The sequence below is a fragment of the Myxocyprinus asiaticus genome, chromosome 1 (assembly GCF_019703515.2).
Source record: "Myxocyprinus asiaticus isolate MX2 ecotype Aquarium Trade chromosome 1, UBuf_Myxa_2, whole genome shotgun sequence".
Taxonomy (NCBI): domain Eukaryota; kingdom Metazoa; phylum Chordata; class Actinopteri; order Cypriniformes; family Catostomidae; genus Myxocyprinus; species Myxocyprinus asiaticus.
This window is the reverse complement of record NC_059344.1, coordinates 64,483,871-64,545,042: the sequence shown is the minus strand read 5'-3', so window position 1 is coordinate 64,545,042 and position 61,172 is coordinate 64,483,871. Positions and strand designations below refer to the sequence as shown.

At 36.7% G+C, this 61,172-nt stretch overlaps 5 protein-coding genes and 1 non-coding gene across 7 annotated transcripts; 1 reads left to right on the top strand and 5 right to left on the bottom strand.

Moving 5' to 3' along the window:
- Positions 1-1,271: 1,271 nt before the first annotated feature.
- Positions 1,272-9,550, bottom strand: zgc:56231 (uncharacterized protein LOC406257 homolog). The gene is made up of 18 exons (XM_051677695.1): positions 9,187-9,550; positions 8,921-9,016; positions 8,713-8,832; positions 8,485-8,623; positions 7,836-8,020; positions 6,223-6,307; positions 5,968-6,147; positions 5,771-5,882; positions 5,478-5,540; positions 5,254-5,400; positions 4,205-4,370; positions 3,843-4,022; positions 2,498-2,637; positions 2,246-2,411; positions 1,975-2,110; positions 1,790-1,860; positions 1,599-1,718; positions 1,272-1,521 (listed from the first exon to the last, which is right to left on the bottom strand). Exons 1-18 carry the CDS (start codon positions 9,307-9,309, stop codon positions 1,291-1,293), a joined length of 2,460 nt encoding a protein of 819 aa, XP_051533655.1. The 5' UTR covers positions 9,310-9,550; the 3' UTR covers positions 1,272-1,290.
- A 1,339-nt stretch (positions 9,551-10,889) lies between these two features.
- rps20 (ribosomal protein S20) lies at positions 10,890-16,534 on the bottom strand. The gene is made up of 4 exons (XM_051677268.1): positions 16,392-16,534; positions 15,442-15,541; positions 15,196-15,269; positions 10,890-11,142 (listed from the first exon to the last, which is right to left on the bottom strand). The coding sequence occupies exons 1-4, from the start codon at positions 16,392-16,394 to the stop codon at positions 10,960-10,962; spliced, it is 360 nt and encodes a 119-aa protein (XP_051533228.1). The 5' UTR covers positions 16,395-16,534; the 3' UTR covers positions 10,890-10,959.
- Positions 15,336-15,404, bottom strand: LOC127449355 (small nucleolar RNA U54). The gene has a single exon (XR_007898720.1). It is a non-coding gene; the product is annotated as a small nucleolar RNA U54 (small nucleolar RNA).
- Positions 16,535-19,893: 3,359 nt separating the features above from the next.
- Positions 19,894-33,937, bottom strand: plag1 (pleiomorphic adenoma gene 1). Its single transcript, XM_051675423.1, has 3 exons — positions 33,804-33,937; positions 27,722-28,057; positions 19,894-26,188 (listed from the first exon to the last, which is right to left on the bottom strand). Exons 2-3 carry the CDS (start codon positions 27,952-27,954, stop codon positions 25,237-25,239), a joined length of 1,185 nt encoding a protein of 394 aa, XP_051531383.1. The 5' UTR covers positions 27,955-28,057; positions 33,804-33,937; the 3' UTR covers positions 19,894-25,236.
- A 334-nt stretch (positions 33,938-34,271) lies between these two features.
- Positions 34,272-40,424, top strand: chchd7 (coiled-coil-helix-coiled-coil-helix domain containing 7). Of its 2 annotated transcripts, none has more exons than XM_051677379.1 (4): positions 34,272-34,352; positions 37,799-37,882; positions 38,115-38,213; positions 39,889-40,424. In XM_051677379.1, exons 2-4 carry the CDS (start codon positions 37,820-37,822, stop codon positions 39,991-39,993), a joined length of 267 nt encoding a protein of 88 aa, XP_051533339.1. In that variant the 5' UTR covers positions 34,272-34,352; positions 37,799-37,819; the 3' UTR covers positions 39,994-40,424. The 2 variants fall into 2 exon arrangements, with proteins under 2 accessions (XP_051533339.1, XP_051533420.1); XM_051677460.1 differs by having other exon boundaries at positions 34,345-34,493.
- Positions 40,425-45,985: 5,561 nt separating this feature from the next.
- sdr16c5b (short chain dehydrogenase/reductase family 16C, member 5b) lies at positions 45,986-59,173 on the bottom strand. Its single transcript, XM_051676085.1, has 6 exons — positions 58,521-59,173; positions 55,917-56,048; positions 55,730-55,829; positions 55,495-55,639; positions 48,481-48,606; positions 45,986-46,721 (listed from the first exon to the last, which is right to left on the bottom strand). The coding sequence occupies exons 1-6, from the start codon at positions 58,839-58,841 to the stop codon at positions 46,625-46,627; spliced, it is 921 nt and encodes a 306-aa protein (XP_051532045.1). The 5' UTR covers positions 58,842-59,173; the 3' UTR covers positions 45,986-46,624.
- Between the last annotated feature and the right edge of the window lie 1,999 nt (positions 59,174-61,172).

Here is a 61,172-nt window from a genome sequence, read left to right as displayed (position 1 = left end):
CACTATAATTTTAAGTGTCTCACCGTTACCGTATACCTGTCAACACTCCCGATTTTACCACCCCTCCTCCCACTGTGCTCCCAATTTACAATTTCTCCCAATAAACTTACCATTTTCCGGATCTACACTTTGCTTACGAGAACTCCAGAAAGGGTTGCCACCCATCCCGTTAAAAATGGGATCGTCCTATATTAAAATGAAATAAATGCAATAGGTATCAAATCAATACATGGTGTGATTTGTCCCGTAAGCTAGTCAGATGGCGTCACGGCGAAATAATTAATTTTAACATTGATAGTTGGAAATTTGTAATACGGTGGGTAAGGGGTCGTCGGAAATGTCCACTGTGCTACATTTTTCTTTTATTGAAAAAAGCAAAAAAGGTTCAATATAGATGTTCAATAAAACTTAGAATTACAGATCCAACAATGTATGAGAGTCATAACGGCAAGTACAGGTGCAGGAGAAATAAGCAAATACGTATAAACCAACACAGATGTATAAAAGATAAAATCGAAGAAATGTCAAGGGTCAGAAAAGCTCTCAGCATATACTAAGGGACCATCTGAATAAATTTTTTGTATCATTCATCTTCACTTTAGTATTACTGACCAATTCTGCCGCTCCCTATAATTATTTCACACATTATACATTTGCACATATACAGTGAAATTCTTTTTTTTTTCACTTATCCCAGCTAAGCTGGGGTCAGAGTGCAGGGTCAGCCATGATACAGCACCCCTGGAGCAGATAGGGTCAAGGGCCCTGCTCAAGGGCCCAACAGTGGCATCTTGGCGGTGCTGGGGCTTGAACACCTGACCTTCTGATCAGTAACCCAGAGCCTTAACCGCTGAGCCACCACTGCCCCTATACACATTACGCAGTCTGTGTTGTGCCCCCATAGGGAGTAGGTGCGCACTCTCCACCAGCTGCCGTTCCTCGCACATACAAACCACGAAACACGCCACCACCCCACCAAAAGAAAACTCCATATTTCACAATCCAGTGTTGGCAGATGTTTCCATGACCTTTGCATTTTAAATAAACAAGGGATGAGTAAATGAGGTAAATCAACATTATGCACTAATGCTGTCGATTTAACTTGCTTTGAACCCGGAACATTCCTTTAAGAGTGTATTGATATGCGTAGAAAATAATGTTCACAGCATGTTTGGGTCGAAAACAAGCCATCAAGACACCATGGAGTTTAGAATAATTTATTACACAAAATATAGAAATACATTTAAAATAACATTAGAAAGTTAAAATACAGCAGTGCTTAGTATGCGATCAGCTAGGCTTCTTCCTAAGAGATGTTGTAGCCCTTACGGACTTTCTAATCGTGCGGCACAGACTGCCCGTAGACTGTGGTGTCATCGATTCTTTGATGTTGACCAACAGACCACGTCTTGTACGAGACTGCCCTGCAGAGTCATTCGTCAACTTTGCCATCTCCCTCAAACCGCTTAACTCTACCTCTTTGCTTGTGACATTACTCTGCAAGCGCTCCATTTCGCGCTCCTGTAAATAAGAGGCTGTTATAAAGTGTACAGGTCCATAGGTTTGTTCTGCGTGTATGCTTGAGTTAGTGTACATACCTGGCTTGAGAGTTTGTTCTGAAGATTCTGGACCTCTGCAAGTTTCTCCATGTAGCTCTCACCTGCTTCCTGCAGAGTCTCATTCAACTCGCTGATCCGCTGCTCCAGAGACACGATCAACTAAAAATACATACAAGAAATTAAAATAAATGAATCATGAAAGTGCTACAGAAACATTGGTGTCGATTTACCTCTTGCTTCTCAACACACATTTTCTCCAGAGCACACTTCTCTTTGTACAACAGTATAAACCTCACTCCATCTCCAGAGATAAAACAGGAGAAAGATATTAGATCACAATAACTACAATTCTTAAAGTACAAAACTCACATTAGAGATGTTGCAACATCTAACACACACACACACACACACACACCAGTCTCCTCTTTGGCCGGCAAAGGGTCTGTCTGCATGGAGTTCTCTTGTGTGAGAGGTGATGTAGATCTGGACAGCGGACTGGAAGCAGAACACCTGCATTTCTGTTCCAACTCACTCACAAGCTTCTCAAGCTCCTGCAAGAGTTAGAAGAACAGGAACTCAGGAGGATAAAAGGTTGCAGTATAGACAGCTATAATTGTAAATTATTCTAGTGTAATTGTGCCATTTGCCCTCAGGTGGGATGTTGGAGAGCAAGTGTTTGCACATACTTGGACTCGCTCTTGCTCCTCATTATATTCCTCTAAAGGAACATAATCGTCCTCCAGTCTCTCCAGAGCACACTGGTACGCATGCTCTTTCAAAGCCTCTTTATACATATCAAATGTGCTGTCCATCTTCTCTTCATAGCTCTCCTTTAGATCAACCATCTGACGACTTAAAAAAAACAGAAGTAATGAAATACCTCCATGCCGCTTTTGAAAAACGATCAGTTTCCATTGCTTATAAATGCAACAGCACACCTGTGCAGCTCCTCTGCCTCCATGATTTGCTGCAGCATTGCATCTCCCATTTCTTTCCGTATCTGTATTTCCTGCAGCAGATTCTTTCTGCGCTCGGCCAACAGCTTGACACGCAAAGTCTCCACCAAGTTCATCAGCTCCTGCGAAACAAACTCAAATGTTTAATGGTTTGGTTGTCAAAAGGTAAAATGTGTGACAGTTGCACCGTATTTCCCCATGTTACTTCTGCCTTGTGGACACTACATGACTCAAGCTAGTCGACTCAAATCAAAGGAGACTGATCTGCAACGAGAAGTCTCAGATCTCATGACGAACGGTCTTGTTGTGGGCGCACTTCTGCGACATAGGACCAGTCCCAGAAGCTACGACAGTTTTCAAAACAGCTTGATATCTAGACATCTTGTCAAGTGTGCGCACAGTCATGACAGAGCACAAGAGAAGGGCAAGGTATTAAGAAGCAGAAGACAAACTATTAGAAAATAAATTATCCACATTTCCCTACCCACTGTCCTTTTCTCTTTGCAAATTGTGCCAATAAGCAAAAAGAATGGCTCTCACCAGTTTGTTGATGTTATAGAGAATAAACTGCACAAGTTTGTGAATGAATTTAGTTACCTTAGTTTTAAGATGCATTTTGGGCAATCAGTTTGAAACAGGATGACAAGGCAGCTGTAACAGCCGTTTTTTTTTTTTTTTTTTTGCCAGTTACATGCAGATTTAAAAGCGAAAGCAGCGTACAATCTGAAACAAATGAACATGCACAATAGGGACACCGATATGAGCAGTATGCACATTAGAAGCTCACAGGTATCACACTAAAACAGCTCAATTCTGCTCCATAAGTCATGTTTGCAAATTGAGAAACGGTGCCGCTTTTTACTCGCCTTCATCTTTTACTTTTTGGTGCTTTATCATTCAGTAATACACAGACATAATGACTGATGTCCTCATGAAATTAGAGACTCTCCTCACAATCGGAACACGAGGGTCAAGAGATGACCAGGTGTAACAGTGATGCGTTTCGCTTGTACATTTATGATCCTGCATCTTAATACCAGTGCACACATGGCCTCAGAGACGAATGGTCATGTAGTTAATACACTATGGTCCTGTATTGTGCGCACCTGCACAACGGAAAACAAAATCGCAGAGTGCAGACTGCAAGTCATGTAGTGTATGCTTGGCTTTAACATGCAGGAGCGCCGTGTCTCAAGTTAAACAGAACTTCTAAAAACACATCTCGCCACACCTTTGTTCGGCTCTATTCATTGCACTGCGTCTAGCTTTTTTAGAATGCATTCAGCTTGAACGGCCCCCTATGAGTTCAACTGATGCAATACATCACCTCTTGGGGTAATATTGACATATCAGCCTCATCATCCCCATCCAGCAGCTCTTCTTCTGATAGGTAAACATCCAGAGCCTGATCATCAATCACTCCATTCTTGAGCAATGGCTTCCCATCCCGACCAACCAGCCGTGGAGCCAGAGACTCCAGTGATCGCTGAGGGATCACCTGTACCACCTAAAACAATGTAGTTAAGTATTATAATCACTATATAGCATTAAGAACAGGGCCACAATTAAACCCACAGCTGATGGACCAGTCCCCAAATGACTTTAGAATCATAAGTTTCAGTAAGTGGAAATAAATCACAAGTTAAGAAAAAACAAACAGAACACATTAAACAGTTGAGTACCACAAACCTGCTTGGCAACCGCAGAGAACTTCATAACATGGAGAGTCTCGTCATAAGTGGAGGAACACTGGTTAATATTCACAATCATGGAAGCCCTGCCACGACCACAGAACATTCCCTGGAAGAGCCGCGTCAGTTTGCTCTCTCGAAATGGGATGTAATTGGTCTTCGGCCTTAGAATGGCAAGCATGAACACACACAAGGTTTGGAATACGCAGCATTGAACATGGCACATAAGCCAGGCAGTCTTAGATGCAAGGCTGGATTAAAAACATCAAATTTTCAGATTACTGGCAAACTTCATTTAAGCAATCCTGATAATAATTTGTAAAAGATCAATCATGGGATTTCAGTTTTAAAAATTCAGTTGTGTCATGTTAAATAGAAAATGAACTGCATGGTTCAGGACCAGTTGTTTTTATTATATATATATATAAAGGGCTGTCAATAGATTCATTTTTCATCTAATTAAAATATGCCAATTAATAAAATTAAATGCAAAAAATATTTGCTGAGAAAGGCCCTCTAATAACAGTAATTCAATAATTATAAAATGATTAATAGCTTGTTTTATAAATTATAAATATAAAACAGGTAATTAAAAAGCATTACATTATTGTGGCAGACAAGCAAAGCATTAAGACACAAAAAGTGAATTTACAAGGTGACATTGGCCTACAGTCCACAGCTGGAGATTTGCTTACTGCCCCCTGCTGAAAACAGGTGGATTCAAAAGCTTAAAGATTACATTTGCATCAATGGTAGAAGTATTCCTTATTACGGTCCAGGAACAAGACGAATAACATTAAGTTATTTTCCTAAATAATTAGTCGCTCAATTAACACATTAAACAGCCCTAATATTTTTGTAATAAGTTAGACTGTTCCCTGTATAATTTACAGCATTAGTTGAGAATTTCTCAAATACAACATACAGAAATATACCCAATCAGAATAGAATCAAATAACATGGAAAACGGAATTGAATCAAATCAGGAAATCTGTATTGATACCCAGTCCTACATAGTTGTTAGTATAGGCAAGTATTTGCTTTTACCGGTCACTTTGGTTATTCCGGAGTGCCGCAATGCACTTGCCCAGGATCAGCAAGGAATTGTTGATGTTACCAGCTTCTTTCAGACGATCTCCAAATGTTTTCGTTTTGTTGCATCTTTCAGAGCCAGCCAAGTCACAAAGCGAAAGACTTCTCACAAAAGCAAAAATGTTACCACTTCAAACAAACCAATGTTCCAAAATAAATGTTTAAAAAAGTTGATTTACTCTGAGAGTCCCTGAACATCCACTCCTTCAATACGTATCAGTTTGATGGTGAAGATGCTGTGACTACAAACAGACCAAAAAAAAAAGAAAAAAAGGAATCCATTAAGCAAGTGTGGCAATTTGACCAGTAGCAAAAGTCTTATGTTTTTGGCTTGGTTGTCCTGATCACACATTACTGCTCTAAACCACAGGGTCCATTGCAATTGTGCACAATACCCTTTATAAAATAGCTATAAGCCACATCTGGGAATCTTAAAAAAAAAAAAAAAAAGGGGTTACAGCTAAATGCCAACCTTCTGCTGGAAGACTGGTTCATCTTGGTTGCTGCTGCACTGCGGTTCTTATTGCCCACCCGTAGAACCTTACTGGCCTCATCTGCATTCTGCACATTTACCCATTTCAAATCTAGAATACAGAGACAACACTGAAATGAACTTAATCATGTACGTTAGCATCTCTTCGCTTGAAGAAATCACTGGAGGAACTTCACCTCTGACATAAGAGCTCCCAGCGCTGTCTTCACACACTCGCAGTGCAACACGTCTTTTGGTTTTGCTGGTTTGGGTCGGCTGGAGCAGATCATACACATGCTCATTGTAGATCTCATAAAAAGCCACCCAAACGGAGTAAAGACAAAGCCCTTCGTCAACCACTCCATCTGCACTGTCAACTGAAGGCATGGGGACAGATTAAACCTTTGTACTCCCTTCGACGAGCTCATGTTAAGAGATTGTAGTGCTTCTACCTGTATGATCATATGAGACTCCAGAAAATGACAGACTATTGACTGAGGAGGAGCTTGTACTTCTGGCTTTTGTGGGCTCAGGCTCCTGAGAACATTAGTCAAATGGGGGGGGATAAGACTTTCAGAACCTGTAAACAGCATCATGCTAAAGTACTGGAATCTGTTGGATCTACATTGGAAACAACAGCAAAAACCCTAAAGTAGGAGAATGGAGACTCATTTTAAACAGACTGTTTAACAGGTGCATGAAGATGGGGTCAAGACCATAAACAGTTGAAGCTGATGTATTCAATGTTAAAAATCATGCTTCACATTTCACACATGACAGAAAGTGTTTCCAGTTTCCAAGATTCCCCAAAGTGTGCATGGTATTGGTTAGTTTTATAACTACAGTATTTTTCTCATACACCAGTGTTTCTTCAACTTCTGGCATTCCCCAAGGTTTGAATTTTATGCAAACGAAAAGACTAACTTTCTTACTGTTATATGATGGTAACATTAAAACGGACGCTGAAACTTTTTACCAGGCCCTCCAATTTACTTTTGGTAACATGCCATTTATGTATAGATTTTACCATTTTAGCCTTGCCCCAGACTTTCAAAATATGAATATTAATTTCCCAAATTACGACTGTCCCTCAGTTGTGCCATCATTTTGACCACACCAAACAATTTTGTTTAGCTTTTGAGAAGTGAATGAACTTGAAGTAGACAAAAGTGTGATTGAAGAGCATGCTTTAAATCAAAGACAAGTGATGTTTGAAGAAAGAAAAATCAAGGTAAATCACTGGGGAGCAGAATATTTTTGTTGGGTGTCACTTCCAATCAAACTGCCAAATTAAAAGTATGAAAATCTTAAATTTGTCTTTAGGATACACGACTGGACACTTTACAATCCCATAATCCCTCGGGAACTGAGGCCTAATCACATCAAAGTATGGGATTTAAAAGAACGGGGGTGAACTGCGAGTCGGACGGGTCTTCTCAACTGTAAGTGATCTATATAGTCCAAGAAAGTTGTTCCTTGTGCTTAAATCCTGCTTGTTTAGCAAAACCAGAGTAGATTTTCCACAGCTATTATGTCATATTCGGGTCACGGGTCAATACCCACATCCCCCAATGAAGTATGTCCGAAATCTATTCATACCACTCACACACATACCTAAAAGAACGCCGTTTTACTGACCCAGAATTGCGTCCTTCAAATACAGTACATACTCCGACAAAACAATTTCAGATACAGGGACAGTCTTTAATTTTTTATTTTGGTTATATTTTAGTGCAAAACTCAAATTTTGTTTCTCAGTTGTGTTGACAGCCCTAAATCAAAAGGAGTTGGCCATTTTGTGTTTAATTATAATTTATATTATATCCACCACAGAAATCTATTCAACAGAATGAGATGTGCTAGAAATGACAGTCAGTGGGAATTTGACTTTAAAATTTTTTTAAATAAAATCACATGAGGTCTATTAATTCAGCACACTGTTGGACATAGTTAATAGACAAACTAGTGAAAAATGTTTTATCAAGACTTTACTATCTTAAGTTAAAGAAACACCCATACATTCAGGTTGGGTAGATTGTAGGGTTTGGTTGCTTAAATCAGATACCTCTTTGAGCAGACTCAAGAGTGCTGCCTTGGCATTCCTCTCTGCTTTAAATTGCTCCGAGTCCAGTTTTTGCACATCTGCGCTTAAATATGGCTTCAGGTCCATGTGCTCATACTGGCGGCCAGCGATGTGCTTGAACACAACGTCTAAAGTACGAGGCAAAATGCCAGGCTCTTTTGGAGAACCTAGAAACAATTTCACTTTGAATGATTCAATACATGCACCTAACAGGTTAGATCGTATTAGAATATCTGTGACAGGAACTTGGATTTTAGCATTAAAGGTGCACGCAGTAATTGTTTCCACTTAATAAAAGACTCCAGTCATACCAGTTACCTAATAAAAGATTGTTTTATTCTACATGGAGAAGGTCCCCACATGGAGGCTGCCATTTTGGAATCACATGACCAGCCAGAAAATGACTTGCTTAATCTCAGTAACCACCCTGTTGTTGGACACTTTCACTCGTGGACTTATGTCATGGCTGACTGTAACTAGTGGATGTTTTACAATGGCATCAATAACTGGGATTATTTTAAAATAATGCTGCATCCACACCACTAGATATCACTTTAAATCCAAGATGCTCTTAAAGTTACTGCGTGCACTTTTAAAATCATGGTTGCGATGATGTCCAAATTAAATTTACCTTGTATGGTGTACGTTTTCCCAGCATTGGTCACTCCATAACTGAACACCAATGCATTTTTTCCATTCAGAAAGTCCTGCACTTGTGAACTGATTGTTCCTTCAAAGAACTCCGCTTGAGTACATTTTGGCCCAAAGATCTACATTGCATTTCAGAGATTACCACAGAGAGCAATAGTAGGGTTTTGGGATTGAGATTTGTCAATCTGGGATTTTGGTGGCACTGTACCTGTGAGAAATTGAATTTATAGACCTGTTGGCCTATTCCTTTCTCACTGCTCTTCATGGTTGCAGATCCTTTGGGAGCATGAAGGGCAATTGTCTCAGAGCTTTCCATCACAACACAACCCTGAGAGTGAAAGGGACGTTTAAAAGAACCCAACATCCCCTGAGGTGGATATATAACTTTGATAGCATCAGATTGAGTAATACAACACCTGATCTTCATTGCTTTTGAGTTCCTCTTCACTGAAAGGGCGCACTTTCAAGTACACTCGAAGTTGCTGCTGCTCAGAACCTTCAATGGTCTCACTCTGGATGGGCAAAAGACATCAAAATGTACTCATAAAGGTCACCACCTTGAATGAGTTCAACGCAACATCAGTACATGTAATAGTATTACTTAAAGGGCGTAGATTCTGGGGGTAAACACCCAATTATTTAAACTATGATCAATGGAAACATGTAAACACCCTTGTATTACTTGTGATGTAATGGAGGAAACTCCAGAAAGTTCTGGTAAAGCTGCATGATGAGGTTCACAGGCAGTCGACTCCATTGCCACCAACACGGTGTCTTCATTTGTCACATCAATAACAGTTGCCATGACTATACAGTGATAAAACTGTTGTGTGCTTAAAATGTTAATCAAACAATGAGTTATAGGAATCACTGCATACCAACAAACACTTAACCAAAACAACTTCTACAACTTAAAACCTATCTTGGTTACTGGTTTCTTCAAATGGACGCTGCGAATTGAATTGCCGCGCTTTCCAGCAGTGGGAGGTGGCAATGAACCAATCAAATCTCAGCTGCTACACCTGCGCACCAATCAGAACTTAACAGCAATCAGTTCTTAAAAGGGCCATTAGCACACCTGTAAAATCACTCCATTTTGTTTTATGCGCGTGTATGTTCCGAAAAAAAAAAAAAAAAATTTTTTTCAAATTCAACCAAGTAACTTAATAATAAAAATAAAAAAAATATATAAATATATATATATATATATAATTTTATTTAAATTTGTTCAACTTCACACAACTCAATTTGATTACATTTTATGAAATTGAAATGCTTAAATCTTCAAAATAGGCAAAAAAACAGTATGCTATTACGAACATGTCCTATGCAAGCCAAACTACAAGTGCATTTTGGTTTATCGTTTTTATTCTTGGTCTGTTTCAACAACAGGCTAAAGGTACTATGCGTATTTTTGAAAATATTTAGCTAAATCTTTTATTACACATTTAAAATATTATATATATATATATATATATATATATATATATATATATATATATATAGTATATAAAATGCAGAATCATGTTGAGCTAAAACTAATAAAACAAATCTATCGAAACCCAATTTTAATTTTATTAGAGACATCTATTTTCAATATTAATAGTTTACAGTTTGTATCATTTTCTCACCATTTTCGTATTGTCTTCCAATAAAATTACATCTTAGAACAATTCAAAATAGCATCAGATATTCTGTCTGGTTTGAGAAATCTAACTAAATTTAGAAACGTTTACGCTTATAACAAGTAAAAAATTGCCAATGTGGTATGAAATAATCTAATCAAAGTTCGTTTCGTTTTTATTACCCAAATGGCAAATAGTTCTTTTCTTGTTTTAAGCATAAGCTCCACTAAATTGTTTGATTTCTCTAAAAACAAGACTTTTTATATCATTATGCTTCAAGAAACTTGTTGCTTAAGGATATTAAGATATTTTTAATACCAATTTTTTTTTTGCATTGTAAATTGGCTGAGATGAAGCTTCAGTATTTAACTGCACTGTTGAAGATACATCTACATCTTTTTACTCAAACACCCATATTCTCAAATATAAGATTTACAATGTGCATAAGATTCGTCAATTTTTAAATGGAGCAAACAAATCTATTTTAACAGCAATGTGGAAGCTAGAACTTCCGTATTTCGTATTTCACAATATGCAGTTCAAGATCAAGATTTTATTCTGCAGTGCAAGTACAGAGCCCATGAAGGGATTGCAAGTCAAATGGTGCACAACGCCACAAACACCATTTTGATTTGTCTTGCTGTAATCCATATGGACATGAGGCAATGTCACAAATTACTATAACCAAAATATTTAATAACCAGGACTTCAACTTTCAGATAAGAAAAAATGCTTCAAAACAAACACACCACAGAAGAAATGTATCCAAAAATCTCAATTTTATTGCGCTGATTGCGAATGACACAGTAGCTCAACCTGGCAGACAGTGTTTACGCATCGGCGATGGTGACCTCCACCTCCACACCAGGCTCAATGCTGATGCTGGTGATCTGCTTGACGATCTCGGATGGGCTGTGAAGGTCAATGAGACGTTTGTGAATCCTCATTTGGAATCTATCCCAGGTCTTGGATCCTTCACCACAAGGCGTCTTACGGGTCGTGATACGCAGAGTCTACAACAACAACAAGAAGATACTGGAATTCAGTGCCGTCAGTTATTTTCACTTTAAGTCTTGATCAATAAGTTGGTCATCTTTAAAAATGTATCTGGAAAATAAAATTAACACTCATAAAATGGCAAATTGCATCTACAAAACTTAACGAATAATTACTACTAGAAAAATTTCCCCAAGTCTTCAAGACTTGGACATAAAGTCTTCTTAAAATGCACTTTGTGTCCTGAAAACCAGGGACTTAAAACGGTTCAAGGAAAAAAACTTTTTTTTGCAGAACGTATCTGAAAATGGGAACAAATTGATTTAATTGTTCTGCAGTGAAAAGGTTGTTTTTAAATGCTGGTAACCGGTTATAACCAGTTAATTTCGTTCAGATCATTTTTTCATGAAGCTAAAGGCCAAAGGGTTTATCACAGTATATTTTTGGAGCTACACCACTTCATCTTGCCCGAAAAAATGAAACATGTGCTTTGATCCTGAAGGAAACTTCCGCATCACACGTTTCTTTGCCTAATTGCCTATTGTGAAGTCACATTCAGTGAATGAAGACTTTAACAAATATGTATAATTACTACATATACATGCACAGCTAATCCAGATACAGGAAAACATTTTTAGAGGTAAAAAGTTAAAAATAAAAAGTCTTCACTGAATTATTGTTAGATATGATGAATTAGTCAGATTTGCTGCTGTCGGGTTTTGACTGAGAAGCAGATCTGTACTTAAAATTATACTTAACTGGAAATTACCCATGCTTATGATTTCTATACTGCTAAAACCACCACACAGGAAAAAAAAATGTAATTGCTTATTTTCGCTTATTTTGGTGAGGAAAGTGACTTATTTGGGCTTGTTTTTCCAGACCAGGTTTCTTTTTTTCCTCTTGCGAAACCTGGCAACACCGCAGTTGGTATTTCACCCACCCTTAGTGTACTGTACAGTCATTTTTAACCATTATTAACCGCTCTTTTATTTTGTGCTAAGCAGGGCTGTCACCATTAATTGTATTTTTAGGACATTCACGATTAATTGTCAGTCATTTTTTAAGGTGCATGTGTGCTTCATACACCTCAAGTCATTTTACATATTTAACTTAAAATATACAGTATCAATGAACAATAAAATAGGGATATGATTTCCTTTTAAGGCCTTAAAACTTTTAAATAATCAAAATATTTCTTAGTACTTAAAAATATGTCTATTTGCTTAACTTTAGTTTCTCAATTTTACATTTACACTGTTGTTTTTGGAACTCATATTTTACATGATGTTTTTATAAAAATTAATGTTATTATATTACATTATCCTATACTATATTATGCAAAAGTTAAATATTTCTGTCCTAATTTCTTCACTTTCACACATTTTAAAATGCTCCTTGATTAAACCCATAAGCCGTTATTTCTCATGACACAAAACCTTTGAGATTTTGTTTCATCGTTTTATCACTCCACTGAAATAAAATGCGTGCGTCTCTTTCTCTGCATCACATTAACACTGCGTGTTATGAACACACTGTGACCAGGAATATTTGCTATTAGACGATCGTTTAAACTGAAGCTGGAGTGCTTTGCGTTCACCATCAAAGTTTATATGTTCGTTTATATTTTCACGGGAGTTTGGCGCGAGCCTCTGCCGACAGCACGCTCGGAGCGTTTGAGAAGTGCTCCATGCGCTCTTCCAGACTGGAGCTGCTCTGCTCAGTGACTCTCGGGACAAACGTGCAGTTGAAGGCATTTACATATTTGCTTAAAATAACCTTATTTGGGCATTACAATGTGATTGGAATTTAAGGTGCACAATAATCACGGTTGAGATCAAATAACTGCGATCAAACAATTATTTAATCTCTGCAGTCTGTTGCCAAATGATGAGATCATTTCAGTTTTCTATAGAGCTGAAATAACAAATCTGAAATTTATGTAATACAATTAATGTAAAAGATGTGTTAGCAGACTTTGAGACGAAGGCCATCCAATAATTGATCCAAACTATATTTTAAATAAAATTCTAAAACAAGAAATGCAATGGAATATTTCATTCATTCATTTTTTTTTTATAAAATTGCACTTATTACAACAAAACTTGTGTATCTTTAACTACACACTGTCATATGAACAACCAGTCAGTAACTACACTGCTTGATTAGTGTCACATGTATGAACTGAAGTACAACATTAAATAAACCGTAACAGTTCCAGAGATAGTTAGCCCTGTGTTATGTAGTCTAATGTTGTACTGTACATGCTTGAGGCTTCCACGGTTCATTTTATTTCGAGTTAGACGTTCATAACGTGCGCATCGGTATAAGACTAATTCAGTAACTGCTTCAATTGATGGATAAGTGTTTTCGATTCACTAAAAAGAAGCACCGGGGCGGCTGTGGCTCAGGTGGTAGAGCGGGTTGGCCACTAATCTCAGGTGTTGGTGGTTCAATTCCCGGCCCACATGACCCCACATGCTGAAGTGTCCTTGGGCACGACACTGAACCCCAAGTTGCTCCCAATGGCAGGCTAGCACCTTGCATGGCAGCTCTGCTGTCATAGGTGTGTGTGTGAATGGGTGAATGAGTCAGTGTAAAGCACTTTGTTGAACCGCTAAAGGTTAAAAAAAAAAAAGCGCTATATAAGTGCAGACCATTCAGGGGATAAATTGCACGTACATGACCCGTTAAGACACAAAAGTGATGAAAATCAAATTATTCCGGGATGCTTTAAAGAGTGGAACTGTTCTGAACAAGAACTGGTTCTCTGTTCCCAACTTTATTAATTATTCCCTCAAGTTTCAACCTGAAAGATTCTCCTTTGGTTTTTCACCCTGATAAAAAGCCTCCAATATTGTGAACTGCAGTCTGAATCACCAAGAGAGGCAATCCACAGTTTTCCGAGCAAACACTGGGCAGCGCCATGATGATTCTATTTGGCCGTTTTCGGTCTCTGGTCTCGAGACACTATGCATAACTTACTGAATTGAGCGATTCAGATGGAGAACAACCACCATTTAAGTGTTATTTGGAGTATTGACTTTCAGGCTAAACTTGTGCAATTGTTGGCTGTCATAACAGCTCAGAATAATTAATGATAACGCAACGCCGGGTTCACACATCCTCCGTGAGCAGGGCGTGAGCGGCACGTTTTCGTTTCAGCACCCATATTAACAAATGACAAAGTTTACACTGAAAGCGAGAGTCGCGAGGTGACGCATCCCAGATGCATCAGTGAGCTGATAGTTTCATCGTTGATCCTATTTCTGCCGCCCAGCTCACGCTGAGCTCAGCGGCCCTGGGTGCAGTACAAAACTATAATAATTAAGAGACACAAAAGCAAATTAAAAATTACTCAAACCGAACCTATAGTACACTACAATTTATATGTCTGCATTCAAGTAAACTCAAAATAACTTAAAGGAAAGAATTAATAAACAGCCGGACATTTTGCCATTCTGTGTATATAGGTGTACAGTTGAAGTGCACGTGACGGCCCACTGTTGTCCTTGAAGCAGCAATAACCTCCGCTTATTATGACCTTAAAGAAAAAATTTGCCCTAGGACCACATAGATAACTTTATTTCTGTGCAGAGGCGCTGCTGTTTCTCACGGAAGAGACGCGGCCAATGTGAACGTCCAACGCGACCGCCCCGCACACGGAGGATGTGTGAATCCGGCGTAACTCATCTCTGACCATCTCATGCCATCTACACACTCAGGTGAGGCACGATCTATAAACAAAACGGTCATCTCGACTGTAATACCTTAAACATTACCTGCTCGCCGATGCGAGTTAAATCACTGGAGACCGGAAACTGAAAACAGTCATTATATATATATATATATATATATATATATATATATATATATATATATATATATATATATATATATATACACACACACACACACACACACACACACTACATTGAGAGTCTTTAGATTATTTCTACATATTCATAGAAATGTTGTATTTAACCACAAACAGGTCAGTCACTTCAGGAACCCCAATGGGTTTATGGACCCAGGTTAAAATCCCTTTAATTTAAGAATCAGGGGCTCACCTTGGTGGGCATACGCACGGGTCCCTTCACCTTCAGGCTCTTCTCCTTGGCACCACGGATCAAATCAGCGCACACTGCAGAGAGAAAAACAGTTTTCGTCAACGTCAAACTTACCCAAACACATGGATCGGTTTAAGAGAGAAGGGCTCAGAATAGCGTATAATATAACTCATATTCAAGTCGTACAAATATTGTTATCCTCATTGCCTTGTGTACAGTAGACAGGGATCTAGAATGTAAACTCACCCTTTTCCAGGGACTTGACATTGCGGCTGGTCAGAGTGATGCGGATACGGTGAATGGCCACCTCGGCCTCAACAGGAGCTTTACCAGTGTCTTTGAATGCCTGTGGAAGACATGCCAGATTAATTACATCACAAGCAGCGTTGGGTGTAATGCTTTACTGAGTAATTAAATTACTTTTTCCATTGAAAAAAGTAAAGCGATTACTCTAATTTTTCAGTAATTTAATTACAGTTGCTTCTGATGTAATTGTGTTAAATACTGTATAAACTATAGAATACTTCTATATAAAATGGTGAGTTTAAAATCTAAATTTAACGTCTAATGTTAAAATATATGTTTTCTAATTTGACGCTGCCCCTTTAAATTCTTTGGCTGATTCATGAATAATTTATTTGATTTTATATGATTTATTTGAATTAATTAAAAGAACAGTTTTATGTATATCCTTGTATTTTTCATCTGGTCGAGGTTGATAAGGGTTTTAAAAAGTAATTAGTAATGCAATTACTTTTAAGAGAGTAATTACAGTAATCCAATTACACTGTAGATGATGTAAATCGTAGTTAGTAATTAATTACTTTTTTAAAGTAACTTACCCAACACTGATCACAAGTATGCACAGTAATTTAATAGCATCTAACTTGATTGCCAATCTAAATATTTGCTCATATATCCTGCATTGTAAATTTGCAACCAAAGCAGATGCCCATTAAGAACGGTTTAAAAACGTCATGCTAGGTCAAACAAGGCAAGCTCCTAACATATATAAGGGTATTTTAATGTTAAAATAAAACATGCGTATGTGAACTGAGTTTAATGTAATTTAACGTGATGTTTGAAAACAATACACATGCACGTGCGAGCTGCTCGTGAACACCTAATCATAGACTCAAACGAAACAAACAACGTACATCTGTGTTGATAGGGAAGTAATATAATTTTTAAATTACCATGGTTATTAATTCCTGACCGACTTATTCGTAGCAAAGGCTGAAAAGCGAACAGCGGTGAATCAGGAAGAGCACGACTGTACCTCGCTACAGTTTTTCAGGAAGAGGGAGAACTGTCGGCCTACTCCTGTATTTATATGACACATCCGGGTACTGCGTGACATCACAACTTCGTCAGCACTTCCGCCGGAACAAAAGAGAATGATTTCGCGGGATTTTATTTAATTTTTTCTCCCGGGATTTGATGCTCAAAGGTTTTTTTATTTATTTTATTTATTTATTTTTTATTTATTTTATTTGATGCTGAATCTGCACATACATGTCTTTTGGGACTTCCTATGTATGTTTCACTGTTGTTTAAGTATGTGGTATGTTTGGTTTTTATAACATTATTAAGTCAAAAGGGAATATTTTATTATAACTCTTTAATTGTTACGTGTTAAATTTTATATTCACCGAAGCAAAGCCACTAACCAAAAAGCCTATTTTTTTTAAATAAATAAATAAAAAATAAAAAATAAAAATAAAAATTGTATCTTATTTTAACTGTAAGCCTGCTTGCTTGAAAAATAATATCTGTAATGTGCTGATACCTTAAATCGTGTTTTTTCTTCTTCTTTTAATGTACATTATTTAATGTACCTTGTGTTAAATTACCCTGGCATTAATAATAAAAGAAAAGGGGGATAAAAAACGAAAAAAAAAAAAAAATGACCACAGATTTAAATAAAAAATATACTGAAATTTAAAACAAGGAAAATGAACAGGAAAAGATTTTCACTGCCTGTAAAGATTTTCATTCATAAACGTCAAACAGACTGAAAATATCATAATACACTTTTTATGGTTTGATTCAAGGGCGTAGCAGCCGTGGGGGATGTGGGTGACACATTGTAATTGATTAAATTATTTATTCAGGACCAGCTTGTGCTCAGTCTTTTATTGTCATGTGTGAAACAGAAGCAAGTGCTCCAGAAGATGCCCTTTATTTTTGCAGCTAATTTTGCAATTATTTTGGACTACTTGAATCTTTAAAATACTACAAATATTCAAAGTAAATAATATGTATATATTAATATAATACTCATATCATACTTATATATTAATATAAACTTTTAATATATTAATACTGCACTGTAAGAGTTTGGGTCTGTTCGAGCCGCCTACTGACAGCTGTGTTTTAAAATGACTGCTACGCCCCTGGTTTGATTTATTATCATTTGATTATACCTGACCCTAAGCTTTGGAAAGGTGCAACATATACTGTACATTTATTCAAAACACATAAAATATACTTATGATGAATAATCATTATTATAAACAACCTTCTATTAAAAACTGCATGGCTTAAAACATATCTTCTGGAAATGTATGTTGTCTGTAGTTCTTTTTTATTTAATATGTAATTGCTTTTCATTTACCCTCTTTAGCCATAACAACAAAAAAAATACCTTTGAAAATGTAAACATATATTAGACTGTCTATAAAACAGCCAGTAAGATGGATTGATATGACACCTGCAAAAAATAATAGTTTTTAAAATATTAATAGCTTAAGATTGCTATGGAAAGGGGTGAATGCCACCCAAACCGCTTCTTTCTTTCATGGACTCGAGATGAACGTACAGTATTTTACTTGAAGTTATAATTATATAAGCAATAAGCAATATAAGCAGTACACAATATGTCTTTTATAAAAAAATAAATAAATAAAAAAAGAACAAATACGTCTTATTATTGCATGCCAATTTTTTGTAATCTGTTTCAAAGCTGCTATTCTGATTACCCTAAATAATATTTTGTTTAGTTTTATTTCTTAAGGACAATGGCATTTTACCCAAAATAATGTTTTCTGGATGTATTCCTACTGTGCAGTTAAATATTAAATTAACCTGTCTAATCACTTCATTCCAATAAATTGTCGATTTAGAGCACTCGTATAGAATTTGACTGTAATGAGCATTTTTTTCTCCGCAGTTTCTCCCAAAATCCCCTTTTATCAGCTATTGTATTTACTTTGAGTAACAGGTGTTATAAAAAAATCTCATTGGTATCTTCCAAGCAGATTCCCTCCAAACACTGGACTGAGTAGTGTGGAATATATGATATTTCTTCCCAGTCTTGCTGACTAATTTTTATTTTTAATTCATCCTCCCACCTACATATAATTTTACTCAGAGTGTCCTGTTTATCTCTTTTAAGTGCACTCTATAAAATTCCATTTTACATTTTTATTGGATTAGTTGTATTGAATGTATCAATTATATAATAGATTATTATATGCATTTCCTTTTTTATTTCTTTTACTTTAACTTCTGTTAATAACATTACATTTATGCATTTGACAGACCCTTTTATCCAAAGCAACTTTCAGTGCCCTTATTACAGGGACAATCCCCCTGGAGCAACCTGGAGTTAAGTGCCTTGCTCAAGGACACAATGGTGGTGGCTGTGGGGGTTGAACCATCAACCTTCTGCTTACCAGTTCAGTGCTTTAGTCCACTACACCACCACCACTCACTGTAATAAAAAAAAAAAGTGAATTTTAAAACTAGGTTCGCTATGTTTGAAAAGGTATCCATTCCTTTATCAGTGAACAGTTGCTGATCTCTTTTCAGACCTCTATCTGCCCAAAACTTCAATGTATTATCTCATCTATTTGGCATTTTCTTGTCAATTAACTACATCTTTCTTAATTTTACTATTTTCTAACCAAATTCTAAAAGTACTATTAATACAAATATGATCTATTGATTTAAATGTGTTGCTTTGTTTGGGTAGGAACAGGGATATACTAACAGGTTTCCTCATTTGATACGTTTCCATCTTTCTCCATTTCACTTTAGATTCTTCGTTCATCGAAATCAATATAGGTTGAATTTGGGAAGCTTTATAATAATTAATTACATTTGGGAATTCTAGTCCTCCAAGCCTTTTTGACAACTTGAGAATTTTAGGACTAATTCCAGGTTTCCTATTATCCCGTATATATTTACAAAGTCATTTATTCCATTGTCTAAAAACACTTATTGATATACTTAATGGTAGGGAAATAAAACTTATGGAGAATATTCATCTTTATAGTCTCTATTCGTTTTGTAATCAATAGTAGCCTATATTTATTTGTAATTATTTTGAATGATACATCAAGTTTTCAATTCAAATAAATATAAACGCTTTTATATTTTAAATACATTTAAGCTTTTAAATTGACTAAGCCTGTGTGTGCATGTATATGAATTCACTTACGCATTGATATACCAGCTGTTTTTATATATATTTTTTTTATCGCATGAAGAATTTGTTTGCAGCCGCTGTTTCTTCTTGTTGTGTAAATGTCTTTAATTGCTTCATAATTTTAGTTATCCCTTGTACTGTGTAAATCATGTGTTTTAAGTCTTTATGATTTCAAGTTCGTTCTGAGTTCTGAGTTTGTTCAGCGACCTTCATGGTACACGCCTCTGCTCACATACATCCACAAACACAACTGAAACAACATTGATAAAGTGAGTCCTTCTTGTATGTTTATTGATCACTCAGTACTGTGAACAGTATTAACACTGGACCAAATCTCTCCTCTCCTCACATAGCAGCAAAGGTCGTCTGAACACACAGAAACACACAATTCTCTATCAGACACATGCACACAACTGCCAACAGCCTGCTATTCACCTCCCTTAACACAAACCTGACTCAACTAGCCAGTGAATAAATAACTTTCTCTTTGGGTGATGTCATCAGTAGGAGACAAAATGAATTGTCAGCCATGGCAGAAGGTTTTCATGATGGAATCAAACGCGTACGAACGCGTCACACACACACACACACACACACACACACACACATAGATATATAGGATTCTGTCTGTCTTAGGCTATACAATGTACAACAGTAGTTTGTAAAATACATTAAAGTAAAATATACTTGATTAGCAATAGCAGGCCATTATCACAGGATGGCATTACAGAAACAATAAGAACACAATGTCACACATCATTATGGCTGGAATGCTGTCTTTTTCATATCTCAGTACCCCCCACGGCCCTCCCCATTGCTGTGGTGGCATCCATCATCTCCTAAATAGTCGCACTAAATAGAACTGTTCACTTTGTAGACCTAAAACCCAGAAGAGAATGAGCATTTTCAAGCCATGGGATACCTCTGGAATTTCCAATAGGTTTTTTTTGAATAGCAGTTCTTGATTTACGTGAAAATAAGGCCTGTGGTTAACATTACATAAAGAGACTTCAGCGTTTTGTTCTACAGCATAAATTGCACACAGTCATAACTCAAATGTAACTTTTAAAGCTATTGTGTGGTTTTAAAATGTGAGTTGCTAACAAATTGCTACATAAGGACTACAACCGTTGTCTGATTCATTATGCATGTACATTTTCTTCCTTGTGGTAGTTGTAGTCCTAATTTAGCAACTTGTTAGCAACGTGTGTTTTTGAAACACACAGTGGTTTTTAAATTCACTCTTTGAAATTACACAAAGCCACACCTCAAAACATGAATTTCGAAGCCACTGTGTGTTTCAAAAGTGTAAGTTGCAAACAAGTTGCTAAATAAAGACTACAACAACCACAAGGATGTGAGTTTACATGCTTAATGAACTGGAGAGCGTTTGTAGTTCTTAAATAGCAGCTTGTTAGCAACTTACATTTTAAAGCACACAACAGCTTCAAAATGTACATCTGAGGTATGACTGTGTGTAATTTCTGTTGTAGAACAATATGTGAAAGTCTTTTCAAGTAATGTTAACCACACACCTTATTTTACCCATAAATCGAAAAACCATTACTCTAAAAACCCATTTGAAATTCCTGAAGGAACTCATGGTGAAATAGCCTTCCAGGCTGGCCTACAAATTGTCATGACCGATCAACTCTGTTAAAGATACATGAACAATATGGCTCACATAACCCCCACCCCCAACCCCCAAAACACACACATGTGAACACGCACACATACCTACTTTTTAAACAGTCTGAAATGTTAGAAAAAAAGAGGAGAGAAAGTCTTTTGCACCACCAGCGGTTCTACGCTGTCCATTAGCAGCATTATCCAACAGATTTATTGCAGGAGTGTCACTCACACACACACACACACACACACACTCACACATGCATGCGCTGTGTTGTGATGGTACCAATGAAAATGAATAGGAGACGTGTTAAAAGTTTGTGGCTCCCAATGATAATGTTCTCGATTCGAGCAATCCTATAGATTCACAATATAAGTCCATGATTCAGCAGCAATATAAATGAATGACATCACTATTTCGGATGACCTAATGGTAGCGGGCCATTCGGGGCACCCAGTTCAACACACTTTTTGAATACTGAAGCAATCAGAATCCTTACACACAGGCCTGAAAAGAATCTGCAGATGTTCTTTGCCTTTTCTGTGCTGATCTTGGGGGTGGAAATCGTCAGAATTTCGTCTTTTAAATCAGTCAAAAATGTTAAGAAACTAACACACACAATACGAGAAATGTATAAAACTTTGTGAATGAGGGGCGTTCCAATTTTGCGAACATCTGTAGGTCCGTGTGGGCCTGCTTATCATCTTTATAAAGGGGCAAGTGCTTGCCGAAGGTGTTCGTGGTTGGAATTGACCTTTTTGTTTCACTGTTTGGCTGAAGCCTTACACTGACAATTTGATATTTTGTGCAATAAAGCAAAACTACAAAAACAACAAAACAAAAACACTGTATGAAGTGTACCTGTAAAAAATATCACACATATAGCATTGTTTATATATGCTAAAAATCTTCTAAAGAGCTAAATATGATATCTAAACCATTTATAACAAAGTAACTTTCACAAAAAAAAAAAATGTAAAAGAACATGACTTAAGAAAAGGCATATAATTTTTCTGAAAAGTGCTATTATGAAACATATGCCCAAAATAGAGGCTTTCCAAACGATTAAGCTTTAAAGAACCTTCAGCTTCCGAGGAAATACATCAAAAAACATTTTAGCTAACACTCTGTCCATACACTCATACACACACACACACACACACACACACACACACACACACACACACACACACACACACACTAAAGGAAGTGTAATGTTTCCTTAAGGTGCGTTCACACTGACAGCAATTAACGGTCTTTATCGCTTATGTCGTCTAAAATCTGCAATTCAATTCTCATTGAAAATGAACGACTTCCGGTGGCTTTGTTGCTGCAAATCACTGTCAGTGTGAACTACTTCAGGTTTTCATCACAAATGTCCATCGATTGGATTCCCAGTCCAGCTTAAATCTTAAATCATCTTAAATCTTTAGATGTTTTGTAGAGAAGTATGTCAAAGTAATGGGGTTTGTCACAGATTGTGTTGTATTTTTGAGTTTGTGCTGTGAGTTTGAACTGACACAGCAAAGACTGATATGAATGTTTCTTTCAGTGACAGGATTGATCAGTGCAACAGCCAGCATTCTGGAGGATGAGGTTGAAAAATGTTAAAAGGTATAGTTCACCCAAAAAGGAAAATTCTGTCTTATTTACTCACCTTCATGTCATTCAAAACACATTTGCTGTTTTTTAAAATTATTATAATGTTTTTTTTTTTTTTGTGGACTACAAAAATGGCGTATTGCATTTATTTATATTATATCATTACTTATTACACATGCAAACCAATGCCATTTTAGCATCAATAGACACACCATTTCTTAACTTGGATGTAGACTTGGGCTTTACAGTGGAGATTATCAGTAAATAATATATATATATATAAATATTAACTAGCATTTGGTTGATATGGAGGTATGTATATATATATATATATATGTGTGAATTTTTACTTTTTATTTTTTATCATTCAATGTAAATAGAATTTAATATGAATATAAATATTAAATTATTTATATTAATGCAGTCACTTCCTTTGACTTTTAATTTCTGATATGTGAATAACGTTGAGCTGCACTCTCTATATAAAAGCTGCTGTACAAATAAAATGTTTTATTATTATTAATGTTGGAGCTTAATATATTTAAATGTATTATTCTTCGACAAAATAAAATAAAAAAACACTAAATATTAATATAAATAAAATTTGTTAAATTTAATTTGATGGAATTTTGTTATGATATCAAAATGCATACATCTTAAAAATAAGCTAAAATGTTTTTTTTATTATTATTATTATTATTATTATTTATTTGTATTTATTTTTTGAGTGTCTGGAAAAGAGCTGCGTAAGAATTCTACAAAATCTGTCCTCCTGTTTTCCATGGAAAACATAACAACATACGGGTTTGGACTGACATGAGGGTGAGCAAATAATGACATTGTGGGGTGAACGATTTCTTTAAGAGAGAGAGAGAGGATGAGTGTATATGTGTGTGAGAAAGTCTTTGTCCATCTTTCCCTTTGTTGGTTTGTATTGTGAAGCAGTTCTGCGCTGGTGTCCTTTTGAGGCCCTTAAAACGAGCAGCAGCATGAAGGCATACAGCCATCAAAAAACAAAAACAAAATGGAACAAGACAACAATCCAGAACAAGAAACGTACGAGATGAGCCTTCCTCTCTATAGCTATGAGGGGTTTGGTTTCCTTTGGCTGTGAAGAGTTGTGACACGGTCACTAAAACGCTGGTAGTTCAGTACCCCACAGTTTATGAGCCATACAAAGAACAAACAGACGAAAACGACATTAGACAAATTATCTTGTAGCTTTGATGGAACTTCAACACCACTAGAAGTTCAAAGTGCTAATGAGAGGACTTTAAAAGCTATGCTCTCTCTGTCTCTGCCGATTTTGTAAGTGAAACTTCACTGCAAACCGAGCCCTGCTCTAAAAAAAACTGTGTATTTCATGTTTAGTTACAGTTGTCAGCCGATGTTTGGCATCCTCCATTGCTAAAATGATTGCTAAAACACCTCTATATAGAAACTAAAATAAGAAATGCATTTGTAATCTCTTGAAATTACCTAAAGTATGACACTGTCCTCAAGAAATACCCTCGAAATGCAGCACTGACTTGAGGAAGGTAATTGTTGCCTTGGCGAGTATTTGTGAGGCTCTGTGCTTGTTTGAATTCAGCCTGATCTCATTCAGGCAACAATTTTGCTAAATGATATTGCACATGTAATGGTTCATTACACATACCGTGGCAGTTCTGAGGTGAAATGTCCACTGTGTGGCGCTAAAAGTGAGTTATATTTTCTCCCAAACTGATGAGGTTAAGGTTGATGCTATAGAGTTTTAAATGAACAAAACCAACCTCCCTACGCTAAACCTAAACCTAAACCTAACCGATAGTGTAATAGAAGCAAATGTGACATGAAAAATGCAATTGCTGAAGCAATCGTGTCATTTTGTGGTGCTTCTATGATACTTTCGGCTCACATATCGACTTGCGTGCTCTTCAGGACACATACCCCAGTCCTTTGCATTGCAAGTGCAGTACTCTATCAGTTGAGCAACCATGCAATTAGCTTGTAAATGTAGCTGGTTATGTAATGCAAACGTTAAAATGCATCACCTTGCAAGTCATGCACTACTATAGTAAGTGTTTAAATGTCTTAAAATAGCACTGTGTGTGGAACAGGGTGGAAAGTAAGTGTTTATTAACTGATAATCTGCCGTTTTACTTGTGATTTGTGTGAAAATGAATAAAAGTAATTCTTATTGTAGCGCCTCTAGTGTTCATTTTACAAGGAAACTGCCGCAATACGTACAACGAGCCATGTAAAAATCATTTTGCAAAAATCTAGGTATAGTAACTTGATTCTATAAAACCAGGTTGTTTGAATTTGACTATGGCCTAAGCTTATTACAAAAGTAATTAAGTGCTATAATAATTATAAGTGTGTGTATCTATTTGGGTTACTGGAAGGCCTGGTGGAAGCGAGGCAGGGTGGTGGTTGTATTCAGAGTTGGCGGGTGAGTATAAGTAGGAGCGAGTACGTTGGTTTGTGAGAGCGTGTGCGAGTGCGTGATTGTGTGAAGGAGGCTAAGAGACTCGGGTGTGTCTTGCATGGGCGTAGGCAGAGGTAGCCCCTCCTCCTGGCTGTAAGGCACTCCCAAAGCAGGCCCCACCCCTTGGTTGTAAGGCGGAAAGTTAAACAGCGGAGACAGGAAGTCCAGGGACGACGTCGTCTCTCCAGTCGCCGTGGCAGCAGCACTCAGCTTGGGTGGATCTTCGGCCTGTAGCTCTAAGAGATAACTTTCAATCTCCGCCCTCAAGGGTGGCGTTGGCGAGTAAGATGCGTGACCTAGCGGATACCTCAAAGCGAAAGGCCCCGATGCTGGAGAGGAACGTGGCTCCATCAAGTCCACAGGCTCCGCCTTAACCCTTAGCAGCTCGTGAGCGTGGCTCTTCTTGACATGGCGGGTCAGATGGTCTTTGCGGCCAAACCGTTGGGCGCAGTACTGGCACAGGAAGTCCTTGCGTCCCGTATGCACGACCAAGTGGCGTCGCACGTCCTTACGGGTGTAAAAACGCCTCTCGCAGTGCTCGCACTGATGCCGCTTCTCCTTAGTCGCGGTAGCGCTTTTCCCAGCGTGGCCGCGCAGGTGCTCCAGCAGTAGGGGGGTGCTCGGGTATGGCTGCAGACACACCTGACAGGTGAGGTCTCCGCGGTGTGCGGCGTGCAGGGCTTGATGCCGTCGAAAGCCCAGCTTGGTATTGTAGCTCTTGCCGCATTCCGTGCAGCTGAAAGCCTCTTTGTTGGGGTCGTGAGTGTGGAGGTGGTTCTTCAGGTGATCTTTACGGTGGAACATCTTCTCGCAGTAGCTGCACTTGTGTGTCTTTTCTGGCGAGTGTGTGGCCATGTGCCTACGGAGACAAATACGCATTAGTGTTAGTGGACTATACCAGAAGATATTAAATTAGTTTGTGAATGTTGCATAATGCTGTTCAGGTATATGCTGGTGGTTGACAAATAAGATTGTCCAAGGTGATAATAATGAGAAATATTTTTAAAAATCGTAGAAATGTAATATTTGTGTCCGTGTTGGATACATAAATGTTTGAAAAACATTTATTGCATTTCAAAAAAGCTTTCAAACATACTGTATTTTTTTTATGTAAAAACGTTTTTGTGTCACAAATATCAAGAAGTCTATTCATGAAAAAAATGCCAAAATATCTGATATTTTTGTAAACTTCTTAAAGGGGCCCTTTTTTATGGTAACATTTCACAGTAAGGTTCTATTTGTTAACATTAGTTAATGTCATGAACTAACAATGAAACACATTTTATTAAAGCATTTATTTATTTATCTTGGTGTATGTTAATTTAATAGTTCATTGTTAGATCATGCTAGTTTGTAATGCATTAAAGGGATAGTTAACTCAACTATTCCTTTAACTATTGTCAACATGTATAACTTAAAAAAATAAAAAATCAATGTATTATATGTTGAAACGAACACTAACCAAGATTAACAAATGCTGAAAAAGTATTGTTCATTGTAAGTTCATGTTAACTAATGTTGTTAACTAACAAATAAAACCTTATTGTAAAGTGTTACCATTTTTATTTTATTTATTTATTTATTTTCCAAAATAGCTACCTGCATGTTGGTTATATCACCTGACTTTGATTTGGTGGACAAAAGTTTCTCAAGTATTAATATTTTAAAACAAAATTGTTTCTCTGCATATATCAGTTAAATAAACATAAATGCATATGTTTCTTTTTTCTTTTTTTTTTTTTTTTTTTTTACATTTTCAGCTTTTAATGAGACTTATGTTTTTATTCTTTCTCCAGGCGGTTACACCACTTAAACACATCCAGAAAAAAAAATATCAAAATGACTTTGTGTTTGTGAATTGCATTTGCAATGTATTTTTGAAGAACTTAATATAGATCCAGACAAAAAAAAATAAAAATAAAATAAAAAAATGAGCATCACATCACTGACCCATATACCACCTTTCCTGATTTCACAAAGTAGGACATGTTCATGAATTTCAAAGCTGGTCCATGCTGGTTTAAGCTGGTTTGGTTCTGGTCTAGCTGGTGGACCAACATACCCAAAAATACTAGTCAACCATCATGATCTTACTGGTGAAGCAGGCTGACAAAGAAAGACTTGATAGGCAGACTAGTTAAGAAACATGTTGGGGACCGAATCAAAAACGCAACATACAGTATGCTGTTTTTCTTTTTTATGAGGTGAGGTTGGGGGTTAGGACTATGTTTGTTTGACAGGAATGTTGTTCCAGGACCAACAAAGGATGTTGATCTGGGAATACATCCAACTTGGCAGGAGTCCCCACAGGGTCTCAGACCACTCACCTGTTGACAAATTTTGATCGATTGAAAGACTGAATGTATTTGTTCGTGACAGTGTAAGTGCCTACCGTAGCAGTTTATACTTGGAGACGAAGGCCTTGGTGCAGTCAGTGTGTGTGCAGCGATACGGCCTCTCTCCCGTGTGGGAGTACGAGTGCACCTTCAGCTTCTCCAAGCTGTTGAAGGCCTTCTCGCACAACTGACAGGAGAAGTTCTTCCTCACTTTCCCATCCACCCTCCTCTTCCTCACTCGACAGCTCTCTGCCTTGGCGGGGCAGTCGTTAGGAGCTACAGTTGCCATGGCAACTTAGCGGCAGCAAGCCATGTGGTGGACACGTGCGATGTGTCCTGGCACAGACAGAGTGAGAAAGCCCAAATCTTCAACACAGCAGAGACTCAAGGTCCTACAGGAAAGACAGAAAACAATGCACATGATTAAACCAGTGGTTCTCAAACTTTTCATTCCAAGAACCACGTCTGAACCACGCACTGAACAAATTAACGGTAATATTTACTAAGTAAAGTAAGGTGTTTCTGATTACATTTTATAGGTATAAAATTAAGTAAAATCTACTTAATTTCATGACATAATATTGCATGTAAATTTAACTTAAAGGGATAGTTCACCCTATCATATCGCTTCTGAAGACATTGATTTAACCACTGGAGTCATATGGATTACTTTTATCATGGATATATCTGATTTTTGAAGATTCAAACTTTTGGCACCCATTCACTTACATTGTATGGACCTACAGAGCTGAGATATTCTTCTAAAAATCTTCATTTGTGTTCTGCAGAAGAAAGAAAGTCATACACATCTGGGATGGCATGAAGGTGAGTAAATGATGAAAGAATTTTCAGTTTTGGGTGAACTATCCCTTTAAATATTTTAGTAACTTTTGCAAACAAATCTGATGTGTATGGTATTTAAATAAGCTTGAAGTAAAATTTAAATGAACATTTAACTGGAACATTACACGTTCTGAATTTACATTATTAACATGCTCAATAATGTACCACATATTGAAGCTTTTCACAAGAACTCTATTAGACTACATCATCTTGCATTAATGGCAATTGGATCACAAAATGGAGCTGCACACGCAAAGCTTAACGCTTGGTGCACAAAACAAGATGGTGGTAACATTTAACAGATAATTCTGAACGGGTAGTTTTAAGTAGAAAATGAACTTAAGACTTCACAAAACAAGAAGTTACCAAACATAGCAACAAAATCAACAATAGAAATGGTGTTGCAGACAGTGAAACGATGCAAGCTCATAAATTCCTCAAGCCTTGTGCATGTTGGGAACAACAGCTTCGAAAAGTTACTTATTTTATTATAGTGAAATTTACTCAGATTAGCAAATAAATATGACAAGGTTCTCTACTTTAGGACTGATAAATGATGGCGCATTGTAAAAATAACAAATAATCATAAATAATATTTACTTACAAGCTAGGGCGTTAATTTTTACATGTTTGAAATAAAAAACAAATTTACAAATTTACTTAATATTTTCAAGTTCACTCTTTAACTTATTCACTTTTGAAAGTACTTAATCTTTTCTGCTATATTTACTTCACCACAGAATCATTTCACGAGGGTTAACAAAATCTCAGTCATTATTCGTGCATTCAGTTTAATATAGGAAATTTCTGTTGCAAACACAATGTCTTCTTCAGTACAGTCATATTTCTCACAAACATTAATACAACAAAAGATGCTAACATGCTCCTGAATGTAAACACAAGCAATGATCGTATGACGTGAAATACGAATATTTCAAGCAAAAAAGAACATGCAGTAAGTGTAAACAAACATACTTCCAAAAAAGTCAATATTAGCTACTTTCTAATAGTTACATTTCCAATATAAACTAACCCTGCGTTCCAGCGGCAAAAATGATGCCTTCGGAGGGCATTTCACAGGGAGAACAATCACTAAAATAATGCTGTAAGGTCATTCCAAATATATATATATATATACTGTATATCATGAACATTTAATTTTTTTTATATATATAAATAAACTGTATGTGTGTTTTAATATTTTAGCATGATGCATTTCCAGAGTTGTACCACTGGGGGCAGTCTATGCATCACTGGACTGAAATAACAGCCAGAAAAAACTAAGACAGGAGGAGTTGCTATGTCACCTTGTTTGAGAGGGAGACACATGCAATATCTAGAGGATTATGTGTATAAATGTGTTGTGCACCCTTCAGACAGTTCTCTGCAGGTAAAGAAATCTGTAGCCTGACACCTGACAACTTGTAACACCTAGATACCTGAGACATTTGATTTTGACGAAATGATGGGTTTGAACCCTTAAAATCACATTAAAAGAATGATCATCCAAATCACGGCAGCCTGCATTGATTTGCCTACATTGCTGTCCCAGTCAGCCTTCAACAATAGCATTGGATAGGATTGTGTTTTTATTAATCCTTCAAATTATATTGCAATGCAGCAGGAGCCAATAAATATTCAAAACATGAATTTCAGAGTACACACAGCATGAAAAAGTTATGCAGGATGCAGAGTGTACACAAGAGCATACTTTAAACTGAGCACTGTATGAAGGGAGAACAACTTGTTTAGCATACTATATTATACTATACAAATAATATGTATTGACATCTAGACTTGCTTAGTCTAATAGCGGTTGGGAAGAATGATCTGTTATATACAGTACTGTGCAAAGTCTTAGGCACATCAGATGTTTCACAAAAGCATTTGTCTTAAGATAGTTATTTATATCTTCAGCTTTAGTGTGTCAATAGGAAATATAAATGTTAGACTCCCAAACATTACTTTTCCAAATAGAAAAGATTAGAATAGAAGAACAGGGAGCCCTGCAACAGATGTCATGGCCCCCACAAAGCCCCCCACTGAACATCATGTCAGACATTGTATGACATTAATTGATAAATGAAAACTATATATGTCATTATTTTTGAAGACATCCTCACTATGCAACTTTTTTCACAAGTGACTAAAACTTTTGCACAGTACTGTATATTGCAAAGCATGCAGTTTATGTCAACAGTAACGGTGGGAGAGCTGTCCTCATTTACTTAGTTTTACGCTCTGATACCCACTTGCCTAACTATTTTCTAAACCTTCACGTATTAATGAATTATTGTATTCATCCTGCCACTATCCCTACTTTTACAACACTATCCCTTCTATAGATGAAAATGTATTCTGAAAATCCTTCACTGACCCTCACGTTGCTCCAACACAAAAGGAGATGTTAGGCAGAATGACTTTTCTTTTTTTTTTCTGCAATGAAAGTGAATGGTGACTGAGGCTGACATGCCTAACAACACAGGAAAATAAAGCCATACAAGTTTGGAACAACATGAGGGTGAGTAAATGGTAAAAGAAGTTTCCTTTCCAGCACTGAAACGAAAAGTTGCATAAAACTAAACTGACATGTTTCAGCTGTAAAATGATCATTAAATGCAATCAATTAATGCTTCAAGCCTGAGTGAATGCTTTCATAGACGTTCATCTCTCACATGGTTCCTTTCAAACACTTTACATTTGTTGTATTTCTTTTAAATCGATGCGATTATTATACCTTCAAACATTCATTTTTAAGATGTATCTGAAACTCAATACAAATGAAAAGATGCATATTAAAATATAAAAATATGAATTAATATGATATTAATATGAATAACACATTATTTGTAACCCAGAACTGACACTATTAGAAACATTAAAAGAGTTACATTTACAAGTTACAAGTTTAAAGAGTTTTCTACAAAATAATATAAAAACAAAATTGTAATTAAATGACTATTTAAATGCTAATATATATATATATATATATATATATATTTAAATATCATCTGAGTTAAAATTGTATCAACACAAAATTGAAATTGAATGTCCAGTAAAGTTATTGTTAGTTGTTAATCTCAATTTTGTAATAAAAAAGTCTTTCTGAACTGCATGTTTAATATTAAATATTAAACAAACACTTAAAAACTGTGGAGCAATTAGAGTCTTTTATAAATAAGGTCTGCATGGTTTCACCATTTATAATTTTCCAGTTCCAATATAATTTTTACTGTAATTTTTACGTTCGGTTATAAATAAATCATGCACATTAAGACTAAAAGCATAATAGGCTATACATATATAAGAAAGTCATTCCAAATACTTGATCAGTTTAATTGTGACTGGATGGTTTTAAATCATACTATCAAGATTTTGACCAAATTTAAACGTTTACCATTTTTAAAGTTAATTTTAATTGAATTTTACAGTGTTCTTCATTCTGCACTTAAATGAACCTTTTTTTGCATGGTTTGACTTTTACAGAATTGTTTTAAGATAAAACTGCATTATGGGTTTAAGTTAATAATCTCCTTTTCAAGTTTATCTTGCCATTTTTAAATCCTCAATTGCACTAATTAACGTTAACATTTGTGTTATTATTTTCTCTTTCAGTGCATCTCAAATAAAATGCAATCAAAATAAAAACAATAAATAAATAAATAAACATTTTGAATGAAATTAGCTTTTTACACACAGATTAGGCTACAAATGAGAAACGTCTTGAACTTCAGAGATGTTGGCCTATAATGTTCCTTAAAGGAAATGCAACAAGATCCTCAACACAACTTTAGAGTAATAAGACAATCATAGGACACTTCAACACTGTCCAGCACCAAACAATAAATAACAACTTAACAATCTGTCACTACACACCGTTTCACCTTCTGTGACTCTTCCACTGTAATGCAGTTTCCAAATAAGAGATTACTATTAGTAAAATTGAGAGGGCTAAATATATCGATTTTTCCCGCCAAACCGGTAAAGTTCGCATTCATAATAGGGTGGGCTTCACGGATAAGTTTGACTGTTTTGGTGTGTTTGAAAGACTCTCACATTCATAACAACTGCGCGCAGTAAACCCGATGACCCCCTTCAGCTCAGTGGCTATTAAAAAGAACATCCAGCAGCAATAAGGATGGGGGTCCTTCATGCCCCTCTCTAGGCGGGGAATCAGCTCAATGCAACAACTCCCCCCTCCACCGCATCTGTCCACATATCGCACAGAAAGCAACCCCCCACCCCCTTTACATTACAGCATATATATTTCCCACAAAGCACCGATTAGACCAACTAAAGGTAGAAGCTCGCGCGCATGCACAAGTTCTGTAACTTCTGTATATCCACATGCATTTGATTGCATGCAATTCAATAAATCAGCTCTGACATTCTACAAAACTGCACGGCACCGACTAAGCAGAAAATAACAACTCTGATATGATTATTGCATTTTTAATTGCAAAATTGCGTCATTAAGGCAAAACAGATTTAACATTATTCCCCCCTCAGTTAGGCTATTCAGTCAAACTGATACTGAATGTAATATTCTCTAGGGTTACAATGTGGACAGAAGATCATGCAATAGTTCAGCATCGCACAATTAGTCCCCCCTTCACTTCTCCCACCATTTTGGTTGTTTGCGATATTGACAAGCAACTTTCTCTTCCGATAATGACCCACAGTGAAACTTTTGTATGACTCACTGACACCTCCAATGCAGTCAATAAGGACACTGTTTATATAACTTTGTAAATTGCGTGACAAAAAATAAAACCACAACATATTAATTAAATGTCGCGTTTTAATGCAATTGCACGCATTTAAAAGGCGCTTCTATCACAAACTCGGTGTTTATTTTCGCATCGCGTGCACGAATGTGTCAAAACTTTCGCACCATGTCCGCCGAATGCATTTTATTTAATTTTTTTTTTCGGCATTTAAACGTGCGTGATTTCGCTACGGCTGTCCTCGTAGCGCTGTCGTTATTATATTCCGGGAAAATCTTAAACTATACAGTATTTTTAAAACTTTTCTCAACTTTTTACAACTATACACGCGTTTCTCTGTTTATTGACGGTCGCTCGCGCGCAACGACGTGACAGAAACAAATAACATATTTTTTTTTTTCGGTTTTCTCTGTAATTCGGTCCTCCGCTGCTTTTCAAGTCCCGAACTGGGCGCTGATTAACACAAACTTTTTTTTCCTCTGGCTCACCCCTATCTCATAATTTGAATAACCCCGATATTTTAATTGAAGAACGCCGTAACAATTTTTTTAATTGGCGCAAAACTCACCGTGGGAGCGTTAGCATCCTTTCTACGGCGTTTTTCTTCACTTTCAACTATTCCCCGGATTTTTAATAATTTTTTTCTCATATTTTTTGCTGGACGCGGCGGGCCTAAAAATTGTTTGCTTTCCCCTCTTTCCAGCAGCCATTGTGTATGCGCTGCGATGCAACCAAACCACGATTTGGCCACGCCCACCGCGAGGCCCTCCTCCCCCCGGCTTGCGATTTGTGTAGCAAACTGTCATTTTCATACTTCACTGTCACTGACGTTCCCTTCCACAAAATCTAAAATTTCGGACTCGTCGCCGATTCTGTCAATCGGCACGACTTCACTTAATAACTGTTTAGTCAGTAGGCGGGCACAACAGCCGCCGTCAATGTTCCATTGGCTAAACGAAGTGTCAATCTAGCAAGCCTTACCTAAAACTTGCTGTTTGATTGGCCATCGATGCCTGTCAATCACTTTCAGAGAACGTGAGGTTACGTTGTGCTGTTATGAGTGTGACGCTCGTTGTGACATGAGGGAAGGTTGAGCGTTCTGTTGTGAGACGTCAATGTGAGTACACGCAACATTAAACGTACTGCTTGGTGGAAAGCACACACTATTTGTGTTTTAATCCAAAACGTGTATTTGTATGATATAAACCGCGTAATTTATGCGTTAGGTTACTCTGCCACTGGTTTGAATGACATTGAGGTTAGTGGACTGTATTATCACACTGACTTGTGAGTCTGTCTTTGTTTTGAACTATGTTTAGGGTACTACTAAGTGTTCACCTTTCTAGAACATCTTTAAGGGGTCTTTCAAAACATTTCTAAACTTCTAAAATTTTAAACAATGCATTTTGAGGCGTCCAGTATGTAGCTGAACCATCGGGTTCAGGTTGTGCGGAATTGAATGTGTGTTATGGGATGTATTTAGTATCATATCAACGAGAATGAGGTGCCTGAATGTTTTGCATAACATAACATGAACTTTTAGGAACGTTTATGTATCAAAGTCATCTGAACTACTAGTTCAACACCTCATTTCTCTCGGAGCTCATGCGCACTGCAAACTAAACATACTGTCTCATTTTGGACACACATTAATTATGCACACATTTTTTAAATTTGTTTGTTTTTACGTAAAAATGGGTTGTTCGCATAGTATGTTAAGCAGTGACAGCAGTGTCCTGCAATTATGATGGTTTTCTTAAAGGGAGAGTGCACCTTAAAATGAAAATTCTCTCATCATTTACTCGCCCTCATGCCATCCCAGATGTGTATGACTTTCTTTCTTCAGCAGGGTAGGGTTGCACCAGCTGTGCGTAAGGTCTTGCGTAAGTTGGGACGTAAAGTGCACACTAAGGGTTTAGTAACTACTAGTTAGTTTGTAACTAAGTCAGTGCTTAATTTGGTTGCACCACCTGTTTTTAACTAGTATGTTGAAAGCTCTCCGTAAAGTGATGCGTAGTCGCATAATATGATGTTTACCATAATTGATCCAATAAACAGCCTTCAAATTTGTACACAGAAGTGTTAAAAAGCCATCAGTTTCAGTTTGATCTTGTTCAAACCTTGTTTGTTCACGTAACTGTCAGCTGTAATAAATTATATCCCCATTAAAATACGATATGTAATAAAAGTAAATTTGATAAATAGTATATTTGCCCTGTGTATATAACAATATATAGGAACTGTATCTAAAATAAATAAGGGGTGATAAATAAATACTCATACAACAGGCTGAAAAAATAGACATTTATTCATTTTAATATCCTATATATATTTTGAATGTGTTGAAACTTGACACTGGGCGATGCACCCTAAAAACTGCACCATTTGATTGGTGTCATGCTGAAGAGCCACTTAAAAGTCTTTTAAAAAGTGTTTTTTTCTCTCATAAATGTAAACAAGTGTAAATGTCATCATCATTCTGTATGTTGAAAGGTTTGAAGCCTGTCACGCATTATATGAGCTCAGTGATGTCATAAAATATCAGTCTGATTTTTTTATTCCATCCTTTGCTTTTGGTCTGAGTCTTCCATAAATATTTAGTTTATATGTAGGGTTATGTTCTAACTAAATTTAATGGTGCAACCCTCAAATATTTAGTAGTGCATACATTGTGACTTAGTGCCCATTTACGCCACAACTAGGCTAAGTTGTAACTTACGCACAGCTGGTGCAACAGGCCCCAGAACACAAACTGAGATTTTTAGAAGAATATTTCAGTTCTGTAGGTCCATACAATGCAAGTGTATGGTGATCTGAACTTTGAAGCTCCAAAAAGCACATAAAGGCAGCATGAAAGTAATCCATACGACTCCAGTGGTTTAATCCATGTCTTCTGAAGAGATATGATAGGGGTAGAATGGGATTTGGGTGAGAAACAGATCAATATTTAAGTCCTTGTTATTATAAATCTCCACTTTCACTTCCACATTCTTCTTTTTTTATTTTTTATTTGGTGATTAACATTCTTCGTGCATATCGCCACCTACTGGTCAGGGCTGGTCAAAGGTGGACATATATAGTCAGTTTGTTTTATGTTGCCTTTATGTGCTTTTTGGACCTTTAATGTTCTGGTCACCATTCACTTGCATTGTTTGGACCTACAGAGCTGAGATATTCTTTTAAAAATCTTCATTTGTGTTCTGCAGAAGAAATAAAGTTGTACACATCTGTGATGGCATGAGGGTGAGAAAATGATGAATTTTAATTTTTGGGTGAACTCTCCCTTTAAGTTAAAATCGTTGTAAAATTGTTTATATTATTAAAAAACAAAAGTCTTGTGTAAATATTATACATCCATAATATTCTGGAATATTTGTACTCTTAAAATGTGACCAATCATACCATAGCACCTAAAATATGCACTACTTAGCCTATATAATTTGACTCCAAATTCTTGATAAAGTTCTTTTTTGAAATGTTATATCTTATAACATCTTAGTTTTACATGTCATTTTGTCCCCTTTTAATATAACTTTTTTTAATTTCACCCCAACCAATAAAACAAAGTATATATATATATATATATATATATATATATATATATATATATATATATATATATATATATATATATATAATTTTTATTTATTTATTTTTTAATATGATTATTTTTGTATTACTTCCTTAAGGCAACATTCAAAACTTTTCTGAAAATGATATTGATTCAGTAGAGTCAGTGAATTTTGTATGAATTAGTATGTTTTTTTTTTTAATAGGTATCACTTCACAATTTTTGCATTGTTGACAAATATTTTATTTTACTCATTCTTGACTCTGTGCAACCAAAAATAATTTGCTGGGACAATAAGTTGCTATCATATTTCCTGAACATGACCCTGCATTCTGGGTCTCTCTGTGTCATCTTATTTTGTGTTAAATAATATAACTGCATTATTAATTAGTCATTGCATATCCTTACATAATTACATACAGTGCTGTGCCAAAGTTTTAGGCAGTGGTAAAAAATGTTGTATAGTGAGGGTGTTTTCAAAAATTATGCTTTGAATATTTTTTATTGATCTATAAACTTCATACAAAATGCAGTAAACATAAAAAAAACTAAATATTTGGTGTAACCACCCTATGCTATCTTCAAACAGATGTTTTTGTTAAACATTTAATGTGCTTAAGATTTTGGTACAGTACTGTATATTTTGTATATGTTTAAAAAGTTTTATAAACACTTATTTTGAGGTCCATGAACATGAATATAATGTTATGTTGAATTGAACATTAATAAAAAGCCAAGTTATCTCACCTTTGGAAAACCTTTGAAAAACACATTTGTTGTTTGTTCAGTCAACCAATGCCTCACTTAAAAAATCAGAACATTATAGCCATACTTCTAAACCTCCTTCGATCATGTTTATGTTCTTGCATATTATCAAGAGCAAAAAAAAAAAAAAAAAAACTTGATTTTGCACTCATTGTATGTTCTACAAACTGTTCAACCAACATCTGTACTGACATTCCTAATGTAACTGGAGCATTCTGATATTCCAGCTGTGACACGGATTAAGTTGGATGATGAATAACAAATCAGGTGCACGGAAAGTTCGGAATGTTGATATCAACCCATGCATCGAGGTCAGTGTGTGTGTGTGTGGTTAGATTTAACATTTTTGATTTAAACTATATACAATAATATTTTCATTCTTATTGTATTTGAAAGTGATATTTGAAATTTGCATTCAGTACCACATAAGTGAAGAAGCTGTGGTGTGTCTAATTGTAGTCTACCACATTGTGTGTTGTATTGTGTCTTTCTAACATCTATACAACAGATTCTAATAATGTGTTTGTTCGTCTGTGAGCACAGGAGAGTGATGGTTCCCAAAAATGTTTGGATGCATATAACTATGATAAGAGCATGTGCTCTGCATACTTCTTGAGGTATAAAAACTGCCGGAAGTACTGGGTAAGTATACTGAGACACCACTGAGTAAAAAAACTTAGCATGTAATTGTGTGCCCTTTTGTTGTAATTATCAGTTTGTATCGCAAGCCCAACGTTTAATCAGGGTGTTAATTTAAGACATCAACAATTAAATTGTCACTAGTTAAAATGCTTTAACATGAATTCTTGATATCAAAAATGGATTTTCAACTTGTAAAAAACATAATTCTTGATATCTTTAATTGCATTTTCACTAGTAGAATTTCACCATGATCTGTCACTCACTCCTATTCAAAACACGGTTACTGATATCAAGAATTAATTTCTTACTATGGTAGTTGAAATTCCAATTTCACTCATCAGCAGTGCACTTTTTAATAGCAAAAATGGTCATTTGAAATATCGATAATTACATTGTTATTAGTGCAAATGTCCAGATATTAACAATTATAACGAGTGAAAATGCTAAATGTAAATGTGTTTCAACATGTTAGATTTGGTATTTTAGATATCGATAAATTGAAGAGTAATTAAAGGTACCTTAAAAGGCTTTCTTACTAGTAACAATCACATTACAGATATCTGAAATTAACATTGGCACTAGTGGAAACCGAATTACAGATATCAAAAATAAGCATTTTTACTTGTAATTCAGTTGTTGATATCAGGAATGGACATTTGCACTAGTAATAATATATATATAATAGAATAATGATAATTATTGATATTAAAAATTATAATTTTTACTTGTAAGAAATGCATTGCTTTTTACCTGTTGAAATTAAATGTTTGATATTTAATTATCATTATTATATCAATGTATATTTCTGTAAGTAATGACGTTAGTTTTGATATCATTAATGAACATTTTTTATTAGTGCAAATGTAATAACTGATATGAAAAAATTAGCACTTTTACTAGTAGTAATTTCATTCCTGATATCAAGAATTAGCATTTAACTAGTGAAAATGTAATTGTTGATATCTATAATTTATGTCCTGCACTTGATTAAATGTTGAAAGGGCTTGGGATAAATTTGAGTATAATTTCTGATGTAAGCAGAACTGTTTCATAACTATTTTTATTCTGTTGAGAAATGAGAAAAGAGAAAAATTAGCTTTGTTTGATGTCTAAATATACCATATTTATATTGACTAATATATACACACTTTCTTGACATCAGTCAAAAGAATAATAGTCATCAAAACAAAATAATACAAATGGAAGTATGGGGATTATGTTAAACAAATCAAACAATCTTATATTTGAGCTTCTTCACAGTGTCCACTCTTTCCCAATCCTGGGATGCATTTTAAACAGTATTGAAGTTGTTCCCATGAATTCTGGACACTTGTTGACTGCTTTTCCTTCACTGACTGCTCCAATTTATCCTTTGAATTTTTTTAATTAAAATTGGAGTTTTGTAAAGAAATTTGTATGTAGGCAAAGTATTTATTTGCCTATTAAACTAATTTCACACATTTAAGCATATGCCTTCTGATCAAAAGGGTTTTAGGACCATGAGAAACAAATTCAGTCAGATATGTCCATACGACTAATAGTGCATAATACCTTACATCAGTGATCGAAGCTAAATCAACATTTTATTTTGACTGAATGGTGCTCTGAAAGTGTGCCTTTCAATTTCTCTGTATTTTACTCAATATTTTACTCTTTTTGTCTCATGCTCTCTCAGCATGGTGTAATGCTGCAGCGTCGGCGTGACGGAGTGAAGCCGGATATGCCGACCGCTGAGGAGCGAGAGGAGATCATCACAGCTCTCGGAGGGAAGCCATACTGACTGCACAGCAGCATTCAGAGCTCATGTGCTGATTTGGACTCAGTATAACAGAAATCTCTCACAGAGGCACATTATGAATCCATCCTTCTGGCTTTAAGGATTTATTGAAATGCAGTCCAGTACTGTGTGGGGGAAGAGGACATTTAGCGAATATATTTTTAACAACTAATGCTGTGCATGTGTGATACCATCAATGACAGGCTATTAAAGCCTTATTTAAGATCAATGCAGAAGGACTCATTTGAAGTGAACATATTTCGATAGAGTGTGTACTGTATGTGTGGAAAAATAAGTGTCTGGCAGTCCTGTTATAGCAATAGTATTTAATATATTCACTCAAGTTTAAAGTGTCTGTAAATATCACAGTTGCCTATATAACAAAAAAAGTCACTTGAACAAACATTAAATGTTAATGGAAATTAAATGCTCAATGCTGGTGCCTTGGAAAAATTGTAACAGAGATCAACATCAGCTGACTTCCGGACAGTAGGTAAAACAATGCTCAATGAAATGTTCATATAATCGTGCATAAATAGGAAAACAGGCTCATGAAATGCTAAAAGGGAGGAGAAAATGTTTCCTACATCTCTTGATGGCAAAAGCCGTGCATCATTTTGACGTTGAGTTGTCACTTTGTAGAAGCTACAGAGTCCAAAACATTTGCATTGGGTCCTTTGCAGTTCATTGTAATATTAATACATTTTAAGGTTGATTTTAAGAACATTTTTGTTTACTTTTGTATGATAAACTATTTTGGTACTGTATTTGGTCACCACTTGATGTGCAACGCTCAATTTATTTATTTTTTTAGATTTATGCATTTCAAATTTCATAACAATTCCATCAAATTAATTTGAGGAATCTTTAATAAATAAAGTAATAAATAAATGTGTAAATAAAAATAAAATAATAATAAAAAAAAAAAACAATATTTTAAGTTTTAAAAATGTAATTTAGTTAAAAATTACTCAACTTAATTTGATAGAACTTTATTAATGAAATGCTAAATCTTTATACACACACACACACACTCACTCACTCACTCTACTGGTCAAAAGTTTTGAAACACTTATTCTTTGTTATAATTTTTTTCACATTTTAGAATAATAGTAAAGTCATCAAAACTATGGAATAACATAAATGGAACTATGGGAATTATGTTGTGACTAAACAAAATCCAAAATAAATCAAAACTATTTTATATTTTAGTATCTTCAAAGTAGTCACCCTTTGCATATATATATATATATATATATATATGTATATATTCTCTCATCATTTCATATGAATGACTTTCTTCTGCAAAACGCAAAGATTTTAAAAGAATATTTCATCTCTGTTGGTCCTCACAATGCAAGTGAATGGTGACCAGAACGTTTAAGGCCTAAAGGCTGCATAAAAGTTATCCATAAGTAATCCAGTGGTTAAATCCATATACCATATAAAGTGATACGATAGATGTGGGTGAGAAACAGAACAATATTTAAGTTCTTCTTACTATCAATCTCCATTTTTGACCAGCCCAAACCAGTAGGTGGCTGAATGTGAAAGTGGAGATTTACAGTGAAAAAAAGGACTTAAATATTGATCTGTTTCTCACCCACATCTATCGTATCGCTTCAAAAGATATTGATTTAACCACTGGTGTTTAATGGATTATTTTTATGCCTCTTTTGTCATTTTTGGACCTTTTGAGTTCTTTCACTTGCATTGTATGGACCTACAGAGCTGAAATATCCTTCTAAAAATCTGTGTTTTGCTGAAGAAAGAAAATCATACACATCTGGGATGGCATGAGGGTGAGTAAATGGTGAGAGAATTTTAATTTTTGGGTGAACTATCCTTTTAAAAGGTGTCCATAGATTTTAGTTTGTGTCCACATGGGGGCGCAATGCTCCCACTTTAAATACTGCCATAAAAGGAGATGCACCAGATTTGAGAAACAGTTTAACATGACAGTCTATTCTGTTTACAAGTCTGTGTGTCAGTCTGATATGGCTTGGAAATGTAAAATATTATTTATTTAATTTTCTACAGATATGAAATGTTTTCTCCTACATAGATAAAATAGGAAACCCAAGTGCCCCCTCACTGCACGTGATGATGATGTGTGCTCTACAGTATGTGCTCTACCTACTCATGTCACGCTCTCAAGTGACTAATGTGTTAGTCATTTATAGAGGAGACAGACTCTGTTGAGTCAACAATAAAACGTGATAACATAAATTCAGTGAGACTACTTAATCGAAGATTAGACCTGGATAAGATTTTCATCCTTTGTGCAATACAACCCACAGTACTGTCTTACTTGTGTAAAAATATTAGCACTCTCAAATGAGTGTAACTGGTCTCTGGCATGGGAGGCGGGCGTGCTAACAAGGAGACTAAGGGTACAGCCTCTAGTGCACCTCTTGAGGCCAGGGGAGTGAGGTTTACACGCACTGTGCAGCTACCTACCAACTGGCCACCATTACACTCACCTCCTAAACCTCACTCCCATCCGGGTTACGGCACCACTGTAACCGGACCTACTCGATCCGCTCTGAGCGAGATTCGAACCGGTGTCTCTTGCATGGGAGGTGGGGGCGCTAACAAGGAGGCTAAAGGGTACAGCCTCTTGTGCACCTCTTGAGGCCAGGGGAGTGAGGTCTACACGCACTGCACAGCTACCTACCAGCTGGCCACCATTACACTCCCCATCTGGGTCACGGCACCACTGTAACCGGTCCTAATCGACCCGCTCCAAGCGAGATTTGAACTGGCGTCTCTAGCATGGGAGGCGGGGACGCTAACAAGGAGGCTAAAGGGTACAGCCTCTAGTGCACCCCTTGAGGCCAGGGGAGTGAGGTTTACACGCACTGTGCAGCTACCTACCAACTGGCCACCATTACACTCACCTCCTAAACCTCACTCCCATCCGGGTCACGGCACCACTGTAACCGGACCTACTTGATCCGCTCTGAGCGAGATTCGAACCGGTGTCTCTTGCATGGGTGGTGGGGGCGCTAACAAGGAGGCTAAAGGGTACAGCCTCTTGTGCACCTCTTGAGGCCAGGGGAGTGAGGTCTACACGCACTGCACAGCTACCTACCAGCTGGCCACCGTTACACTCCCCATCTGGGTCACGGCACCACTGTAACCGGTCCTAATCGACCCGCTCCAAGCGAGATTCGAACTGGCGTCTCTGGCATGGGAAGCGGGGGCGCTAACAAGGAGGCTAAAGGGTACAGCCTCTAGTGCACCTCTTGAGGCAAAGGGAGTGAAGTTTACACACACTGCACAGCAGGTACCAGCTGGCCACCGTTACATGAGCAACTATACTCCATTTATCTGGGGAAAAAGTTGAGAATCCCACATCCTCATGAGCCAGCAATATTTCAGCTCTGTGTTTCCTCAAATTGTCATCATGTGAGTAAATTTCAATCATAAAAAACGAAGTGATCTACTGTTTTACATTGTAAATTGTGATGTATAATGTGCTTTTCTGACAGTGCCATTGTGTGTACACTGAAAACACGCTTCATTGGAAATAATCTTAGTGTTGATTGACTGTTAAAGTATATTATATACAGCAATTATAATCACTTTCTAATTATGATAGCTGTTCAAAGGTAGAGTTAAAAAGTAGAATTGCATTGAGACCAAAGTGTCAGTGTCAAGAGTTCTTCTCAATCGCTTTGGCTCAATTCTCAATTATATTTTTTTTTTTCAAAACAATAAGTCTCTGAACAATTAGTTTCTTGTTCACACCATATTTGAATTTCTTATTCAATGAAGAAAATTGCACGTGTTATGTGTGCAAAAGAGTAAGTACAAATGTCTACAATTTGCACAATAGCTAAATGCACATGAGTTGATTCTCAGTGAGACTGTCATACTCTTCACAACTTCTAAACATTCTTTCATCATGTGAGCCAGTACATGCAAAATGATCCATTCAATTATCAAAAAATGTCAGACATACATGTATATTCCATAAATAGCTATAACATGAAATATTTTTTCATTGTTGTGGGTTTTATTTTATTTTTTCATAGATGTCATTTTGTGGCAATTTTCTGTTCACTATATATGACTTTACATGTAAGAAATGTGTAAAAATGGACATGCAAATGTGAATTTTCTGTTTGCATGTAACACATTGCTGCAAACATAAATCTACTGTATGCACACAAATGTGCATATCCCTTTTCTGTGTACTACAGTATTGTACAGTATTGACTTTTCCCAGTAAACTTTTACCTACTGTTGAAATCGGTATCTAAATAGCACATAGCATTCAGCTAGACATAACTGACATTCATGTATAGTACAGTAAGCAGTCAGTGTCAACAAAAAAGTGAACAAAAATTAAATGTGTATATAAAACAAATATTTCCAGGGTTGACTGCCATGGTGAAGAAACATCTAAACATTTTGTCCAGTACGGCTCACACGATGACAAAAACCTTTTCATTTTGGTGTCATTGGCCAATTTACTGACACAATAACTAGGTTTTGAAGCATGAATTAAATGTTTTGGGTGAGTTACTACATTTTGCAGACATACAATAGAGTTGAGATGTCCCATAAAACATTTGTGACAATTGCACTTACAGTTTACAGAATGTTACGATTAATGTTTGGTCTGTTACAGTTTTAACATTTTGCACGTCATCATCAACTAAAATATGTCATTTTCATTGACTAAAATTATATTTCACTTTCATCAGTGTAAAACTGACTAAAATGAATGAAAATGACATGACGAAATATTGACTCATTTTAAAGGACATTTTCATCAAAAGACTAAAGTGAAAAACTGTGGAAAAAATGACCACTGCAAAGTGCATTGCAATTAAAAATGGGTATGAATTTCTTTTCAAAACTAAAATTTCAGTTACAATTTGTCCTTTATAGTTTGGAGCAAATAGTGAAGAAGCCAGCAATTGTCCAGCTCCAGCATACATGGGAACGCCTTCAATACTCTTTAAAAATCATCCCAGGATGAAACAAGTTGGCTGAGAGAATCTAGGAAAGCAAATGGCTGTTTTTAAGAAGCCACAATGACTTTTTAACATTTTATCATCACTACATTAAACTTCTGAAACAAATAACAAAACTTATTTGTGTTATTTAATAGCTTTGATGACTTGGCTGTTATTCGAACATGTGTAAAATTGTCATGATAATGAAGAGACGTGTGCAATCTTACTGGGACTTTATCCTCAACTGAAATATACTAGATATAAACACACAATGGCATTTCATAAATAGTGTGTTTGTGTGGTGCAATGATGTCTTGATCTGACACTGAAACAAATGAAGCTTGCAAAATCCACCCTCAGCAACCAATATTATACATAAAATGAGCCATTATAATACACTGAGAAAAATATGACAAGTAAGATTTACTTAAAGGTGCAGTAAGCGACTTTTTTTGAATGGAAAAGCATGCAAAAAAATGTTCCTACTCCCTTAAAGATATTAATGAAATAAGTGTCCTGAGATTTCTCATGGTCTCTGTGACAGCTGTAGACTTTGTAAACAGCGAACAAAAATGTGGCGCTTATCACCTGTCAATCATTTTGCTCGTTCTCACAGTGTTACATTTGAAGCGGATCATTGAGGCTATGATTCATAATGTTTGTCAGTTGAAGGCGCTATTGTGCCACTGTTGAATTTAACAGCCACAGGAACAAACAATACTGCTCTTTTGCTCGGTTTTGGTTTCAAAATTATCTTTGGAGGGCGGGGTTTTGGAATGAGGGGGCGTGGCTAATTTAACAGCTCTGTCACGTGAACGCTTCAGAACGCTAAAATCACTAGCAGCACATTTCATTTTTATTTTGCATGTTTTTGCACACAGTTTTTCAAAGTAAATTTAATGGTATAAAATGTATTAAAAACTACTTAACTTTATGACATAATATTGAATGTGAAGTTCATTTAACTTAAGTTAATAAAGCAACTTGTACTTACAAATCTGATATACATGATACTCAAACTTAGCAAATTTTAAATGAACATTTTATTAGAACATTTCACATCATGCATTTTCCTTATTAACACATGAATAATAATGTACCACATGATATACAGAAGTCTACCAAGGGGAAGCTAAATGCATGTTGTGTAGTCCATTAGACAACATCACCTTGCATTATAGGCTCAAGTAAGAATAGATGCTTACGGTTACTATATCAGGTTACCACTTTTTTCAGCGTACCAATCACAGAATAATCACATCTATTGAAAAGAAGTCTCATCTACAACATTTGTAAAAGTTTAAGTCTATGATTATTCTGTGCCCAAGTATCCTTAAAAAGAATCCTTAATTTGGGAGCAAATTACGTGCAACTGGCCCAAGACGAGTTTGTCGCTATTATTATTATTATTTTTAAACAGAGACTGATTTCATGTAATTGTTAAAATGTTGCATGTTAAATGCTAAAAATAAGGAGTAAGTGCTTCTCAAAAAAAAAAAAAAAGTCAAGTCTCAGTGATTGCATGTTATAGTGTTGCACAAAGTAGGCCTACTAAGTTTTCCATGCTTGTTTTATCCAAACCTATTTATCTCACTCCCTAAGTACTCATGGCAGCACTCTGCTTTTTGTTTCCTGTCATTCTGTGATTTGTCCAATGGTGGAAATTAGTTGCTCTTCTTTCCATGACCTTTGAACTTAGCCATGAAGCTGAACGCTCCCAGATATTCACCAAGCAGCACGCCCATTTTTGTGGGTAACAAACTGTTTAAGAAAAACAGAGTTAAATATTGTTATAAATTGACATGCACACCCATAGGAAAGAAGTAAACACAAATCATATACAGGTATATCAATATCCCGATATATCAGCATCATTTTGGACTTCAGCCAATATTAATGCTATCCAAATAAATTTTATAGCTATATAATCCCTAAAATGTGTTGTCCGTTAACCTAAAAAGGTAACAACATCTAAATTAACAGGCTGTCTTCAATTCAAAATTGTTATTTATCTGAACAAAAGTACTTTTTATGGGTCAAGTGGACTTAGTTACATAAGATAACATTTGCAGGTTACCACTACTTTTTAGTGTACTCTTAATTAATTTCAGGAGAAGCATCTGAAATAAAGTGAATCCTCAAACATAACTGAGATCTCTAATAAGCCTCCTAAGCTATGAAAGCGCATATTCTGAGCAATAAAATGTTAAATGAAGGATGATTATCTATGGTTACAAATATGAACAAACAAAACAAAGCAAACAGAGGGGTAAGTTAATGTTTAACTACAGTACAGCAGTCTCATCATAGCTGCAGCTCTCACATTATCCTCGCTAATTAAAATCTTAACATGTGCTACGATTATCATACAGTTCAAAGAGCTCCAGCTGTATTCAGATCAGAGAGGATATTCACAAACCCTGCTGAATACACACACACATGTGGAATCTGCATCCATTGCGGGTGTGTGTGGGTGCATTTGCTGCTAAAAGACGCTGTACTTTACAGGGATTTTTACCATGAATAAAGAGCATTGTTCAGCACGACGTGAGGCAGAGGGCCTTAAACTCACTTAACCGTGGTAAAATCACTGTAGCACATGGGATATTGTTTATATTGTTTTTATATAAAACAGTGCCAGTTGCAACATGATAAAAGACACCATTTTCAATAAAAAAAGTCTTGCATTTCTTAAATGAAATACCAGTGCTTGCAAGACAGTAGAAGAATAGTGTTAAAGTTTTAGGATGTAGAATCTAGACCCTGTTAAAGGGATAGTTCACCCAAAAATGAAAATTCTCTCATCATTTACTCACCCTCATGCCATCCCAGATCTGTATGACTTTCTTTCTTCAGAACACAAATGAAGATTTTTAGAAGAATATTTCAGCTCCAACTCCAGTGGTTTAATCCATGTTTTCTGAAGCGATATGATAGGTGTGGATGAGATCAATATTTAAGTCCTTTTTTTTACTATAAATCTTCACTTTCACTTTCAGTCACTTACTGGTTGGGGCTGGTCAAAAGTGGAGATTTATGGTTACAAAAAATTGTATGGACTTAAACATTGACCTGTTTCTCACCCTCACCTATCATATCGCTTCTGAATACATGGATCAAACCAATGGAGTCTTATGGATTACTTTTATGATGCCTTTATGTGCTTTTTGTGCTTCAAAGTTCTGGTCACCATTCACTTGCATTGTATGACCTACAAAGCTGAAATTTTCTTCTAAAAATCTTAATTTGTGTTCAGCAGAAGAAAGAAAGTCACACACATCTGGGATGGCATGAGGGTGAGTAAATGATGAGAGAATTTTCATTTTTAGGTGAACTATCACTTTAAAACCTGATAAATGGGACTAAAAGTTTAAGAAACGACCAGGAAAATAGCAAGCTAATTCAGTCTCTCTACTATTGTCTCTGTTAAATGCCCCTGCCTACAACCGTCCAGGTGTGCGAAGGTGTTTATTTGTTGGTCTGTATAATAGTGAAGTATGAAAGATTCTGAATGACTTACTTCTTCAAAACCATGGCTAGGTAGATGCTCCGAGGCATATACAAATGAACCTGTTCTCTTAGAACAGCATCCACAATTTTCCTACATGCATAATCCGGCTCTAGAATAGGCATGAGTCTGGGCCATCTGCAAAACACACAGCACTATGAGCACGTTGATCGTCGTTGAATGCATTTACACAGCATATTAAATCAGGAACTACAGGAATATTACAACCTTGTAACAAGCACAAATGCTAAAGTGGCTATTAACTACTCACATCCATGCCACTCAGATAACAACAAAACAGTAAAATCACAGACCTTCTATGTTTTCCCTGTTCTGATTTGATGAATATGAAAACACTAATACTATATGTTTTATGTAATAACTAGGCCTGTATATTATCTATACTCTGTTTATCTTTTTCTGTCTCTTCTACATGTCTATCTCTTCCAGCTCAGGGGTTTTCAAACTTTTTGATGCCAAGGACCCCCCAAAGATGAGGACCCCCTGTTTAAGAAAAATAGTAATCATAATATTTAAAAGACATTTCGTTTGCATATTTAAATACAGTAATTAACTTTTATTAGTGCCATTGTACTAAAGCAAAATTATAATTATATGGAAAACATTTACTGTTTATTAAGTTGACAGTGTGTCTTTTTTCTATTGCAGTATAATGTAAGATGTTTAATCCCAAAAAGAAACGTTTTCAATTCAATTCAAATTTCTTTGTATAGTGCTTTCCACTATATATATTGTTTCAAAGCTGCTTTAATGAAAATAGTGAAGTCACTTTTTTACAAATGAGAAATGAAATTCTACACAGGTTTGTTTTTGTTTCTTACTGTAAAATTCTGGCTGTCAAAAGTATATAATAATCGCAATTAATCTCATGGATTCTAAATTAAATGGTAAAAATGTCCAATAATGTCGTCAATATTTTTACAATAATGTAAATTTTTTTTCTGAATTTATCAATGGGCCCTACTCTTGTTTCATTATGATGTAAGCTAGAGTCTGAAGACAAAGTAATGTTTGTCTTGGATGATTTTTTACTGATTCATTTTTCTATATGTTTGCAGAAACCTCCCGTTGATTATACAAAGATATTTTTCGTGCTTCTGAGTGCAACATCATCTTCGTTAAGAGTTGTTCTCAAATGGTTTTGCTTTAGGATCCATCAAGTGACGACTAAACACGGTTCCAAAACTGTTTATTGTACAAACAAAACAAATGTCTTTAAAATCGAATATAAATGGCATTAATGTTCCCATGAACTGCAAACGTCCGGCAATATGCACATTTAGCACGACATAGGCTGGCTAGGAAAATTGACAATTTTGTAAATGCATAAACAGCAGCAGAAGTGTGATTTACCACACTGTAAAAAAAAATATTTTTAAAGAGAAAATACAGTATAATTTAACATTCATTCCGCATTTTTCAATAAAAGTGTTAAATTGCCCTAAAACACAGGGTGGCCCCCAAAAAAGAAAAAAGGCAGCCACTATATTTGATTGCTCATATCTTAAAAATGCACAAAGGCGTTTGCACAATTTTTGGTGTACTTCTACGACTTTTTGTAAGCAACGAAAAGACATCATTACTCAGTGAAAAGTTTACTTAACCTGTTGATGTGCATGCCCCCCCCTCCCAGAACTGATGTCACTTTGCTTAAATTAGTTCACATATACTATATAGTCTAGTCAAAAAAGAGTTAATAATGTTGACATATTATAAAGATGTATAATTTGTCAACATTATGAACAATTTTGAACAGCACACTATATAGTAAATGTGAACTCATTTAAGCAAAGTAATGTCAAACCCATGGGTGGGGTCAATGAGCATCAACAGGTTAATCCATGTGTGTTGGGACAACATAAATATTTTTTGTATTTTGCATTACTGAAAATATGTGGGGGAATTTCTATATCTGTAAAAAACGTCCGTAATTTTAACAGAAAAAGAACGTAAAAATGCTACAGTAAAAAATAAATAAAAAAATTTAAAAATGTTCCTTAAGGGTTAATTAGTTAACCCTTAACTTATAAATTAAAAAATTATAATGCATTTAATAAGACAATACATGTAACTTTACTGTAAAATAAAAAAAAGATTTTTTAGATGTAAAAGTATGATTTTACCATGTAATTAACAGAAAAATTAAGTATAACAAGAGAATACATGTACTTATACGGTAAACTATTGTTAAAAATATGGTGAAAAACAATAATTGGGCGTTCCCAGAAGTCCCTGCCTGACCCGTCATATTTCATTACATATTGTGGGAATGGTTATGTTTGTTAAAATGTTAATATCAGTTATCGGGGTGTTCTGTGTTATATTTGATGTAGTTTAGTTAATGTTTATTGCATTATTTTAGTGTCACATGTTACCCTGATGGTGTTTTGTGTTTGTGTAACACTGTTCACTGTCTCTACATGTTGAAATTAAGAGCTATTTTACATGTTTTTGTGCAAGATGAATAAAGGGGGAGATTTGATTGTATTTAATGTTCTGTTATGTTGAGATTGAGAAGAGTTTCTGTAATGTTGGAGTTTTGGGGGATATCACTGTGGTGTAGAGTCGAGCTTGCCCAAGTCTAAATGAGCTTAAAATGCACAGGGGAGTAAACTTAGACTCTGAAGTGTATTTGGCGAGGCACAGTAATTACAGTCTTTTTTAATGAATAGTCTAACAATGTTATTTCTACGTATTTACAGTCAAAGCATGTTTGTTTTTATTTATGGTCTACACATTTTTTTTATTTTTATTTTTTTTTAAATGTTTTTTAAATGAACAGTCAAAACATATTATTTCATTTTATAGTTGAAACATGTTATTTCAAATGACATTTTAAAATGTCATTTTAATTTACAGTGTAAAACACTATTTGAAATGACAATTTAAACATGTTATTTCATTTTAAAACACCTGTTTCATTTTGCAGTCTAAACATGTTACTTCACTGTCTTAAAACTGTTATTTCAGTTTATGGTAAATGTTTGGCACCCTGTGCTACCATGCATTTAACTTTTTTTTCACTTAATTTTTTTTTACGTGCAGACTAACACAAACACTTACTATTTAGTATTACCAAATCATGTAATAGTAGCTATACAGACATTATTCACGCTAGCGTCATCTTTGATTTTTAATGGGAATGACAATGAGGCTGTGAGGGATAGACTTACAGTCTCTTCAATAGCTCGAACGGGATAAAGCTGTATAAAGCTCCTAGATCAAAACTGATTTTCCACAACTCACGTTGTCTGGAGTTCTTTGTATACTGAATGTTCTTGGACAGATATTTTATCAATGTTTTGTCTGCGGAACGATCCAAAAACACATTAAACTGCAGTGCAGCCCACTGATGAGACTGTAAGTCTATCCCTCACAGCCTCATTATAATTCCCATTAAAAATCAAGGATGGTGCCAGCGTGAATAAGGTCTATTATCACATGAAAGATGAATCTGCAGTATAATACTCTACAGTCTGATTGGATGTACAACAACAAAAATCTGGGGAAGCATTCTCCCCTCGATTTTAAAAGTTGATAATCCTTACACTTTTAAAATGCTGAACATATATGGTAAATAATAATAATATACCTGTATATACCAAGACAACACATGTAATTTAATGTCAAAATGTTATAAAATGTTTTTTTTTAGAAGTAAAAAGTATGATTTCACCATGTAATAAACGGTAAAAAAAAAAATTTATATTATGTTTAACAAGAGAATACATTTTTACGATAAACTAGTGTAACAGGGCGTTCCCCGAATTCCCTGCATGACCAATCATATTTCATTATATTTTTTGGGAATAGTTATGTTTATTTTTAATATCAGTTATGAACATTGGGGTGTTCTGTGTTATATTTGATGTAGTTTATTGCATTATTTTAGTGTCACATGTGTTATCCTGATGGTGTTTTGTGTATGAGTGAGTGACACTGTCTCTACATGTGTATTAATTATTGCTCCTGGAAGGGTCACTCTTGATTAACTTTAAGTCATCTTGTGGCCTTTTGTAGTTACTCCGGTGATTAACAATATGTTTCAAAGTGGAAAGCAGACTTTTATAGTTCCAGAAGGTTATTATATCAGGTTCCCTATCTGTCACTCACTCTACATCGTGTCAATGTAGTGACACTAGGGGTCGCTCTTGGGAGCCCCAAACACCTCTGATCTTTGAGAAAAGGCCAATGAGAATTGGCGAATGCCACGCCTCCGGACATACGGGTATAAAAGGAACTGGCTCGCAACCACTCATTCAGATTTTTTCTCATTCAGCGGTTGATTCTCACAAAGCTGAACTTCACTGCCGGTCCATTCACCTCTTTAGAAGCATATGCTGTTTGATATACGCCGCATTTCAGCGGCTTTCTCTCCCTTTGCACGATCAGTGCAGAGTACCCACCTGGGCGCTTCAACAGCCTCTAAAATAGTATATATTCTGAGAAAAAAAGTGTATATTTTCCTCTAAAAGAGCACGCATTGATGGACAGCGTCTTTTTAAAGATGCTTTTCCGTCTTTGTGTAATTCCTGGATGCGGTCGATATCTCTCCACCTCCGACGGCCACCATCGCTGCCTCACGTGTCTGGGCCGTAATCACGTTGAGGCAGTGTTCGCGGATGGTTCATGTTCTCATTGCGAGAACATGACCATGGCAATGTTGCGGTCGCGGCTTTCCTTCTTCTGGGGGAACCCTGAACTTACCCTCCACACCATGACGTAGTGGAGGGTAAGTCCCTAGGGAAGCATGACCTGATCATCAGGTTCCTGAGAGGCGCCAGGAGGCTGAATCCTCCTAAACCATGCCTCTTCGAGCCCCGTTTGAGCCTCCAGAGTCAGTCGAGCTGAAAGCCCTCTCTTTGAAGACGGCCCTACTGACCGCACTCACCTCCATCAAGAGGGTTGGGGACCTACATGCGTTCTCTGTCAGCGACACCAGCCTGGAGTTCGGTCCGGAGGACTCTCACGTGGTCCTGAGACCATGACCAGGCTATGTGCCCAAGGTTCCCAAGACCCCTTTTAGGGATCAGGTGGTGAGCCTGCAAGCGCTGCCCCGGGAGGAGGCAGACCCAGCCTTATCGTTGCTGTGTCTGGTGCGTGCTTTGCGCACCTACTTGGATCGCACGCAGAGCTTTAGACGCTCTGAGCAGCTCTTTGTCTGCTTTGGCGGATAGCGGAAAGGGAACGCTGTCTCCAAACAGAAGCTTTCCCACTGGATCTTGGATGTCATCATGCTGGCATACCAGGCCCAGGCCGTGCCTGCCCTTTTGGGAATATGAGCACACTCTATGAGGAGTGTGGCATCCTCGTGAGCACTGGCCAATGGCACCTCTCTAGCAGACATCTGCAGGGCAGCAGTCTGGGCGACACTTAATACCTTCGCGAGATTTTATAATCTCTGGGTTGAGCCGGTTTCATCCTGTGTATTGTCAGGTACAAACAGGTAAGTGTGCGGGACAGCTGGCCGGGTGTATCGCTTGCGTACAGCGCCTTTCCCATCCGTGAGGCAAAGATGTGCGCTTGCGTACAGCGCCTTTCCCATCCATGAGGCGAAGACGTGCGCCCTTTTCTCCCACACGAGTTCACGAGTCCGTGAACCCTGGATGTCTTTTCTCCCTAGCCCTGTGGCTGGCGAATTTGGCGGAGGAATTCCTAGCTGGATCCAGTACGTGTGCTAGCTTGCCCTGTACAGGGGTAGGTGCTCCACAGGTGCCGGTTACCTCCGGTAGCTCCCTGCGATGTATTTTCCACAGTACGGTCTCCCTATCGGTTGACCCACGTCTCCCTTGGGCAGAGCCCTCTCTGCCTCCAGTCACTGTGTTTGAAGAGCTCCTTCCCTTCGGGCAGGACCTACCACCGTGCCTCTTCCGTGTGAGGCTGGTGCCCACGTGACGTATTTGCCACATGTTAACATGAAAGAATAGGAAGGGAAAAGAACTCCTTACCCAGCGCGAATAATAGCATTAGATGGCCACAACCGAATCTAAATACTCTGTGGAGAGAAAAAACATAGAGAGAAAAGGCCATGGCTGGTGCGGCCTGCTCCCATACTAGTTACGCCCCCCACACTAGGGATGTGGGGAACTACATGATGTCTTTTGGGCCATTGGGGGAGGCTACGTGCAGACCGGTGCACCTGCTATTACGCACGCAGCAGCTTGCTTGCACCTGCATCGGCAGTCCACATAACACAGTTCAGCTAGTTGTAGCGTTTTGTATAGGGACACCTAGTGTCACTACATCGATACAAAGTCGAGTGAGTGACAGATAGGGAACATCTTGGTTACTGTTGTAACCTCCGTTCCCTGATGGAGGGAATGAGCCGTTGTGTCCCTCTTGCCACAACGCTGTACTACCCACTGAAATGTCCGGGACCCTGTCTCGGCTCCTCAGCACAAAACCTGAATAAGTGGTTGCGAGCCAGCTCCTTTTATACCCGTATGTCTGGGGGAGTGGCATGCAAATTCCACTCACCAATTCTCAATGGCCTTTTCTCAAAGATCAGAGGTGTTTGGGGCTCCCAAGAGCGACCCCTAGTGTCACTACATCGACACAACATCTCGTTCCCTCCATCAGGGAACGGAGGTTATGACAGTAAAGAAGACGTTTATATCCTTTAATAATATAAGTGGAAGTGAACTGTAAAATATACAGCCTTAAAAATTACATCCCGTGAAGCCTGAAACATGGTCACCGTATTTTTATGGTAAATTTCTGGCAACCACAGCTGGTATTTTTACTGTACATTTACCAGACTTTTTTTTTTTTTTTTACAGTGTATGCACATTTATGTGGTTAGCTGCATTTTATTATTTGCATTAAGCGTTGACCCATTTTTGAGTCGAGAACCATTAGTTGAGAACCACAGTTTTATAAGATTGTGGTTAGATGCTATCCTTTAATAGTGAATAGAGTGTAACAGAAAAATGTTTTAGTCAAAACATGAACTCTATACTAAGAAAATTAGTTTCTGTATATTCTGGGAGGCAATCCTGATCTTACTTTGTGTATGCGCCGTCAAACATGCCAGTGTTAATGAAAAAGGGGCAGACTATGGTGGTCTTCACTCCATCGCAGCCAGTGGCCAGCAGCTCCAGCGCCATGGACTCAGCAAAGCCAACTGCAGCAAACTTACTCGCACAATAGTCTGTATAAAACATTTGAGAGCACTGTTTTGATGTGACAAATGTGAAGTGAGAAATTATCTATTTGTGTATGTGTAGAAGACAATGTTTACCTGCCAGTCCATTTACCCCAATAAGTCCAGCAGAGCTTGCAATGCTGACCACATGACCGTGGTTGCTAGCAATCATTGCTGGGAGAAACGCCTTGTACATCTAACAGGTGACAGACATATCATGCTTCTTGTTTAGAGTAATTTCAAGGACAGAGAGATAGATAGGCTGCAAAGCATACTGACATACCCAGAAATGTGCCAGGCTGTTGACCTGCATAGACTTCTCTATAAGGGCGTCAGGAGACTCCAAGAACTTCTTCCCAGTAACAATTCCTGCATTATTTATTAAAATTGTGACATCACCAATCTCACGCTTCACCTTCATGAAACAAAGAGAACAGATCATGAGTTCTTATTACACTGTAGAAAATTTTAACCTACTAAAATTGAAAACTTAAAGTTTAATTGCTGCCTTAAAGCTTAAAAGGAATATTCCGGGTTCAAAACAAGTTAAGCTCAATCGACAGCATTTGTGGCATAATGTTGATTACCACAAAAATTAATTTCTACTCGTCCCTCGTTTTCTTTAAAATAAGCAAAAATCGACGTTACAGTGAGGCACTTACAACAGAAGTCAACGGGGGCCAATTCGTAAATGTTAAAATACTCACTATTTCGAAAGTATAGACACAAGACGTAAACAATTCGTTTGTGTTAACATGATTTTAGCATAATAACATGGCTCACTAGCCTGTTCTGTGTATTTTATAACATCTTTGTCATGACATAATCCTGAAACGACTGTAAAAACAACGATTTAAACAACTTTACAGCTCAAATAATCCATGAGTTTTAACAGAAGAATTAAGAATTTCACATTTCTGCCTTTAAACCCTCCAAAAATGGGCCCCATTCACTTCCACTGTAAATGTCTCACTGTAACCTCGATTTTTGCTTTATTTTTAAATAAAAGGAGGGACGTGAGTAAAGACGCTGACTACCACCCCTGGAGTCACGAGTTCGAATCCAGGGCATGCTGAGCGACTTCAGCCAGGTCTCCTAAGCAACCAAATTGGCCCAGTTGCTAGGGAGGGTAGGGTCACATGGGGTAACCTCCTCGTGGTCGCTATAATGTGGTTCTCGCTCTCAGTGGGGCGCGTGGTGAGTTGTGCGTGGATGCCGCGGAAAATAGCGTGAAGCCTCCACACACACTATGTCTCTGCGGTAACGCGCTCAACAAGCCATGTGATAAGATGCTCGGATTGACGGATCAACTGAGATTTGTCCTCCGCCACCCGGATTGAGTCACTACACCACCACAAGGACTTAGAGCACATTGGGAATTGGGCATGCCAAATTGGGGAGAAAATCGCAAAAAACAAAAATAAATAAATAAGGGACGAGTCGAAAATATTTGTTTTTGCGGCAAAGTTTTATAGTGCACTGATAAGTATTAACCAGTTAGCCAAGCCAGTGAATTGGCTGATGTTTGGCCGGTTTGATATTATCGGCCGATAACTGTGCCTGGCCGATTTAATTTCAGCAATTTCATGTATGTATGTCATATATGATTATTAAATTGTAGCCTGTTTTATAGGAAATGCTCTGTATCTACATTATATCGGCTAGAATCCATCCTGCTTTGCATCTGTATCTGCCATTAAAAAAGCCCATATTGATCAACCACAAATCCGAGCTGAATCGAGTAGAAATTACAGAAGTTACTGTGGTTTTATAGTAGGCCTACACTAACAAATGAACTTGTTTTTAATCAAGTCAAAAATAATATTTAATTTCACTGAACCAACCTTTTTTATTTTATTTTTTTTATTTTTTATAAATGCCAAGAACAATCTGCATACTTACAGAAGTTTCCTTCTGTAACAACAGAACAATGCAACAGAAGAAGAAAATAAAAAATAAAATACATCTGGAGGGAAACAATTATAAGGGGTTATAAATCAACAGTATTCGTTGACATTTTTTTTTTTATTATTATTTATTTATTGGGCATAAAGATGTAACGTAAGAATTAAAATCAACCAAATAGAGTGGGAGGAGTGGCTTCTTGCCTATGAATTCACACTTATGAATTAAATGTTTTCCACAAAAAAAAAAAATAAATAAATAAAAATAAAATAAAATAAAATTCAACAATATGTTAAATCTGTGCGTTTTTGTTGTTATAGTAAAAAATAATATCAAAAGTGTTAATACATATGTCAGATACAATTTTTTTCTGAGATATTTGCTCAAATCCTTCCAGGAAGATGTAACAATAACACAATCACAAAAAAGGCGTTCAGTCGTCTCATCTTTGTCACAAAAAGTACTATTTTTCTTAATTTATTCAATGCATTTAGAAAGCCTATTACAGGGAAAACATTTGTGTATTATTTTAAAAGACACCTCTCTGTTAACTTTATTAGTCAATACATATTTATGGGGCAGAGGCCCAACCAAAGTCCAGTTTATAAATCACCGAATCAACCTATATTATGTTGATTTATAAAACACACACACATTTTATGAGTTAGATCTGGCAGAAATAGCTCCTGCAGGTTACCACGTTTCTTTTAATATTTAATAGCAATTGTTGTGCTTTATTTTTATTGTGCTGAAGAAAAAAAACTGTTTTCTTTATGCATCATAGATAACAGATGATGAACTCGTTTAGTAAAATAATAATAATAATAATAATAATAATTGTTTGTTGTTAGTAGCTAACATATGTTGAACAACCTGTATTTATAGGCTGCTGTAGTTACGCAAGCCTGTGTGTACGGAAGATTACGTGTAAATGACATGACTTCTACACGTGTCTTACTGCATGCATCTAATTGTACTGTACCTGGTTTGCAACTCTGTACACTTCTTCCCTGTCGCTACAGTCACAGGTATACGTGTACGCTCGCGCTCCGTGCATTTCTTTAATCATGCGCGCGGTCTCTTTATTCCCCTCCTCATTGATGTCCCACAGCACAAGGCGCGCGCCCAGGCGCCCGAACTCAAGGGCCATCAGGCGGCCGATGCCGCTGCCCGCCCCGGTCAACAGCACGATCTCCCCGGACACATTCTTCTTCCGAGCCGGTATAAACATCCGAACGAATGCTTCTACGCTGTAGAACAGCGACATGACGAGCAGATGAAGCGTTTCCAAAAAGAAGTTCATGATGATGGCGAAGAGACCCTAAGAGAAGCGAGGGTTACAGAATTAATGCGTTTGTTCCTTTTAACAGTGGCGCTATTCCCCAAAATTTGTTAACTTCGTCAAAGTCATCGTATTTGATGAGAAGTCGTATTTATTCGCATTTTATGCTCGCGCGTGAGCCCCGTTTAATGTCTTGCCTCAGTCCGATTAGCGCTCACCGATTTAACTACCATGCATTTCGCTTTTTTAACCGAGCGGTTGGGTTATCGACCTTTGGTCCGTGCGTCCTGTTGTAACACTTCGTGTTTACCATAAGACAAAGTTCAGTATTAGTGCAGTAGTAACGGGACAGGATGTGATGGGCGCGGCATATGTTTAACCATTTGACGACCCAGCATTTCCTTGACAACGGAGTACCCCCCCCCCCCCATGCATTATGTACCCATAATGCCCCATAATATATCTCAAATGTCCTGAACCATATTATACAGTATATCACTAGCATTATCTTTAATATTCACCCCTGCAAAACTATATTGCATAAGTGGGAATAGAACATGGATGGATTACTAAAGTCACAAATAGAGACAATTGATATTCTGCTACGACTGTCATCCATACAAATATAAATAAATATGGCCCTCATTACAGTTTTTGCTTTTGTTTTCTTCCCTTAAAACAGAACTGGAAAAATCCTGAGATTCATCACAATTAATTATTTTAATCTATTTTATTTTTTGTCTTATAGGTTTAACAAAGAATATCAGAATCTTTTTAAATACCCCCTTTAAGACTCATTAATAGGAACAATTTTAACTTAATTTAGTTGTTATCAAATACATTTTATTGTACAGTACTGTTCATAACCATGGTGTTTTTTTATTTTATTTTGGTCAGCTCTTTTTTTTAAATATTTAATAAAATAGTAATATTTTTGTTTAGCTACTATTTAGTATATATATATATATATATATATATATATATATATATATATATATATATATATATATATATATATATATATATATATGTGTGTGTGTGTGTGTGTGTGTGTGTGTGTGTGTGTGTAGCCAAGGGTGGGCCAGGGTGGGCCTGGGCCCACCCAAATTAGACCCAGAATATTAGAGATTATTATTTGACTTCAAATATATTTTTATAAAATAGTTTTAAAAAATGCATAAATTCTGATTTCTGAAAGTGTGAAAGAACTGTTTGAATGTGCTCTGTTGTTAATGAAAATTTGGTACAAATACAAAAACTTGGCCCATCCATTTTTATTGAGGCCCATCCAAAAGTAATGCCCTGGCGGGGGCCTGGGCAGCTCAGTGAGTATTGTCGCTGACTACCACCCTTGGAGTCGCGAGTTCGAATCCAGGGCGTGATGAGTGACTCCAGCCAGATCTCCTAATCAACCAAATTGGCCCGGTTGCTAGGGAGGGTAGAGTCACATGGGGTAACCTCCTGTGATCGTGATTAGTGGTTCTCGCTCTCAATGGGGCGCGTGGTAAGTTGTGCGTGGATCACGGAGAGTAGCATGAGCCTCCACATGCTGTGAGTCTCCGCGGTGTCATGCACAGCAAGCCACGTGAAAAGATGCGCAGATTGACTGTCTCAGAAGCGGAGGCAACTGAGACTTGTCCTCCGCCACCTGGATTGAGGTGAGTAACTGCGCCACCACAAGGACCTATTAAATAGTGAGAATTGGGCATTCCAAATTAGGAGAAAAGGGGATAAAATAATAATAATAATAATGTCCTGGCTACGCCCATGTATAGTTGTATTTAAAAAAAGAATTGCTTGTAAAATTGCATAATTTTATTGACTAGATACACTATATTGCCAAAAGTATTCGCTCATCTGCCTTTAGACGCATATGAACTTAAGTGACATCCCATTCTTAATCCATAGGGTTTAATATGACATCGGCCCACCCTTTGCAGCTATAACAGCTTCAACTCTTCTGGGAAGGCTTTCCACAAGGTTTAGGAGTGTGTTTATGGGAATTTTTGACCATTCTTCCAGATGCGCATTTGTGAGGTCAGACACTGATGTTGGACGAGAAGGCCTGGCTCGCAATCTTCACTCTAATTCATCCCAAAGGTGCTCTATCAGGTTGAGGTCAGGACTCTGTGCAGGCCAGTCAAGTTCTTCCACACCAAACTCGCTCATCCATGTCTTTATGGACCTTGCTTTGTGCACTGGTGCGCAGTCATGTTGGAACAGGAAGGGGCCATCCCCAAACTGTTCCCACAAAGTTGGGAGCATGGAATTGTCCAAAATCTCTTGGTATGCTGAAGCATTCAGAGTTCCTTTCACTGGAACTAAGGGGCCAAGCCCAGCTCCTGAAAAACA

What these genes read in the sequence shown, in the direction of transcription:
- rps20 (XM_051677268.1), bottom strand. An exon ending in TGTCAAGTCCCTGGAAAAGG is followed by an intron (nt 15,270 to 15,441) that starts GTGAGTTTACAT and finishes TTCTCTCTGCAG; the next exon opens with TGTGCGCTGATTTGATCCGT. An exon ending in CCGTGCGTATGCCCACCAAG is followed by an intron (nt 11,143 to 15,195) that starts GTGAGCCCCTGA and finishes TTGTTGTTGTAG; the next exon opens with ACTCTGCGTATCACGACCCG.
- sdr16c5b (XM_051676085.1), bottom strand. Translation starts at nt 58,841, where the DNA reads ATGAACTTCTTTTTGGAAACGCTTCATCTGCTCGTCATGTCGCTGTTC. An exon ending in TGTACAGAGTTGCAAACCAG is followed by an intron (nt 56,049 to 58,520) that starts GTACAGTACAAT and finishes TGTTTCATGAAG; the next exon opens with GTGAAGCGTGAGATTGGTGA. An exon ending in TTTGACGGCGCATACACAAA is followed by an intron (nt 48,607 to 55,494) that starts GTAAGATCAGGA and finishes TGTGTTTTGCAG; the next exon opens with ATGGCCCAGACTCATGCCTA.
- plag1 (XM_051675423.1), bottom strand. Translation starts at nt 27,954, where the DNA reads ATGGCAACTGTAGCTCCTAACGACTGCCCCGCCAAGGCAGAGAGCTGT. An exon ending in TCCAAGTATAAACTGCTACG is followed by an intron (nt 26,189 to 27,721) that starts GTAGGCACTTAC and finishes TTGTCTCCGTAG; the next exon opens with GCACATGGCCACACACTCGC.
- zgc:56231 (XM_051677695.1), bottom strand. Translation starts at nt 9,309, where the DNA reads ATGGCAACTGTTATTGATGTGACAAATGAAGACACCGTGTTGGTGGCA. An exon ending in AGGAGCAAGAGCGAGTCCAA is followed by an intron (nt 2,111 to 2,245) that starts GTATGTGCAAAC and finishes TAACTCTTGCAG; the next exon opens with GAGCTTGAGAAGCTTGTGAG. An exon ending in AGAACAAACTCTCAAGCCAG is followed by an intron (nt 1,522 to 1,598) that starts GTATGTACACTA and finishes TCTTATTTACAG; the next exon opens with GAGCGCGAAATGGAGCGCTT.
- chchd7 (XM_051677379.1), top strand. Translation starts at nt 37,820, where the DNA reads ATGATGAATAACAAATCAGGTGCACGGAAAGTTCGGAATGTTGATATC. An exon ending in ATATCAACCCATGCATCGAG is followed by an intron (nt 37,883 to 38,114) that starts GTCAGTGTGTGT and finishes CTGTGAGCACAG; the next exon opens with GAGAGTGATGGTTCCCAAAA. An exon ending in AAAACTGCCGGAAGTACTGG is followed by an intron (nt 38,214 to 39,888) that starts GTAAGTATACTG and finishes ATGCTCTCTCAG; the next exon opens with CATGGTGTAATGCTGCAGCG.